This window comes from Mixophyes fleayi, chromosome 10 (assembly GCF_038048845.1).
Source record: "Mixophyes fleayi isolate aMixFle1 chromosome 10, aMixFle1.hap1, whole genome shotgun sequence".
Classification (NCBI taxonomy): domain Eukaryota; kingdom Metazoa; phylum Chordata; class Amphibia; order Anura; family Limnodynastidae; genus Mixophyes; species Mixophyes fleayi.
In genome coordinates, this window is record NC_134411.1 from 103,565,570 (window position 1) to 103,617,599 (window position 52,030).

The 52,030-nt window shown below is 43.4% G+C and overlaps 2 protein-coding genes across 3 annotated transcripts in view; both read right to left on the bottom strand.

Moving 5' to 3' along the window:
- Positions 1-481: 481 nt before the first annotated feature.
- Positions 482-32,023, bottom strand: LOC142104609 (fatty acyl-CoA hydrolase precursor, medium chain-like). The gene is made up of 13 exons (XM_075189386.1): positions 31,910-32,023; positions 28,683-28,887; positions 28,441-28,579; positions 27,607-27,740; positions 21,662-21,815; positions 21,124-21,237; positions 19,902-19,997; positions 19,134-19,274; positions 18,206-18,283; positions 14,234-14,381; positions 2,890-3,039; positions 2,203-2,275; positions 482-1,196 (listed from the first exon to the last, which is right to left on the bottom strand). Exons 1-13 carry the CDS (start codon positions 31,968-31,970, stop codon positions 1,010-1,012), a joined length of 1,680 nt encoding a protein of 559 aa, XP_075045487.1. The 5' UTR covers positions 31,971-32,023; the 3' UTR covers positions 482-1,009.
- A 17,418-nt stretch (positions 32,024-49,441) lies between these two features.
- Positions 49,442-52,030, bottom strand: part of LOC142104608 (fatty acyl-CoA hydrolase precursor, medium chain-like) — a 22,752-nt gene continuing 20,163 nt past the window's right edge. For both annotated transcript variants that reach the window (XM_075189384.1, XM_075189383.1), the window contains 2 exons: positions 51,159-51,231; positions 49,442-50,157 (listed from right to left, as the gene is read on the bottom strand). In XM_075189384.1, the coding sequence (XP_075045485.1) occupies positions 49,971-50,157; positions 51,159-51,231 (260 nt within the window). In that variant the 3' untranslated portion in view covers positions 49,442-49,970. The remainder of the gene's footprint in view (positions 50,158-51,158; positions 51,232-52,030) is intronic.

Genomic DNA, 52,030 nt, shown 5'->3' on the forward strand with positions numbered 1-52,030 from the left:
GACACGCGGCGCACTGATCGCAATCGCATGGTAAAACAATATTAATCAAAATATTTTCTATCATCCAATTATTCCACTTTGACAGTACCTACACACAGGTCATCTCTATGTACAGTGTGTAAGATTATGTTATTGAAATTATTACATTATTGTACAAGTAAAGACTGTTTCATACATGTATATCTGCATTGTGATTATAAATGTATATGTATTGATACAGGAGTTATATATAGAAATCTGTGAGATACAGTAAATTAGGTTTAAAAGACTGAGGTAGGAGTGACATAATAGGGATGTGTAAGTGCGTATGGGGATGTAACGAGTGTATCCAGGAGCAGAATAAGATAGATAGTGTCCGCTATTATGTAGTACAATAAGGGTTCTTTTATAGTATACAAAAATAGATACTTTAAAAACAGATTGTATATACAGGCATTAAATGCATCTTGATTTATGTATAAGAAAAACCATGTAAACACAATTAAATCCATATTTTTTATTAATGATTATACTGTTAAGAGTTGTTCATTTAGTTTATTAATTTCTTTATTGTTTGTATGTGTTCTGATGTGACCTTTTAGTGTACAGACGCTTGTGCGGATACTGTAATCTGTTCTCTGCCTATATTCAGTAACACACATTTAGGCAGATCGTACTTACACCAATATTCAATATGAAAATGCTGGAGTTTTGTGCTATTTTTTAAAATGCAGGTGTGTGCAGGTTCAAATCCAGCAATTTGAAATGAAATAAGAGTAAAAAAAACAAATACATTATTTTCCTTTTAGGAATTACTTACGGTGAAAAATGATAAAATATCAAAATTAAAGATAAGACGGTCAGTCAGATGTAATATTTATCAGGGTTAGTAAGATGTAATTCTGTTACTTGCTTACAGCTCCTTGAACATCCGTGCTGTTAGGAGTATGTTAAGATGATGGGCTGGTCCGTCTCGATCTTCCTACAAGACGATCTGTAAGCCTCTACTTCTGGGATGATCTGGGGACATTTACAGCTCTGAACGGGTTTCCCTTTCCTTCAGCAGCTCCTGCATTTTCTCAGGAAGACTTGTCGTCCAGAATTTAAATTTTTCGGCTTTCAGTCCTTCTGAAGGAACCTGCTCCAAATTAATTTTCAGATAACCTTCGTCTTGGTCGTATTGAGGCCAGTTGATGAGCCCTGGCCCATTGGGATTACTGAAAAAGATAAAATGAGAGATTGTTAAAAAGAAAAAGTGTCAGAATAGAGAAGAGTCTCTACAGACTGGTGTCCAAGGGAAGAAGTGACTTGCACATATAGGAGGGAGTAAAGAAGTAGGGCTAGAAGTTGTGATTACACAATCTTGTGCAGTTTTTATGGGACCACCACATTAGTTAGTAACAAGGCTATTATTATAGGATTGCAATAAGATATCAGAGAAATCTTCTTTGGTCCCAGCCTCATCATTCACAAATCCAGTACTCAGATGTCTATGATAATGAGCCATTTATACGACGATGGCGTTAGCTGTTCTATCCTATGAGGAGAGCATCGCAGGAGAGTGATCCCTCCCCAGCAGGCTTCCTGCTCCCCAATCCCATAATTCTGCACAGACCATTAGAACCTGTAAGTAAACTGATTGCGATCACTTACTACAAACTATTCGCCGGGTCAGGCTCCTAACGGTCAATGTTAATAAATAGGCATGTTATATAATTTCTTATTACTGCGATAACATATGATAACTGATGCAAGGAAAATACATTTGGTCATAAATAGACCCCTAAGTCTCCTGTAAATATGAGTCTCCTGAGCACTACGCCTCTTACACCACAATGAACATAAAGTGTCAAAGGGCGATATGGATTCTGTTGGGTCAGAGCAGACATGGGATAGAAAACACATCTATCCGATGGCTCCAGATCGACCTGTAACCTCTGGACGGTTATATTTGCTGTTTAGAAGACTCTTATGCTCCCAGTCCACATCTCACCCCTTTTATATTAGTATCTGATACTAGCGCACATCCTATGACAACTGAGCCACTGGATTTAGGTAAGGAGAAGAGTGAATGTAGACGGGGCCTTGGTAGTACAAGGGCTTTGGATATTCAGTCACAATACTGTGGTCTCTGATCTTTTACCCAGTATTGGGGCTCAGACAAGTGACCCCACAGGGCGTAGATACCATGTCAGGACCAGGGGAGATCAGCAGATATCTTACCCAGTGCGGGCAAAGTTGGCCCAATATCTCATGACTTTCTTACTCAGAACCTTTTCTTCTTCCTCAGCGGCACCTACAGAGATACAATAACAGTGTTAATAAGACCACAAAATATGGAGCAAAATAGATCCCTTTTATGTGATTTGGAGGAATGGGACGCTAAGTGCCAATACCTGGTGAAGGCACATTGTTGCTCTTTGCAGCGTTTTATGTAATAAGCCCCAAAGATGATTATAATATAAATAAAATCTCCATCAACTTCAGTAGTTGTGCTGACTTCTTAAGTCAGAATTGGGATGGTGCTAATTTCCTGCCACATTAAGTTCCATTAATATTCCACAAACCCATGGTCTGCAGTAAATCAAAGATAATACTATTCTGCCACCTGAAATCTGTGACGTCACCGTACATCACTGGTCCTCTCCAGTGATCCCAGCAACTGAGGCCCAGAGACAGCTGGTTTCTCCACCTTTGTTTACTCATCACGTCTGGTGCATTATGACACCTCCTTCCCTTTACTACCTTGTCTGGTCTAGTTTTATGACCAGACGTTACTGATCTCCATGACTTTATTACTGGCAGATTCAATCCTACTTCCTGCCTAGACACCATATTGTGACGGACTTGTGCCAGGCATTCCTATAACACGCCCATTTCAGGGCTCCTCTCAGCCTTTAGGGAAATTACCTGAGAACATTAGACCGAGTTCCAGATATGGCCCTCCTATAACAAAGAACACCTCATCTCCATGGTCGGCCTTCACAAAAGCTGGCTTAGAATCCTTAGACATGGACGGACGGCACTGGAACTCATAGAAGTAGACTGGGTGACCGGCGTCTGTTGGAAAGGAGGAGAATTGTAGTGACAGGGTCACAATATGAAGAATCAAAGAGACATAAAACATAAAGCTGTGTATTTAACAAATGAGGAGAAATATATCCTACCTCGTAACCTTGCCTCCTCTTCAGCTGGGACAGGGGGTTGGGCACGTCACAATGGGGGCACTGCCACATCGCTAGGGGTGTGTGACTACCCCATACTCTCATGACCTCCCCTCCAATCACCAGTCACTGAACGGCACCCATTCACTGCTGCTCTGACATGAAGATAATACCTCCCAATTTTCCCACCAGCGGGACAAAGTTATCTCGATCAGGATGGCAGGACAGAACCCTCAAATCAGGACTGTCCCACCTAAATCGGGACAGTTGGGAAGTATGGAATAGAAATTTTGGATTAAAGTGGACTTGTCACCAGGTCCTACCATGTTATATTTTTGCTCTGCACAATATGTATTAAGTCAAAAACATGGTTTCCCTAGAACACTGCTTGCACGGACTGAGCATTGTATTCTGTGCACTATACTCTCTCGCGGCCAGGCTTCTTCCAGAGCACACAGGAGAGCAATGTGGTGTAGAGCTGGCTCAGGACAAACATACTACAGTATTAAAGTTAGACTTGGAAGATGAGCTGGGCTTTTAGAGTAGACAGCGCACTTCCGGGCCGGCTTCCTCTATAGCTCATAGCTCTCCTGCATCCTGGAGGAAACCTGCATGGGAGAGAGAATGGCGCATAAACAGATATCTCACAAGTGAACATAGCGCTAGGGAGAACCTGGTTCTTCTGCTAATAAAAGAATCACAGGATCTTGTAACAGGTCCCTTATATCTTGTCTAACGGAATGTATTTCCTAATCTCCATATTATATAATGTTATTTCACAGTCATTTCCTCTTCCACTTAGTATGTTAATGAGTAAAATGTGGCCGGTTTAGTTAGCAGCACACTGAATTAGACACCAAATATATATACACACATATATATATTTTAAAAACAATGTGGACTTTTGGTAATAGGGGTAACCAGAGGAATGAATTTTCGAGTAAAATATTTGATGATAATATAGTTCCAGTAGAATCCAATAATGAATTGGATAATTTATTTTGGGATCTGGAAAAGGTCCTCATTAAAGAGACTAAGCTATGGTGGGATATTAAGAGCTTGGAGCAGTATATCCAGGTTGATAGGGTCCCAAGAGGTTTACGATTGAATAAATCCCCCACATTCAATTCTAGTGATCCAAATTTTTCTTAAAGAATGGGATACTATTCTCCATGAATGTTCCAAAAAAATGATGCATTTAATCATACAGGAAAAAAGGAAAATGACTCTTATTTTAGAAACTGAGATACAGGCCAAAGAAGGTATTATGGGTGGATTTAAAGACCACAAAGATTTTACGATCAATGAACAGGTTCTTGGCAAAAAGCTTAATAGAGTGGAAATGGAGGTAGCTAAGGTCAAAGAAAGGAAATATGCCAGAGACCGAAACGATTATAATAAGGATCAAATAAAAAACTGGAGGAAGTTTCCTAATATGTCATATAGAAATAATACTGAGCCTAATAAGAACATGAAGATCTCTGAACCATTGACGAGTGTTCCATTTAAAAAGAGAGTCCGTACACCTAGGAACCCTTCTAGTAGGAGACAGACGGACGTTAATACTTATAGGAATCGCTTTTCTGTCTTGGATAGGGTTGAGAGTGAGGTGGATGATTTTTTGTCCCCAGACCCAGCCGTAAGAGAGAGACCCAAACATCCACTACAAGAAAATATCAGGCTAGCGTCTCCTCTAAAACGCAGATTTTTAGAGGAAGAGGGAAGCGAGGGGGCAACAAAACCTTACAAAAGGCGATACATGTAGCTGATGAGGCAAGTTTAAAGAGTAATGGTATTTTTAATCTTTCCACACACGTTTTGTCGAACTCAGAAATTTCGGTTCTGGGGAAGGGCTTATCCTTTGCCCCTTCCAAAAAATGTAATAAATTTGAATTGTTTATTGATATTAACAAGTTCGTTAGAAAATTAACATTAAAAAGGCATTTTCTGAGAAAAGAACAGGCAGTTCTAACGAATTATGATGATTCTTCGAAATCAGGCCTTAATGCACCCTCCAAATACTACCCCTTGGAATCCAAGAGTCTTTATAGAAATTTTTCAGACTTTGGTCACTGAAGACTTGTGTCATTCTAAACCTAGTAACTCCAAGGAGTATGGGGTTAACAATCTCAAGCCACAAGAGGTTAAGGCTTTCAAGGATCTACAGACCAATTCTAATTTAATAATAAAACAAGCTGACAAGGGGGAGGGGTAGTTTTAATGAATAGGGACAAATATGTGGTGAAAGCCTTACGTCTTTTAAGCGATACAGTTTCCTATAGAAAGTTGAGCAAAGATCCTACAGAGGGATTTGTTTCTGAGTTAAGGGACATTCTCACTACTGCACTGCATGATAATATCATAGTAAAGGATGAATACCAATACTTGATAATGAATTATCCTGTGGTGCCAATATTCTACTTCTTGCCCAAAATACATAAAAGCCTTGAAAATCCACCTGGTCGTCCTATAGTTGCCGGTATCGATTCAGTTACCTCTAGGGCTTCAGAATATGTAGATTTATTCCTACAGAAGTATGTAGTACAGTTACCAGCTTATTTGAAAGACACTACTAGTGTCCTTAAACTATTTAGAGATTTTCCATGGAAAACGGATTATATTTGGGTCACGATCGATGTCCAGGCTCTTTATACTTCCATTGATCATAGGAAGACTATTGAAGCTGCCAGACACTTTCTGGATCTTGATGAGAACCTCACCCTAGCTCATAAAGAATTTATTTGTGTCCTTATGGAATTTATCCTGACTCATAATTTTTTCAAATTTTTGGACCAATTTTATATTCAGATATGTGGCACAGCTATGGGGACTATCTTTGCCCCTAGCTTTGCCAACCTCTTTATGGGCCAATGGGAGGAACGCTATATCTATCTCTCGGAAAAGTATAAGGACAATATTAAGTTGTACCGCAGATATATTGATGACATAGTTATGGTCTGGGCGGGTACCCCGCAGTCTTTAGAAGAATTTATAAGTACTCTTGATAATAACGAGTACAACTTGAAGTTCACAGTTAAGTATGATCTTAGTCAAGTGGAATTTTTAGATCTCATTCTAATCCAACAAGATGGTTGGGTCACTACAAAAAATTATTTTAAAAGTGTTGATGCTAATAGTTACCTTCATTTTGGGAGTTGCCACCAAAAGAAATGGAAAACGAACATTGCGTTTTCCCAATTTAATCGGGTTAAGCGTAACTGTAGTGATCCTGTGGTATGTAGGGAGCAATTAGCAATCTATCATGATAGATTTCTGGAAAGAGGGTATCCCAAGTCCCTCCTTGTCGGAGCTCTTAATAAAATTGATAATGTAGATAGATCATCATTAATAGATTGTACCAAGAAGGAACATAGAGCTAATAAGGAAGTGGTGAATTTCATTACTAATTATAATAAGGATGAGACTTTGATTAGATCAGCATTTACAAAACATTGGGGTATCCTCAAGAGAGATCCGGTTTTAACTAATATTTTATCAGATGGACCCAATATTATTTTTAGAAAGAGCCGCAGTCTTAAGGACATGCTGGCTCCGAGCCTACTTCAAACAAATAGAAGTTGCCCTTCTACTACTTTTTTGGATTGCAAAGGAAGTATAAAATGCAATCATTGTAATGTGTGCCGTTATATGAATACTAATAACAAACAATTTTGTAATTCTGATGGGAGTAAGAGTTATACAATTTCTAGCCTTATGAATTGTATCTCTACATCCGTGGTGTATCTTTTAGAATGTTCCTGTGGCTTGAGGTACGTGGGAAAAACAAAACGATTACTAAAGTTGCGTATCCAGGAACACCTCAGAAATATTAAGAACAAAGTATTAAGCCATTCTGTGTCTAAACATTTTTTTGGTGCACACCAATCAGATCCTAAACATCTTAAATTTCTTGCCATAGAACATGTAGTACAGGGTCCTAGAGGTGGCGACTTAGGGAAGAAATTAGCGCAGCGTGAGATGTATTGGATATACACACTCAATACGCTGTCACCACTTGGACTAAATGAAGGTTTTGAAGTGGCTCCTTTTTTATAATTTTTTTTATAACTTTTTGTAACTCTCTGTATGTATCATGTATCTCTTTTAATTAGCTCCTAGAGTATTCCACTTATTATAGTTATTTATTAACTGTGTATAACTGTATTGGTTATGTTGTATGAGGTTGGTTATGGCTCATCCAAGTGGGCTGCATATGAGTAGAATGTATAGTATTTACTTTTTTATGTTTGCATAGCGTGATAACGCTGCCTCTAGTATGGACTTTGTCCGTTTTTTGGCATATTGCCGATTCTGATTCATATGATTTGTATGTGCTATTGCTTGGTATAGAATTTTTGCAGTTGCGCAGACGATGATGCCGGTGGTTGGGTCACGGAGTTTGTTCATGTGCCCCACTTCCGGTTTTCAGTGCGCATGCGCGAAGCAGCGCGATGTATTTTCTACACGCATATGACATCTTTCTCTCATTATTATGCCTACTATTTGTTTTCCATGTCTCTAAAGGCTGTTGTTTACCTGACTGGCAGAATGTTACCTGGGCAATACATTTGTATATTTGAATGTTTTTACTGTACATTTGTGCCTAATAAGATCACTGGCAGATGAGTTCTGCACATGCGCGGATGCCCCTCTTCCGGTTTCGAGTGCGCACGCGCAAAATGGCGCTAGGCACTATATATAGAGACGCTGTTTTGGACAGCTATACCTGTGTTTGCTCCTGATGAAGTCTGTTTTACAGACGAAACGCGTTGAGTATTTGCTGCTACACTACCATCGCTGATCAGATAGGCTTGTCATCTGCTTCTGGATGTGTAAGTTACTACTGTTTTTAATAAACTTGAATTTTTTGGATACTATATCTGTGTCCTTTCGTGTATTGAGGTAACCAATTGGATAATCAAGGTTGGCTGAAGATTGATTACACCCTCACAGTCCACAGGATAATCCTACAGATAAGCCATTAAACTTTGGCTTCTGGTACGCATACATCTTCATTGGTGTGACCTGTTTGTGTATATATCTTCCTGAATGCTATTTGGCCTTGTGTGATCTTTCATCTTATGAACTAATCATATTTACTCTAGACACTGTCGATATCCACATGGTGGGAAGCTCTGGCTTATCCATTTCTGGTGGTTTGGTTCCTTCTCTGGATTTTTCCACTTGGCTCAATTAACCCGCCATACTACACTATTGTGCGCCTCCTCTCATTTTATTTTTACATATATATATATATATATATATATATATCACTGTCACGAACGCGCTCCCAGCTGCCGTGACGTTGGGGTGTTTGCTGTATGAGGTCACACACGATTTCAGCCCGCAGTCTCTCTCACCTATCACACAGGTTCTTAGACCTACGGAATCGCCCCCAAACACAGCGCTCTCACACCCCCCAGACACTTCAGGTACAGCCACCACCTATTGGTTATGGGCAATAGGACCCCAATATACTGTCCCACGCTGGCACACAGGCTCCTAGTTCCACAAACTAGCAAGACTCACACCAGCACCCACAGGGTTAACTCTTCACACCTCCAGACTGTTACACAAATGTACATACAAGCACACACAGCTTGTTAATCAAATGTATCAACCAGTCACACACTGGGTAACCTGGATAAGCAATCTCTCTTCTACACAGGCTATGGATTCTTTAGAGTATCAAGGACGCAACTTATTAAATTTTAGATTTAATATACAAAAGGTACAGGGCATACAGATATAAAGAAAAATAATGAATAAACAAATAATAAATTTGACATAAAAAGCAAAACAGTTTAAAATAAAAGAGATAACGTACAGAGCATTACTTACATATAATAATCTGTATGCCTGGGGCAGGCAGAAATGAGGTACAGTCCTTCAATTAGATTGATCCCCAAAAGTCTGACAATTTGTTCCCTCAGAACACAGATTTTTAAGCAACCTCAAATGGGTGCGGCATTCACAGGGGCAGGGTTAATGCTAATCGGGGTTGTGTCCTGGGACACCTTTTCAAACCAAATTTACCTGTTGCCTGATTTATTAACCAATTCTACAATGTGATATATTTGTCCTGGACAGCGTTACATCGATCCAATCTTATCATTAACAAATCCCTTATGACTTGGTTCATCTTGTCATATCAAACATGCCTAAGTACAGGGCATTCGCAGAGCTTCCACTCCTTTTCTCCATTTCTCTGTGGGTCAGAATTCTTAATTTAACATATGAGCTGCCCTTCCTCATGCTATTGAGGAATAGGTGGTTGATCTCTGCTTTTATTGATTTTAAGTGGCATATTTTAAAACTGAATTCTTTCTGTCTATACAGTATTACCTATAGGCTATGTTATCCCCTGGCCTCATTGAGCCAGACCACATGCTGAGCGGTACCTACAAGTCTATTCAAGTGTCACAAGCAAACAGTGCTATGTCCTGAAAGCTGCTAACAGTGGCAGGCTTATCTCCTCACACTGGGATGTAAAAAAATCCAAACACCATTACATCAGACTCTGCGTCTTTTACTGTTACACTAGCTTATCAATGGATTCATTTGATACAACCTATTTACCCTGCCGTTATGAATTATCCCTTGTAAATAAATGCAAGCTCTCTAATTTACACCTAGGGGTTAGTTTGTGTTTATACTACCTATTGAAGGGAAGTACTAGCTAGGGAAATACATGATCAAATACAATGGATGTCTGTGATCTGCATATCTAAAGCTGGTCTCTGCACAAAGGGTTTACCTAACTCAATTACATGTTCTTGGCCTCATTTGGTCACACCTTTATCTGAATTGACCATCAGGTTAATTTAGGTATTCATGCAAACATTTATTTGGGTCCTGACATCCAATATTCTATTTCAGCATATCAGATTTATGCTTTATCCTGACATCTCCCCCCTTCAAGAGATGGCATGGGCATTGACTGACAGGTCAATGCCCAAGATCATCTCATCTAATTTCCCCCTGGGTCCACTGTAATAGCTGCTAGCTGGCTCTCACTGTCATTATGAGCCTTCAACCGATTATTATGAAAATTTCTCTCTATCATCCTGGCAGGGGAATCATACCACTGCTTCTGGCTGGTCTGGGCCTGCATCACGTTCTCGTGTACCAACCCTGTTACAGTGTGCACTTTGTCTCTAATCCTCATGTCTTCTAAGTGAAAGCCTGAGGGAAAAATGGCCAGGAATTCCTGATACTGTACTTCTAAGTGGGAACCCCTTAAGGCTGGCACAGCAGAATACCTACTTCTACTCTGCCCTACTCCCCAGTTACAACCTTCCCTGTCAGTGGGACACCCTATGCACTTCTTATCTTGGGGCCTACATAACAGGACACTCCCCTCCCCCTTGGACTCATCTATCTGGGGATGTAGAGTAGCCGGGAGTATGGGCCCCTCATTTATCTCCTCTAAGCCGTTAGATGGCTGGCTAAGTGAGTGTGGGCTAGCAACTGACCCCCTTGTCTCTATGGAAAACTCAGACGAATGGTCAGAACTCATATGTAGATCTGAGTGGTGAACATTCGAACTACAGGTCCCAGCAACAAAGTAAGAATTGCTGTCACTCGCTACTTCCCGTTGGTCAGGACTATGTGTCTCCCCCACATGCTCAATCGCTCTGTATGCAGCTGGTTCAGGCACAGAACACACATCTTCACTCTGCCCTCTCTCCCAGTTACCTGGTACAGCATCTTCCGAGCACATTACCTGGGTAGAAACATTGTCTTTCTCTAGCACAACAGAATTAATCACATTGTCATCTGTCCCATTTCTAGTAAGCGTATTATCTACACCAGTATTAATGCCAACATCTGCAATAACAATGTCCGCTGTCCCTATCCCATGACAAGATGTCAGTGTAAAAACAGGTTTGGATTCTAACACAATACTGTTATTGACATTATCCTCATTATAGGCAGTAGGTCCAATAAGACATTCTCTTTCCTTATCACATCCTGGCACCTCGGGTTCTTCCCGTAAATCATCATAATTGCCAGAGTTAACACTGGCACGTATCAGCTTCTCATCATCACATTTCACTCGCACAGCACCAGATGCAAAATGATTACAGAACAGTTCAGGTTCTTTACACAAAGTCACATCATTGGCAGGTTCAGCATTATCCCATACTACCTGGGCTGAGTCACATGGTGTAACAGAATTAGAGATAGTAGGAACAACATTTGCGGGAACATACTGAGAATTTAACCATCCAAGATCAGTAACTACTAAAACATTTGTGGGAATATCTTCAGGCACTTCCATTTTTCCCCCAGAAATAGTCTTCTCAACAATTATGTCCTCTTTAAAATCAGCCTCCTCCAATAGCAAATTCTGTGCAGCATCTGGTAGTATGCTGCTAGCATCATCAGCTTCCCCCAGCAGATTAAAAGGGGCCTCTGGATGCAAAATCTCGGTAGCATATTCCATGTTATCTGTAGCTGGCAGGGGTACCTTTTCCTCGTGGGCCACCCCTATAGGCTGGGTGATTACTGATCCAGCTTGTGAAAGAAGCTGCTGCAGGTGCTGCCTTTCGTCAGCCACCCGGCGACACTGATCTAGCCAGAATGGGGTATGAAGTCCACCCCTGAAAGATACCTCTTCCTGAGCGTATTCAAAACTCTCCTCCAGGTAGTCCAGCCGTTCCATAAGACTCATCGTGTAGCCCGGAATAAGGACCATCATGCGATACTCGCTGAAAGGATGTATCGGGCTTTCCTCTTCCCAGTCGAGGTGTTCGATGATCTCCCTGCGTGTCTTGTTGTGGCAGGAGAAACCTCGCAGCTGAGCTTCTTCAATTAGCTCTGCCATACTCATCATGACAAGTGGATTCTTTGGATTTAAGAAAATGTACCTACTCGGATCCTCTGGTTCAGTGACATTATCCACACCTTGATCCTCTGGTTCTGTCTTGCTCCCCAGCTCAGGTTCCATATCACATTGCTTCTTTGCATCATCCTCCAATAATGCGTGAACCAGCTCCTTTTTAGTTTTATCTGTCCAGTCGAGACCTCGCTGCTCACACAGGGCAATTAAAACTTCTTTGGCTTTTTTCTTGTAAGCAGCTGCCATCCTTGCAGTCACTTTGCAAAATAAAAGATAGAAAAGAAAAACAAGAGAGAAGGGAAGGGAACTGCTTTGCACGTATGTCTTCAAAAATTATAGCCCTGAGTTTCGTCCTTGTAAAACTATTGTATTCCTCGCAAGGTTACAATCAGTTTATAAGTGCAAGGGTTAATTGCTTAAACCATGCACTTAATACTCTAAGAAATTAAATCATCCCACCGCTATGCCACCAATTTGTCACGAACGCGCTCCCAGCTGCCGTGACGTTGGGGTGTTTGCTGTATGAGGTCACACACGATTTCAGCCCGCAGTCTCTCTCACCTATCACACAGGTTCTTAGACCTACGGAATCGCCCCCAAACACAGCGCTCTCACACCCCCCAGACACTTCAGGTACAGCCACCACCTATTGGTTATGGGCAATAGGACCCCAATATACTGTCCCACGCTGGCACACAGGCTCCTAGTTCCACAAACTAGCAAGACTCACACCAGCACCCACAGGGTTAACTCTTCACACCTCCAGACTGTTACACAAATGTACATACAAGCACACACAGCTTGTTAATCAAATGTATCAACCAGTCACACACTGGGTAACCTGGATAAGCAATCTCTCTTCTACACAGGCTATGGATTCTTTAGAGTATCAAGGACGCAACTTATTAAATTTTAGATTTAATATACAAAAGGTACAGGGCATACAGATATAAAGAAAAATAATGAATAAACAAATAATAAATTTGACATAAAAAGCAAAACAGTTTAAAATAAAAGAGATAACGTACAGAGCATTACTTACATATAATAATCTGTATGCCTGGGGCAGGCAGAAATGAGGTACAGTCCTTCAATTAGATTGATCCCCAAAAGTCTGACAATTTGTTCCCTCAGAACACAGATTTTTAAGCAACCTCAAATGGGTGCGGCATTCACAGGGGCAGGGTTAATGCTAATCGGGGTTGTGTCCTGGGACACCTTTTCAAACCAAATTTACCTGTTGCCTGATTTATTAACCAATTCTACAATGTGATATATTTGTCCTGGACAGCGTTACATCGATCCAATCTTATCATTAACAAATCCCTTATGACTTGGTTCATCTTGTCATATCAAACATGCCTAAGTACAGGGCATTCGCAGAGCTTCCACTCCTTTTCTCCATTTCTCTGTGGGTCAGAATTCTTAATTTAACATATGAGCTGCCCTTCCTCATGCTATTGAGGAATAGGTGGTTGATCTCTGCTTTTATTGATTTTAAGTGGCATATTTTAAAACTGAATTCTTTCTGTCTATACAGTATTACCTATAGGCTATGTTATCCCCTGGCCTCATTGAGCCAGACCACATGCTGAGCGGTACCTACAAGTCTATTCAAGTGTCACAAGCAAACAGTGCTATGTCCTGAAAGCTGCTAACAGTGGCAGGCTTATCTCCTCACACTGGGATGTAAAAACCTCCAAACACCATTACATCAGACTCTGCGTCTTTTACTGTTACACTAGCTTATCAATGGATTCATTTGATACAACCTATTTACCCTGCCGTTATGAATTATCCCTTGTAAATAAATGCAAGCTCTCTAATTTACACCTAGGGGTTAGTTTGTGTTTATACTACCTATTGAAGGGAAGTACTAGCTAGGGAAATACATGATCAAATACAATGGATGTCTGTGATCTGCATATCTAAAGCTGGTCTCTGCACAAAGGGTTTACCTAACTCAATTACATGTTCTTGGCCTCATTTGGTCACACCTTTATCTGAATTGACCATCAGGTTAATTTAGGTATTCATGCAAACATTTATTTGGGTCCTGACATCCAATATTCTATTTCAGCATATCAGATTTATGCTTTATCCTGACAATCACACACACACACACACACACACACACACACACACACACACACACACTTTCATAAGGAATGAAACGTTCTATAAATAAGGATAAGCTGGTATAGATCCACATCAAGCTGTACTAAGTCCTGGCTCAGTCTCGTACCTCGGTGATATTTAGCCGTCTTCAGGGCCGGTATTACAATCATGAAGTCTCCGATCAGATCCACAATGAGGCTGCGGATTTCTGCAGGATCAGTCGCATCGCCCAGATATTCCTCCAGCAGCAGAGATGAAGCGCTGGACAGTGAACCCTGAAATATTTTGAAATATTTTCAGAATGTCAGATGTGACTTCAGGTTCTGCAAGATCCAGAACATGCGACACATACAGCAACAGGAACTGCCCGAGACAAACGGGGTGAAACGGGATTGTGACACTTATTTCACATGAGGAAACAAAGTGAGACAATCCCAGCTCTGTACTCTATACAGAATGAAGCTGTTTTATGTCTGTTTCTATTGTATTTAATTAGTTAACAAAAATGACAACACAGACTTATGTTACATGTATCAGTTTCCTGCAAAAGAACTACACACAGTAAGTATTAGAAGAACTTAGTGTGCAGTAACTGGTATATATAGCACATATAGGTTGTCTCTCATTCACAAAACAGAGCAATAAAAGATAAATAAAACAGATTATACGTTCTATTATGATTGGATATATGATAACTGCTAAAGGGCATGTCTTTGGGTGTGTACTGGCAGGACCAAGATTCTAAATATACCTGTAAATCAGAATTTCGGCCGTGGAATCGATTAGTGCCCGGTAGCGGATGTGGTAGGATTGATCAGCTGTCACAACGCCGACAGACTTTACAGTGACCTTAAAATAAAGATGAGTATACCCCACAGTGGGCGAAGGCAGATTCTCCACATACTTCTGCTGATTCTGATGAGGAAGACACAGCCCCAATAACTAGACGGGATTTCCTGGCGCTAATTAAAAAAATGAAAGCGCTTAAATCTTAAACCGCCTTGCATTCATTACGTGCGGAGAGGTCTTCAATTGGCAACCGCACTGATCAAGTGGAACAGAGGCTAGAGGCGGTGGTGTCCTCCCAGACAGGAATGGAAGAGAATATTGTACGTCTTCGTTGCAACACATACTTATTTATGTCATAATATTAAACATAAATACTGCTATATTTTAAGTTATATGCATGTTAGTGAAACCCAAGGTTCAGGTTGCAGAAACTGTGTCATGTTTAGTATCATTTTAATCCCCTATTCATCAGCAGTTATCCGGTTCATTCGCCGAAGAGATCGCACATTGCATCCTCTAAACATTTATTCCCTAACATCACTAACTAAAGTGATGCCAACTGTAATATGCAAATAGAATAGTTGAAACTGGATTCTTGGCGGGAAAGTCGGAGCACATCCCCTGGAGAGATGACCCCCACCTTTGGATATTTTGGTTTGAACTGGCCTATGACCTGCAGTACACTGGACCTTCCTGAAGCCTGGACCAATAAAAGCAACCCACATCATCTACATTGTTTTACTGTATCTCTGTCTGCATATAAGCAGGGGCTGTGGGCTTAGTGACCAGTCTTCTTGACCACAGCCTTCAGACCTGAATGACTGTACACTGGATCCAGAGCACCTGCAATAAGTAACTGCTGTACTTGTTTTTATTTCGCATCATTATTCTGCTACTTTTGGATAATAAACTGATGAAAGACACATAAAACCACTATATACACTACTTATATTTTGTATCACTGTATGCTTTATGTGTATTTATTTCCTGGATAAGATTCTACTAAGAGCAACTTATTATTTCAGCCACAAGACACCCGAACAGGCTGTACCTTCCCTACCACTGCGCCCTACATCTCCACCCTCCTCTCTATTCACACTCCATCCCGCCCCCTCTCCGTTCTGCCTCTGATCGTCGCCTCTCTTCCCCCCTTATTACCTCCTCCCACGCGCGTATCCAAGACTTCGCCCGTGCTGCCCCCCTCCACTGGAACAAGCTCCCTCCCTCCATCAGAACTTCCCCTAATCTGTCCAGTTTTAAACGGGCTTTAAAAACCCACCTTTTTCTTAAAGCCTTTCAGTCTCCCACTTAACTCCCTACCTTTTCTGCTGCCTCTTTCCCCTGCGTCTCTCTGTCTGTCCACCCCTTCCCTTAGATTGTACGCTCCTCTGAGCAGGGCCATCTCTCCTCCTGTTTCCACCACTTCTAACTCTGCTCTCCAGCTACTTTGCCCTCCTCCTCGAGGACCCTCCTCCCCCCCGTCCCCTCTGGGGGTCTCCCTGTCTTCCGCGCCCTCCTTCTTGGGCTCCGTTGTTTGCCGATCCTCCCTCCCCCTTTCCCGCCCTCTCTAGCTGTGCATTGAGCCTACTGAGTTACTGTGCTTACTGTTTACTGTACTGTGCTGTCTCACCTTGTATTGTAATTCGTTTTGTCCCTGTACGGCGCCACGGACACCTTGTGGCGCCCTATAAATAAAAATTAATAATAATAATAATAATAATAATACCATTAGCGCCTGATCATTGTTGAGCCTATACTATTTTACTGGTAGGTCTAGTGCTTCATTCCTGTACCTAGTATCCTGTGTTTTCTTGACCTTGTTAAGAAGTATGCAGTCCTGTATTCCTGCCATCCTGTTATTAGTATATAATCCCGAGTTCCTGACACCCTGATACCAGTGTAACACTCTGCTCCCTGAGATTCCAACACCTGCTCTGTGTGTTCTATCCGGAGTTCCCGACACTCTGCTGCCAGTTTGCAGTCCTGTTATATCTCTCCGGCCTGAGGACTCCCAAACCATTGTCAGTTCTTGTTTGGTTTCAAGTGTACTAATACAGATTTCACAGATCTCTGACTCCACTTGTGATATAATACAGTAAATCCGAAATGCATGAAAAGTGGATGAAAGGTGCACACGAGCATTTCGCTATGATTTATATTATGGTAACAGTGAGTGCATACTCTGATAATACAAGACAGTGCTGAATCCTGCTTAGAGCTTCTCTGAGACTCATTTACAAACTGTCTCTGTGTGTGTCTGTGTATGTTAGGGAATTTAGACTGTAAGCCCCAATGGGGCAGGTACTGATGTGAGTGAGTTCTCTGAACAGTGCTGCGGAATTAGTGGCGCTATATAAATAAATGATGATGATCAAATGCACATACCGGCAACAATAAATATGACACTACAATCCTGCGTTCTCTCACTTTAGGGCCTACAACTTAATTACAGCTTTACATCTCTTTTTTAAAATACTGCTCATTGGAGCCTCATTGATCTCTAAAGTCAGGAGACTAAGAGGACACTGGGACTGTGCAATATCCATCAATGATCTGCTTCCGCCATCACAAGGAGCAAAATGATGCTTCACGTGTAGGAGCTGCCATCTCAGATGTAATATCAATAGGAACATGATGACGCAAGAGAGGAAACGGTGTTTGCTAGCACCTCCGCATTATGTGGTCTCACAACAGGTTAGAAGCAGGAATGGTTAAATATGCAATAAAGATATAATTCATTCTTCACCATGGTCGTCTCTCGTCACTGTTCTGACAAAACCCCACTCTGCAGTTTTAGACACGGTGAGATGAGGGGAGCAGGTACCAGACCGAGGGGAGAAGGGATGTAAGGAAAGCTAAGTCTCCTAACACATTGTCACTGTCATATTATATAAATATTATACTGCAGGAGGAAACAAACTACCAAAATATTATACAAAGGAGATTGTAAGCTTGCGAGCAGCCTTCTCACCTCTTTGTCCGTTTTACTCAGTGTGCTTATTAGTTTACTGTGTTTGTCCCCAATTGTCAAGTGGTACAGAATATGTTGACGCTATATAAATAAATGATGATAATGGAGGGGGGGGGGGGCGGGGGCTATTAGCTGTAATATTCCTCACAACATCACGGATGTGTATTTTTATCCTATATTACGGTAAGATTCTTCGCTCATTTCTCCTTGCGCCTTTATGGGGCGAGAGGAAAAGGGAGACAAGATTTATGTCAAAATCTCCGCCACAAAGTGTTTTCAGAAATAGTCGTGAGACTTCGTGGCTGATTGAATTCCCCCCATAGACTGTACAGATCTTACCAGAATGGGGAAGGTTCTTAGCATTACATGGGCAACTTCTCTATCCATTCCATCTCTAACTCCGGTAATATTCATGGCCTGCCAACAAAACACACATCAATTAACACAGATATAACATCCCCGTGTCACAGATTCCTATTATCACAATCCTTACCTGGGGTAGCTGCCTCCTTCCAGAATTTCCCCTCGCGTGCACATTGTGCTCACTGACATAACTGAATCTGTATGGTCACTAGGATCCTCGGGCTTTGCTAGGTTGGTGCAGGTTCTAAGGTAGAGCCAACGAGGCTACACACTTAGTCACAAGGGCTGTATGCTTATTTGTAACCATATTAACTATTGTATGCAAGACAATATTACTACTGGTAATGCACGTAAGATGCGCACAAACAATTCTACATCCACTAGATGAACATGTGTCCAGTCATCCATGCGTCCCTACTTCCGTTCTGATATAGGACTGATGCCATCATGGAATCACTTGTCACATTGTTGTGTTGAGTGTCTGTGACCCAGTATCCTGCCTATACCTTCTGGTTACTGAGCCTGGCTTGTACAACTTCCTCCCCAGCTCTGGCTTCTCATGACTACCCTCCCGGGTCTGAATGTATGGACTTGTCTTACCACTTTCTCTGACATTAACTTGTTTAATCCAGAATCCTTTCCTCCCAGTACCGGCACTTCCCATAAACACATCAGACGTGTGCACAAGACCTGGAGGTAACCGAGTGGGTAAACATATCTATCTTTATGGGAAAAGAAGCTGGTAGAGGTGGAGAGCACACTGTCCCCGACACTCGTGTTTATGGCGCTCTACAAACACACACAAATGTAAGAAGTAATGACAATAACATTTTCTAACCAATTACGTTCCAAATTCTGGAAAACACTTTATTATTATTATTATTATATGTAAATAATATCATACCATAGGGATGACCCAACCGAATTCCTGTTCCGTTACGCCAATCATAAATGGGACACTATTAACCTCCTTATCAGCCAAAATCTGTTCCGCAGATTTTGGAAGAAACGCCCCATCAATACTTTCAGGCAGACTGAGGAATTTCTGTAGAGATAGAGAATGGTCATGTCAGAAGTACAGGTGAACCCCAACTACAGAGTCCCCCACCCCCCCCCCCCCCCCCCCAAAAAAAAAACAAACGTGTGCAGATTCTCAATGACGGGAGATATAACAATTTACTGTAATCATCATGGTCTAGTTACCCCTGACCCCCCCTCTGTTTCCTCATCTTGCCCCTGCTGGAGGAGAAATATGAGACCATGTAATGAAACTGATTCATTTTTCTTCCAGGTTTCATTTATGATACTGAATTGATGTCTCTATCAGAGAATCTATTGCTATTAACGCTAAATCCAATGTAAACAGTCTCAATAATACATATAAAATGCATGTATGTAGTCTCCCAATAGCCTCACTTACAGGAAGTCTGGTGTGCACAGGAAAAGTGCTTCCCCTGTAGTCATGTCGCAGATTATCTAAATTAATGTTTGCATACAATATATATTTATGAATGTTAACAGTCACTGTTTTATATGTAGCAACCAGTAATATACATTGAATGCTTATTTAAGTGAAAGTTGAGATTCTTCTGGATGATAATAATTTATACAACATTCTCTATCTGCCCAGTGTGATATTATGATATTGGACAATATGATTACATTACAGTACCAGGCTAGAACTTATAGAGATGATCTCTTCTTCAGATTTTGTCTTGAAACAATCCACCAATGTATTCTGGTCACAGCCAGTCACGTTTGCAATTATCTGCAAGAGTAACAATTAATTTGGATACAAGAAGAACTGCAATGATTCCAAACAATTACTAGTTGACAGCATTTTGTTGAGGTGCATATGATTAGCATCTTAACACAGTTTTGAAGGATGGGAATAGAGCAACCTATAGATGAGCAGATCACAATATTTACAGCAGTATAAGAGCATTAAAGGACCCAAGTGTGCAGACCTTGTAGGACACAATGACGTGTCCACTCATGATTATATAAGTGAGGGCTGCATGTGACAGGGGCAGTGACATGATGTGAGGAGGGGAATAGAGGCAGCAGGAAGCCACAGGCTGAGAGTTATATAGTGGAAGGAGCAGGGTCCCCAGCAGCACAGAGTATATCAGTAGATGAGTGATGTGTTAGTGAGGACAGGGCTGCATGTGACAGGGGCAGTGACGTGATGTGAGGAGGGGAATGGAGGCAGCAGGAAGCCACAGGCTGAGAGTTGTATAGTGGAAGGAGCAGGGTCCCCAGCAGCACAGAGTATATCAGGAGATGAGTGATGTGTTAGTGAGGACAGGGCTCCATGTGACAGGGGCAGTGACATGATGTGAGGAGGGGAATGGAGGCAGCAGGAGCCACAGACTGAGAGTTATTTAGTGGAAGGAGCAGGGTCCCCCAGCAGCACAGAGTATATCAGGAGATGAGTGATGTGTTAGTGAGGACAGGGCTGTATGTGACAGGGGCATTGACATGATGTGAAGAGGGGAATGGAGGCAGCAGGAAGCCACAGACTGAGAGTTATATAGTGGAAGGAGCAGGGTCCCCCAGCAGCACAGAGTATATCAGGAGATGAGTGATGTGTTAGTGAGGACAGGGCTGCATGTGACAGGGGCAGTGACATGATGTGAGGAGGGAAATGGAGACAGCAGGAAGCCACAGACTGAGAGTTATATAGTGGAAGGAGCAGGGTCCCCAGCAGCACAGATTATTAGTTTATCTTTCCCCAGGAACAGATGGATCTTTGTGCAAATGGTACAGGAAGGATGTTGATGTATCAGCCACCAGGTATCGGTATTGGCTGGCGTAAGAAAGCCGTTATTGGCACAGTAGTTGGCGCTATAAACACAGACGAGGTAATTCCATTAGAAAGAAAATATACTTACATTTCTGACAAAAATAACTTCCTCGACAGACCTGGCCATCGAACCTGGCATGATGACTACACCGCTCTGTGCAATGGCTTTGTGGAATAAGCCTTTGGCTAAGGGAGATGCCACCTAAACATGTGAAAAACACAGAGGGGGGAGAAGAGATGAGAGCTTAACAATCATGTTTCTAGAATCAGAATAAAAGGATATTTTTATATCAGTAGGTTTGTCAGAGCACTATACACTCATCAGTCACTTCCTGGGTGAGCTCTTTACATGGAGAGACAACCTGCACATAACGTCTGGTATTCTGAACTTACAAAGATACCTGTGCTGTCTAGTAGTAAATAATTTGATTTGTTCTGTAAAATAGAGCGATATTTTCAGTTATGCTCAGTCCTAGAGGTTCTTCTCTTATCTTTAGATTTCTGTCTGTCGGTATGTACTAAATAAACAGATAACACCCACCAGACTTCATTGCTAGAATATGCAACTACTAAGCTACATGAGAACCTCTCTATATAACCAAGTTATTTTAGTAAATAGAACATACCAAGGCAGAGACACTGATTCCCCCAGCAGACTCCCCAAATATAGTGACGGAGTTGTGGTCACCTCCGAAATCGGCAATGTTATTCTGAACCCACCGGAGTGCCTCCACCTGATCCAAGAATCCGTAGTTTCCAGGCGCCCGTTTATCACCGGAGCTGGGACAGAGAATCACAGGAAGTTTATATCAGGTGGTACCAACTGTCTGATCTCTGTGGCTAGCAGGAAATAGCCACAAAAACACCCACAAACACTACACTAGGGGGGGGGGGGTGATGTTTTTACTATTTATTAGTGTAAACAAGTGTGGTTATTAAATATGTACCACAAAGTGAACTCAAAGGCAAAATCTCCTATCACCAGATCTCACCCCCGTTCTCCACCACTCACCTACCTACCCTCAGTTCTGACCAACATTCCCCCCCCCTCCCCCCTTCAGTCCTCTACACTAGGACACGGCTCTCACTAAATGACGAACAATATACTCAGCTAAGTCGCAGGACAATTACTCCTTACTCATCCTCCTCGACTTTCCAACTGCTTACCATACAGTCCACACCTTTCCCTCCCTTGGACCTCATAGCATTGTTCTCTCCTGGTTCATCTCTCACTCTGCAAACAGTCTATCAGTGTCTCTACTTCTGACACCATCCTCTGCACTCCCTTTATTTTTTAGGGTCTCTCGAGACTCTGTTCTCAGCCCTCTGCTGTCCTCTCTTTATACCTCTTCTCTCAGCCACCACCACCACCTCTATGGAGATAGAAAGTTAAATGTACCTGACCTCCCCTGACCGCTCGCCTTCTCTTTTATCCTGGGTGTGTTCAAGCGTGTGCATCTTCGCATTTATCCTGGGTGTGTTCAAGCGCATCGTTGGAGAAGGCTGCACGTTAGATCAGCTCTGTGTCTTTCCTCCCACACAATTATCTGTCCACAATTATAAAACATCTAAAAACTTGTGAAGACAGTGGGAAATTATTGTTGGGGTACAAAGGAGTGTCATCATCACTCCAAAGACAAGGCCATACCATCTATCCCTGGCTTATCTGCATCAACTGACCTACTGTGTACCGACCCGGCTTGTCAGTTAACCCTTCTCCTGCTGAATCCCTGGTTTATCTGCATCAACTGATCTACTGTGTACCGACCCGGTTTGTCAGTTAACCCTTCTCCTGCTGAATCCCTGGTTTATCTGCATCAACTGATCTACTGTGTACCGACCCGGCTTGTCAATTAACCCTTCTCCTGCTGAATCCCTGGCTTATCTGCATCAACTGATCTACTGTGTACCGACCCGGATTGTCAATTAACCCTTCTCCTGCTGAATCCCTTGCTTATGTAGACCAACTGATCTACTGTGTACCGACCCGGCTTGTCAATTAACCTTTCTCCTGCTGAATCCCTGGCTTATCTGCAGCAACTGATCTACTGTGTACCGACCCGGCTTGTCAGTTAACCCTTCTCCTGCTGAATCCCTGGCTTAACTGCATCAACTGCATATAAAACATTATTTTATATGCCATTATTTTGTTTTTCCTGATTGTACATTTACAAGTTTCTACTTTTTACCTGTTATTATTCTACTATTTATATGCCTTTATCTTGTTTTTCCTGATTTTATATTTACCAGCAACTAGTTTTACCTGTTATTATTCTTGCCTATTTCCATTGTCCTTATTACCTCTCCTTCTATTATTCTTTGCCTTCCACACCCTAATTGGTTATTGTCCTCCATCTTGCTATTGTCTCCCTGCTTATTCTTACCTGTTATCCGCTGTCCTTATTATCTTACTTTTCTGCTATCATTCTTACCTGTCTTCATTGTCCTTATTATCTCACTGTACTGTTGTTCCATGCCCTCCACGCCCTAATTCGTTATTATCTTCCACCTTTTCATTGTCTTCCTGCCTTTGTTCTTACCTGTTTTTCACTGTCCCCACTATCTCACTGTTCTGTTACTCTCTCTCCCTACTATGCCTCCCCGCTCTCACTCCATACCCATACTCTCCCCCCGCCCTACCTCTCCCGTTCCTCCCCGCCATCCCCCGCGCGCTGCTCATCTTGCTAACCTCATCCCCATTTCCCCCCTCTCCTCTCCCCCTTTCTTCTGTGCCCTCTGGAACGCCAGATCCGTCCGCAACAAGCTGACTGCTATCCACGACCTCTTTCTATCCAACTCCTTTAACCTTCTTGCCGTTACTGAAACCTGGCTCTCCGATTCTGATACTACTTCCCCCGCTGCCCTCTCCTATGGTGGTCTCTCCTTCACCCACTCCGCCAGGCCTGGTGCCCGCCCTGGCGGTGGAGTTGGCCTCCTCCTCTCCTCCACCTGTACTTTTCGTGTCATTCCCCCTGAACCCTCCCTCTCCTTCTCCTCTTTTGAAGCTCACTCCATCCGCCTCTTCTACCCCATCCATCTCCGTGCCACTGTCATCTACCGCCCCCCTGGCCCCACCTCCCTCTTCCTTGACAACTTTGCTAGCTGGCTTCCTCACTACCTCTCCTCCGATCTCCCCTCGATCATTCTCGGTGACTTTAATATCCCCATCGACAACCCCACCTACCCTGCTTCCAGCAAACTGCTCACCCTCTCTTCCTCCCTTGGTCTCACCCAATGGACCTCCTCCTCTACCCACTGCCTTGGTCACTCCCTTGATCTTGTCTTCTCCTACCTATGTAATCTCTCCGACTTCTCCATCTCTCCCTTTCCTCTATCCGACCACCTTCTCCTCTCCTTCTCTCTCTCCTCTTCTCCTGCTCCCCTCCCCCTGCCCAAACCTACTCTGTCCATACGCAACCTCGATGCTCTTGACCCTGCCTCTCTGTCCTCCTCTCTCGATACCCTCCTTTCTCCCCTTTCCTCCCAGGCCTGCCCCAACCAGGCGGTCTCCCTCTACAATCACACCCTCACCTCCGCTCTGGACGCGGTCGCCCCTGCCCACTCCGTCCACCCCCGCTGCTCCAAACCCCAACCCTGGCACTCCAAATTTACCCGCTTCCTCCAAAAATGCTCCCGTTCCGCCGAACGTCACTGGAGAAAATCCCGCTCCCTGGCTGACTTCCTCCACTTTAAATTCATCCTTTCATCCTACAGCTCTGCCCTCTCACTCGCTAAACAATCTTTCTTTAAATCCCTCATCTCTTCCCAGTCCTCTAGCCCCCGCCGCCTCTTTGCCACCTTCAGCACTCTCCTGGCCCCCTCCCCTCCCCCCACCCCCTCCTCCCTGACTGCCTCTGATTTCGCCTCCTTCTTCTCCTCTAAAATCGAGGCCATCCGACTTGAAATCTCCTCCTCCACTCTCTCTTCCACCCCTCCCACTCTTCTGTCCTCCCCCCCCAACCACCTTCCCCTCCACTCCTTCCATCCCACCACCGGCGAGGAAGTCCACTCTCTCATTTTATCCTCCCCCCCACTACCTGCCCCCTGGATCCCATCCCCTCCCACCTTCTTCGCTCCCTTTCCCCCACCACCTGCTCCCACCTCGCTCACCTCTTTAATCTCTCCCTCTCCACTGGCATCTTCCCCTCCTCCTTCAAACATGCTCTCGTATCCCCCATTCTTAAGAAACCTAATCTCGACCCCACTTCTCTCTCGAACTATCGCCCCATATCTCTTCTCCCTTTTGCCTCCAAAATTCTTGAGAGGCTCGTCTGCAGCCGTCTCACCTCCTACCTTTCTGAATATTCCCTCCTTGATCCTCTCCAGTCTGGTTTCCGCCCCCTCCACTCCACTGAAACTGCCCTGGCTAAAGTCACCAATGACCTCCTCTCTGCAAAAGCCAGGGGCCACTTCTCCCTTCTCATCCTCCTTGACCTCTCTGCAGCCTTTGACACCGTTGACCACCCCCTCCTCCTTCACACCCTCCAGTCTTTCGGCCTCTCCGGCCCAGTCCTGTCCTGGTTCACCTCTTACCTTACTCACCGTTCCTTCTCTGTCACCACCTCTGGGTCTCTCTCCCCCCCATCCACCCTTCCAGTCGGGGTCCCTCAGGGCTCTGTTCTGGGACCCTTACTCTTCTCTCTATACACCTCCTCCCTGGGTGAACTCATCAGCTCCTTCGGCTTCAGCTACCACCTTTACGCTGACGACACTCAACTATACCTCTCCTCTCCTGATCTCTCTCCCTCCCTCCTCTCTAGGGTGTCCGCCTGCCTCTCTGCCATCACCTCCTGGATGTCCTCTCGATTCCTCAAACTTAACCTTGCCAAAACTGAGCTCATAGTTTTTCCTCCCTCTCATACCCCATCCCCTTCTGACCTCTCCATCACTGTCGACAACACCTCTATCTCCCCTGTCCCCCAACTTCGCTGCCTTGGTGTCATCCTCGACTCCTCTCTCTCCTTTGGCCCCCACATCCTCTCTCTTGCTAAATCCTGCCGCTTCCAGCTGCGCAACATCGCTCGCATCCGGCCCTTCCTCTCCCAAGATGCCACCAAATGCCTTATCCACTCTCTGATCATCTCCCGCCTGGACTACTGCAACCTCCTCCTCACTGGCCTCCCCCACTCTCATCTCGATCCCCTTCGATCCGTCCTTAACGCTGCAGCTAGGCTTATTTTCCTCTCTCGCCGCTCCTCTTTTGTCTCCCCCCTCTACCTAGCCCTTCACTGGCTCCCATTCCCCTTCAGAATCCTCTTTAAGCTCCTCACACTCACCTACAAGGCCCTCGCCAACTCCACTGCGCCCTACATCTCCACCCTCCTCTCTATTCATGCTCCATCCCGCCCTCTCCGTTCTGCCTCTGACCGTCGCCTCTCTTCCCCCCTTATAACCTCCTCCCACGCGCGTATCCAAGACTTCGCCCGCGCTGCCCCCCTCCACTGGAACAAGCTCCCTCCCTCCATCAGAACTTCCCCTAATCTGTCCAGCTTCAAACGGGCCCTAAAAACCCACCTTTTTCTTAAAGCCTTTCTGTCTCCCACTTAACTTCCTACCTTATCTTCTGCCTCTGTCCCCCTACTCTCCCTCTCTCCCCTGCGTCTCTCTGTCTGTCCACCCCTCCCCTTAGATTGTACGCTCCTCTGAGCAGGGCCATCTCTCCTCCTGTTTCCAAAACTTCTAACTCTGCTCTCCAGCTACTTAGCCCTCCTCCTCAAAGGTCCTCCACCCCACGTCCACTTTCGCTCCCTCCTCCCCCCTGGGGGTCTCCCTGTCTTCCGCGCCCCCCTTCTTGGACCCCGTCGTTTTCGGATCCTCCCTCCCCCTTCCCCGCCCTCTCTAGCTGTGCATTGAGCGTACTGAGTTGCTGTGTTTACTGTACTGTGCTGTCTCCCATTGTATTGTGATTTTGTTTGTCTCTGTACGGCGCTGCGGATGCCTTGTAGCGCCTTATAAATAAATATTAATAATAATAATAATAATAATCTCCATCATCTCCACTTAAATGTCTTAACACTACTTAAAGCTCAACCTCACCTTGAGAACCCTCATCAAACCGTCCACTTTATATATCACTGTCCTCGTCACCAGATACTCTCCATCCCATCCTCTTAGATCTCCTTCGGACCTGCGCCACCTCTCACTCCTAACTCCAAGATTTCTCCCGTGCTGCTCCCCACTTATAGAACTCCCTACCCCACCTGACCAGACTCTCCCCCAAATGTCAATCTTTCAAGCACTCTCTCATAATCCCCCACTTTACTATAGGCTCTCCCCCTCCCGTATCATACTACCGCCTCTGCATGTTCTGCCAGCTCCAGTCTCATGTCCACTACAAGTACCACTATCTCTTAATGTCTCAGCATCGCCCTCTCCCTGTAGACTGTAAGCCTCTCACTGGCAGGGCCCTATCTATCCTCTGTCTCACGTCTGCACCTGTTCTGGTTTTATGTATATATTTTAATTGATTAATAATTCTGACTGTACAGCGCTGCAGAATTTTATGGCGCCTAAAAAACCATGATGAATTACTGTGTACATTTATGTAATTTACATGCAAAATGTGAGTTACCCAAGAAAGCCCAAGAGCCCCAGTCGATACTGGATAGAGACAACGATAACGTTTTCATGGGCGCTCAACGCCGAGCCCTCAAACATCATAGCCCCTCCGATCGACAGAGCACCTCCATGTATAAATACCATCACCTGGGCAAAAGCATGAAACGTAACGTTACATTAGTGAGACACAAAGATCTACACGTGTTTGTCTACAGATTCCCACCTGCCCATTACGAGAGGGCAAGAAAGCATCTGACATTTGTGCTTCTCTGTACACAGTAAATGTACCCAGGATGTTTTTCAACATTGGCAGCACCCATAGGACTGTCCAGAACAATTGTTAATATCACAGAAACAGCTGATGCCCTCTTTCTCCGAGAACATGGTATATAAGAGGAGTATTTGGAGCACTAGGCCGGGGCCCCAGATTTTACTCAGACCCAGCAACGCAATTATGGGCAGTAAAATAATCTGTGTGTGACACTTGCTTTATACAATAAGGTAGATTGGATTGTGGCATTTTAACAAATTGTCACTCATAATATTGGATATACTTGTGGCTCATATCTGACATACTCGGAGATGGGGGCACATTTCCAGCCCTGTAACGGTGATTAATAATATAAAGTGATTATCCCCAAGGTTTATATATAATTTTATATGGAAGAATATATATAATAAGTGGATACAAATACCCATGTACATAAAGTAAAAGCCAAATTTTTTACTAAAAAAAAATAAATATACAATTTTGTTATGATAAAAGCACTAAAAAATATATATCTTAAATAGTACAGAAAGCATTAATAATACATTGCAATATCTTAGGTTAGAGGGCCATATTTACAGGTAATTTCACATTGTCTTCTCGGTCTGCTGGGGTAAAGATATTCAGGTACAGACAGTCCTCGGACAAGGGGGGTAACGCAATTGTGGCCTTAACCGTATCTTGTAGTTGTTGCATCACCTCTATACTCTGCAGACACCTGTAGACAGTATGATGAGAGTTTATGTATAAGACAAATAAAACAAACCTGAGGCCAGATCAGCATCTGCTGAACTTCATCCATTCCCCTCCTGTGTACTTACATGGGGGGATTGTCAGTGGCCTCTCTCACAGAGCTCCATGGCTGGGGGGGTTCTGGACTTGCAAATCTTAATGGACCAACTGGAGGCTTTGCGAAGGGAACACCATAGAAAGCGTGTACAGTTCTGTCCGTCTCCTTCGCGAATACCGTCTTCCCTCGGAGAGATCCGTACTGTGTCTCCACCAGGGGCCTGTCCTCCTCCTGTCCTAAAATCACATCCACAATAATAGTGTGTGGACTGCCAAGTCCAAATATTGCACAGAAAAACAGCTGCTCCAATTCTGGATGTATTAATACAGGTATTCTAGGCAACTACCACGTTTCAGGATAACTGGCCCCCCCAGCATTGTACCTCATCTTCTCTATGTGCAATCATCCACAGGCACATGTCAAATGCAAACCCCTCGTCAGTTACTAAGGCTCCTCACATTCCCCCTGTTGTCATCACAGAGGGAAGACTGGGCACAGAGCTAGTGGGGCCCAGTCCATGTAAACTGCAGGGGCCCCTCCGGTGTGAACTTCAGTTCTGCTAGTTTAGGGGGGGATGGGCGGTGGTAACTGAGCATTACATTTTGGGTAGAAAAATCCATTACACTTTCACTGTTCCATGTCCAGAGGACAGAGCCAGGTAACAGTGACTACAGCCAATACAAACACATGCACACACACACTACACAGATAGATAGACACATGCATTCCTGCACACACATATACTTACACACACACACCATCTCTATTTAATTCATGTGTTTCTTTAACCCAACCTTTCAGTACAAACTGTTTGTGTGACGAAATCTTCTGTCTACACCAGTGTTGGCTAACCTGTGACACTCCAGGTGTTGTGGAACTACAAGTCCCAGCATGCTTTGCCAATATTTAGCAGCTTATTGCTGGAAGGGTATACTGGGACTTGTAGTTTCACAACACCTGAAGTGTCACAGGTTAGCCAACACCGCCTCTGCCGTGACCTTGGACCTAGTGCTCTACAAGTCATCCACTACAAGCTATATAAGACAGGATCTGATTTATGTGACTGAAATGCACTGACCTGCTTGTGTGTGGCACAGTTCTGCATGTAATGTGAGCAAAGACAGACCTCTGCCCTATAGGTTAAAAAGTATGATATTTTCACATGTACATGAAGTGACAAGTCATACATTGTACGATCAGCTGACTGGTCATGTGACAGAGGTCAGCGTCACATGATTAGCGAGAATACAGAATTCAAGTTACTACCAAGGACACACTGCTACTGAACAAGGGCGGAACTATGGAGGGTGCAGGGCCTGGGAAGCTAGAGCGGCATAGCTGGTCCCCTGCCAAACATGTATCTATTGGGTGCAGCAATGCACTGTCCCACCCCTGCTACTGAGCCAGGTGAGTCACACAGGGTACACACAGACCTTGCAGCACTGCCAGCCCCATTGTGCCAGGTTTACTGAATGTGATAACACTGCACCTTTTTAAATTTTACAAAATCCTCTACAAATATAGAGTGGTGAAGCCCAGATAATAGGAGTAGATGGTAATAGATGCATCCGAAATGCAGAAAAAGTGGAATTGCACTTGGCAAATAGAGAAAAATAGGGACATTTCCAGCAACAAATACCAGGAACAAACCTAGAGAACCTGGGACTGTCCATGTAAATTAAGGACAGTTGTCAGCATTATACACTAACTAGCAGCATAAGGTATAGGCCATAATACCAGAGAAAGCTTTGTATGTATAGAGCTTGCACTCCTTCCAGAACACAATACTCTACCCTTGTGTTATACAGCAATCTTGTAGGACTGGGTTCTCAGCTCCAGGAGGGAGGTGGGGGGGGATAACCGGCTGCCAGTGTGGGAGAGGGACACAGTAATAAGTTGATGTCTGGGGACAATAAGACTTCACATTGTGGTGGGAAGCTGGATATTCTATATCTGTGTAACTATAGGGACGTGTATGCAAATTGTACAGCAGAGGAAGGACCGGACATCAGTATTTGCTGCTCTGTCACACCGTACATCACTGCCTGCATTCATCCTATGCCACGTTACAACCAAAACACCACGTTTAGTCACATTCAGCGTAGTCTGTTCCATGGACCACAATAAGTCATCTTCTCAGAACTTATAGTGTCATTTATTGGCACCATCATTAATATTGATGAACATATTTGTATTACTGCGCTGTATAATATACTATATAAATGATAAATATGTTCACCATGCTCTCTCACTTCTCTGCAGCAGGCTACCATGTTTGGAGGGAGGGGCTGCTCTACCTGAGCAGAGTTTGAGTGACAGCCTGTCACACTTGCTGTGTGGATTCATACACACGGGAGGACCGGTGAACTAATAGTAACACAAAGAACTTCAGTCTCAGTGGTTTTACCTGCAGAAGATATGGGAGGAGCTTCAGCTGTCTGTAATTGGGAGCGGTGGGTTATTAATTTGTAACAGAGCGGCAGTGATCTACCTCCCTGGTTCATATATGAACATTTCCATGTTGTGGTTTAGTGGTCATTTAAATACTCCTCAATAAATGTTCATTTATTAAGCCCAGGGAATGTGGAAACTGAGAAGTCATATTATTTGCAGCAGACAGAGAGCTGCACTGTGTAGTTGGTAAACATTGTTGGGGCAAATATTTCAAACCTGTTCCTATAAATCAGAAAGAGCTGGTAACTATGTACAGTATGACCTGTGTTACAGGTCAGTGGCCTCTATAGTGATATAAATAGGAGGATGCCGCTAAGATCATGGATCAGTGCAGCAGAATCTGTCTCTTCTGTGTTAGTTGATGCATCATCTTTTGTGACTAATTTGCATCATTTTCATGTAAAAAAAACTATTTCTTCACCTACAGGTTGCAGCAACAATAGAGCAGGTTATGTAACTTCTACAGTATCTTGGCAACATTTGAATTAATGCAATTTATTGATAAGCAATCTGCATCTAAATAGCGATAAATATATATTCACAATGTAACTAGTGTTAGATTACCCAATCTCTTCTGTTACTGCCTAGACCCCGAGATTCTCACACACTGATCCATTAGTAGCTGCGCAGACCCAGAGATTCTCACATACACTGATACATTAGTAGCTGCACAGACCCCGAGATTCTCACACACTGATACATTGTAGAACAGACAATCAGCCTTATGCCTATCCTAAGTACAATGTAACTGCCACCTGTGTGGCCCTTCAGTTAGAGCCATGAAAGTCATGTGATGTTTCTTACCTGTTGCCAGAGCCCCCAGTGTGAGGGCGCACAGTATTATCCCTCTCATCATTGTCCCCATTATTCAGGAATGAGCAGTGCTTGCAGCCCAGGAAGATCTCTGGAACTATGAATGAGAGAATTGCTGTGGGCTAGAACTTAAACCTCTGGGCAGAACTGTAACATCACTTGTGATTGGCTGCTTAGGATGTCAGTCACTGGCTGATAAACTGCAAGTTTTCATGTCTATGTCAGGACATGTAAAAGCACCAGATTTCATCACCTGTATCACATTGTATCAGGATGTAGCAAAACATAAATGTAGCCAAGAAGATCTGCATTGTGTCCAGTCATATTCTGGAGGGTGCATGAAATATATGTCTCATTTCCTAGGGCACTTTGCTGCTGACAAGGGGTAAACATTACTCATAGACTGAGCTTCTCAGAGCATAGAGCTCTGAATGACTTTGTTGTAGGGATATAGAATTGTCACTGACTCCATAGGAAAGCAGTGATGGTGGCACCTGTGTGACTTGGGCATAGGGCAATGCCAGGCCGGCTCTTTACAATTCTGAGACTCTCTGACCAGCCGACCGCAGCTTCAAAAGTGCTGAAATGATCTGTCATTATATGACAGAGAATGGGGAACGCTGCTCTCGGGTACAGCACTAGTTTACTATCAATCAATGCTTGGAGAAGCCCTTTACTATATTTACAGTCAGGTCCATAAATATTGGGACATGGATGCAATTCTCATATTTTGGGCTCTATACACCACCACAAAGGATTTGAAATGAAACAAACAAGATGTGCTTTAACTGCAGACTCTCAGCTTTAATTTGGGGGAATTTACATGCAAATCAGGTGAACAGTGTAGGAATTATAACGGTTTCTATATGTGCCTCCCACCTCCCACTTTTTAAGGGACCAAAAGTAATGGGACAAACTAAAGAATCCTACATCAAACTTTCACTTTTTAACACTTTGTTGCAAATCCATTGCAGTCAATTACAGCCTGAAGTCTGGAACGCATAGACATCACCAGACGCTGGGTTTCATCCCTGGTGATGCTCTGCCAGGCCTCTACTGCAAATGTCTTCCGTTCCTGCTTGTTCTTGGGGTATTTTCCCTTCAGTTTTGTCTTCATCAAGAGAAATGCAGCTCAGTCGGATTCAGGTCAGGTGATTGACTTGGCCATTGCATAACATTCCACTTGTTAGCCTTAAAAAAACTCTTTGGTTGCTTTTGCAGTATGCTTCGTGTCATTGTCCATCTGCACTGTGAAGTGCCGTCCAATGAGTTCTGAAGCATTTGACTGAATATGAGCAGATAATATTGCCCGAAACACTTCAGAATTCATCCTGCTGCTTTTGTCAGCAGTCACATCATCAATAAATACAAGGGAACCAGTACCATTGGCAGCCATACATGCCCACGCCATGACACTACCACCACCATGCTTCACTGATGAGGGGGTATGTTTTGGATCATGAGCAGTTCCTTTCCTTCTCCATACTCTTCTCTTCCCATAACTCTGGTACAAGTTGGTCTTTGTCTCATCTGTCAATTCGGATGTTGTTCCAGAACTGTAATAGCTTTTTTAGATGTTGTTTGCCAAACTCTAATCTGATCTTCCTGTTTTTGTGGCTCACCAATGGTTTACATCTTGTGGCGAACCCTCTATATTCACTCTTGTGAAGTCTTCTCTTGATTGTTGACTTTGACACATATACACCTACCTCCTGGAGAGTGTTCTTGATTTGGCCAACTGTTGTGAAGGGGTTTTTCTTCACCAGGGAAGAAATTCTTCTGTCATCCACCACAGTGTTTTCCGTAGTCTTTCGGGTCTTTTGGTGTTGCTGAGCTCTCCGGTGCGTTCTTTCTTTTTAAGAATGTTCCAAACAGTTGATTTGGCCACACCTAATGTTTTTGCTATTTCTCTGATGGGTTTGTTTTGATTTTTCAGCCTAATGATGGCTTGTTTCACTGATAGTGACAGCTCTTTGGATCTCATATTGAGAGTCGACAGCAACAGATTCCAAATGCAAATGTCACACCTAGAATCAACTCCAGACCTTTTACCTGCTTAATTGATGATGAAATAACGAGGGAATAGCCCACACATGTCCATGAAATAGCTTTTGAGTCGATTGTCCCATTACTTTTGGTCCCTTAAAAAGTGGGAGGCACATATAGAAACCGTTGTAATTCCTATATTGTTCACCTGATTTGGATGTAAATTCCCTCAAATTAAAGCTGAAAGTCTGTAGTTATAGCACATCTTGTTAGTTTCATTTCAAATCCATTGTGGTGGTGTATAAAGTCCAAAATATGAGAATTGTGTCAATGTCCCAATATTTATGGACCTGACTGTATGTTATCACCATAGAGCAGCAGAGACATTAATAACAGCTTATTGTGAATCATCTTATTATCAGTTGGAGAAGATTAGTTAAAAATGTGTAAAAGTCCCTGTTAGTAGGATGCACCTGTTCACAGCCTGGAATCCATTGTGGTTAGTAATGCTATTAATGCCCTGACTGACCTCTGCTATAGACACAGACAAGGCTACATTACTTCCTCTGCTTCTTGCATTTTTTTACGGTTTAGACTGAGGCCTAATTATCACTCCAGTCTCCACACACCCTTAACAGCTCATGTGAGGATTTTTGTCTGTGGAACAGGTAGGATAATTACTACCCAGCCAAGTAGACTAAGTCAGCTGTGCAGGATTAAGGAAATCCTGAAAACATGAGCTGTTGGGGTGCGTGAGGACTGGAGTTAAGAAACTTTGCAATAGACTGACTAGGCTGCAGCATAGAGCGTGAGGTTTGCAGGGGGCATTAGAGTTATAGGGGTGCAAAATCGTGACAGGGAGAGGTATAAACTGGAATTAATTTCAAAATATAAGAGAATAATTGTTCTCAAAGTAAAAAGAATAAGCTAATAAGGCTTTAATCTTAACGTATTCCCCTGTTAAGGGCTAAAGACAATGAGTCTTCATTGGGCAGGCACTTGATGATAAACATTTAAGTGAAACAAGGATGGCAACAGACGCAGACGTGACAGCCCCCTCCTCCTTTCACATATTCATCCTCCGTAGCGCTCGTTCACACCTCTGCTCTGCTATACAGTTCTGGTTTGAATGAAAACTAAATGAGTGACAAAGATTGGTGTGACCATTTTAACAGCTGAGTTTCAAAAACACAAGAACATAAACACTTGGGGGGGGGGGGGGTTATTTTACCTACCGTGTATTAGCTTGGCATAGAAGGCGAGGGGGCACTCTGAGCGTATTAGCCCAGGGCAGCCATCATCATCATCTATTTATATAGCGCCAACATATTCCGTAGCACTTTACAATTGGGTACAAACACAGTAAACTAATAAACAATACTGGGTTAAACAGACATAGAGGTGAGCAGGCCGCTGCTCACAAGCTTACAATCTATGGGACAATGGGAGTTTGACACATGAGGTTAAGTCTACATTTTGCAGTTCGGCCCAGCCAGACTGCTAAGGTAAAAGTGACTCATAAGCTAAATGGTCCTGTCACACAACAATGATGGTTGGTTGTTTAATTTCCCATCCACATAACATCATTTGTATGTATAGCACAAATAGATCATATTGATCTCCCCTATACAATTCCTGCTGAGTGGTTTCCTCGCACACAAGTATCACCTGTGGCAAAAAGGGCAGTTTGTCACAGATTGTTACTAGAGTCACTGATAGTCTTTCTAGGAGTCAGCAAACTCCTGCTGCAGACAGGGTTAATCCTTCTCTGCACAAGGAGCACAGGATCACTGGTGGAGCACATGGGTGTGATTCATTTCTGGTTTAGTAGGTAGTTAGTGCTGGGAACAGGACCTGACCATCCACTAGGCTGACTAGGCTGCAGCCTAGGGGGGTGCAAAACTGTGATAGGAGAAATATAAACTAATATTCCTTTTAAAATAATAAATAACATGAGAATAGCAATTCTCCAAAATAAGAAGAAAACATGAAAGATAAATGTAGTAAGGTTTCAATCTTGACATATTCCCATGGTAAAGGCTCACGACACTGAGTCCTCCTCGGGCGGGTGCTTGAAGATAAGCGGGTAGGAGAGAGGACGGTGGCAGACGCAGGCATGACAGCCCCCTCCCCCTTCCCCTTTAGCAGTGCGCGTTCATGCCTCTGTTCTGCAATACAGTTCTGATTTTAATGAAAATGAAATGAGTGACCCTTTAAAAAAAAAAGTGGATGAAGGAAGCTGGATTTTAAATTAAAGACAAGTTCATTTTACCTACCTTGTATTAGCCTGGCGTGGTAATTGAGTGGGCGCTAAGGACATATTAGCCTAGGGCGGTCTGAACCCTTAATCAGGCCCTGGCTGTGAAGGACGCATAAACAGCTGATTTTGTGTTGTGACGCTGATGGTTAGTGAGTTGACTGTTTAGCTAGAAGCAGGGTCACGGGAAACTGTAAATACTTTTGTGTGTTTGATGCTAGGACTACACCTCTTGCTGTACCATCCTGACATCCTTGAATAAAGTGCAGCCAAGTGGTTCACAATGACGATCAGCAAAGGATTCGGATTTGTGAGGAGCTTGACATAGTGCAGAGTGCACCTTCTTCCAGACGGACCTTAACCTAGATGTGAAGGCAGGTGTCCCAGAATCACCGACGGAAACAGCAGAAGAGAAAGAGTTAGCTTTTGGGTGGAACCCAAGGTTACAGAAGAACGGGGATGTATGTTGCGGAATGGCAGGAATTGTTGTATGCGAACTCCGCCCAAGGTAAGAGAGAGGACCAGTTATCATGGAACTTGGAAACATAGATGCGCAGAAACTGTTTCAAGGATTGGTTGGTTCTTTCCGTCTGACCATTTGATTGAGGGTGATAAGCTGAGGGCCTTGATCTGCTCTGTAAGGCCCAAGCGGAACTGACTCCACAGCGCCAGATCATTTCACTCACTATCAGTTGACCATTGCTGGAAATCCGCACAATACTCCTCAGCAGAACGACGTCCTTGCCTTAACGCCCGGAGATGGGACTCAGCTGAGGCCACTCTGTCTGGGTCATCGTATAGCAGAACCAAGGCCTGGAAGAACGCATCCACGGTTTGTAAGCATGGATTCGTTGGCGGAAGGGAGAAGGCCCAGGACTGGGTATCGCCCTGAAGTAGAGAGATTACAATACCGACTTTCTGCTGTTCAGAGCCAGAGGAGCGTGGTCTCAGGCGAAAGTATAACCTGCAAATCTCCTTAAAGTTGCGGAAGGCAGGCCTGCTCTCCGAGAATCGATCGGGCAAATTCAGTTTTGGCTCCGGAGAGATACCAGAGGAGGCCTACTGAGGCTGCGGGTTTCTGGAGGCCTCTTCTTGTACTGACAAGCAATGAGATAAACCCTGCACAACTTGAGATATAGCCTGGAGCTGATTATCCAGGACCTGGGCTGGAGAAAGGTTTGGGTCGCTGTTGTTCATGGCAGATTTATCTCCAATCTTGACTGGCCGGTTATAATGTTATGGTCACCAGTGTGACAGAAACTTGTAGAACAAGGGTAGAGGTCTTTACCTTTACCAGCTTCCTTTCCCGTAGAGACTGGTTATGCTCACCGGTACTCGGATGCCCCCAGGACTTATGCTAAGAATAGTACAGGTTTATGCTTACATGGCGGCGCACAGGTACAGGAGATAAAGCACAGAGCAGGATAGGCCAGAGATCTGTGGACTGGACAGAGCACCGGTAGAGATGTCAGATACCAGCAGGGTCAGAGACACAGGCAATGGTTCAGAGTCTGGGTACAGGCAATAGGTCAGGGTCACAGGCTATGGTTCAGAGTCCGGGTACAGGCAGAGGTCATACACGAGAAAGCAATCCAAGGTTTAAACACCAAACACAGGAGCAGGTAGCAGTACTGAGGCAAAATGCTATAACCTGCAGTGAGGCTCAGTCCTCACTGCCTTAAATAGTGCCAAGGGCCAATCAGAGCAGGGCCCAACAAAAGCTCCAGGTGCATGCATAATAAATTTCTGGCAGTGTTGCCAAATAAGAAAGCAGAGTACCCAGCTGCTAAACTAATCAGCCTTAATAGGCTGATCTTGAGCAGTCCTGCGCGCGCCCGGCTGTTGGATAGCTGGCCGGGCGCGGCGGCAGGGAGCCTGATGCGTCCTGGTTGTTGCCCAGTCAACCGGGACGCAGGAACCGGAAGTGACGCCCCAGTCGTCATAGTGACGGCCGAGACGCCACAAGCAGGACCTAGTGAGTCGCGTTGGTGCCTGCGGCCGCCGCAACTACTGACAATATCTCAGTGAATACAGTAAATTATTTAATATGGTGAAATGCTGCAGTAGAGTAATTACAGAGCAGGGGGGAGAGGAGATATTAATTCTGGGACTGGAAGCTGCAGGGTAGCTGGTTTTAGAGTAGCCGTTCTCTACCAGTGAAATACATCGGCAGATCCACGGGTCGTGAAGTCCGGACAGCCAGGTGACTTAACTCCTTAAGCTAGTGGGCTAAGGGACAGATAATGTGGTAAACCTGCCTGGCATTTGGTTATTGTGTATACCTGGCATAGGAAGGCACCCGTGGGTGGCCAGCCAGATTGAAGTGGGTAGAATTGGGGGTCAGAAAATCTGGTATCTTCAGTGACCAAAAACATACTGGTAGGTTAATTGGCTACTATCAAAATTGACCCTAGTCTCTCTCGGTCTGTCTGTGTATATGTTAGGGAATTTAGATTGTAAGCTCCAATGGGGCAGGGACTGATGTGAATGAGTTCTCTGTACAGCGCTACGGAATCAGTGGCGCTATATAAATAAATGGTGATGATAATGATGATGATGAATAACCAAAGGTCTGCAAGATATCTTGAATAGCACAGCTTTGAATAGGTTGGTTTCAATTTGGGGCACAATGCGCCGCTGTGTATAATTGTAAATATATTGAATTTTTTTTATATTGTGTTGCAGTGCTGTATTACAAATGTTTTGCGTTCTGATGCAGTAGCCATTTGTTGGAGAAAATCTGTTTTGTAACTTCTAAAGGAAGCCTCATGCTAATTAGACCTTTTTTCTCCCTGAGTGACCAACAGGTCTTTTTAGATAAAGTACACAGCAGGGAGTCATTACCATTTCATCCTGTGTGATAGAAACTGTCTGAACAATGTAAACAGCAAGTGATTCGGGAAATTACAGAGTGATGTAAATTTTGTTAAATGATAAAATTGCGTTTTCAAGTTTATTATATTATATCCTGATGTTGTGGTGCCGCTAGTAGCAATGTAAAAAGGTGTTAACTCCTCAAGGCTGATTTATGTGCAGGTTGCAAAAAGCAGCATAGATTGGTTAAAGGGGCAGGATGCTGAATTAGCTCCTGCCAGGGTATGTGTGTAAATCTGTATATAAAGAGCTATGTTTTACCACATAGTATCATTCCATCTGTATCTGCTGGATGATCACCAGAACCACAAACTGGAGTGGAAAAGTCAAGCGTGTTCCGATGCAGATTCGGGCATCATAAACTTACCTGTCCACGCTCCAGCTTCGTCCGATCTCTGCTGTCAGAAGCCGTGCTTCTGGGTATCTGCGGTCACATGATAAACTCTGGGCGGGGATTTTGAACTTGCTGGGCTATTTAAACTTCACTCTGGCACTCTGTGAGTGTCAGAGCAACTTGTATGCTTCCTGGCTCCAGATTCCTCGTGGATCCTTGTGCTGCTTTGTTACTTGACACGATTCCCGTGTACCAGAGCTGCCTGTCTGACTATTCCGATTCACCTGCAGTTGTGTACTGACCCGGCTTGCCAACGATCCTCCACTGATATCTTGTGCACTTAAAATATGTAAAAGGATAGTCCCCTTGGCGCTATGGCAATCAGTTAATGGCATCACCAAATAACATAAATCAAGATATGCAATTTTATTGCTGGTATAAAAAAATAAAAAATAAAACGTGCTATTTATAAGTATACAGTCAGGTCCATAAATATTGGGACATCGACACAATTCTTATATTTTGGGCTCTATACACCACCACAATGGATTTGAAATGAAACAAACAAGATGTGCTTTAACTGCAGACTTTCAGCTTTAATTTGAGGAAATTTACATCCAAATCAGGTGACCAGTGTAGGAATTACAACGGTTTCTATATGTGCCTCCCGCTTTTTAAGGGACCAAAAGTAATACTACATCAAACTTTCACTTTTTAATACTTTGTTGCAAATCCTTTGCAGTCAATAACAGCCTGAAGTCTGGAAGGCATAGACATCACCAGACGCTGGGTTTCATCCCTGGTGATGCTCTGCCAGGCCTCTACTGCAAATGTCTTCCGTTCCTGCTTGTTCTTGGGGTATTTTCCCTTCAGTTTTATCTTTATCAAGCGAAATGCATGCTCAATCGGATTCAGGTCAGGTGATTGACTTGGCCATTGCATAACATTCCACTTTTTAGCCTTAAAAAACCTTTTTGGTTGCTTTTGCAGTATGCTTCGGGTCATTGTCCATCTGCACTCTGAAGCGCCGTCCAATGAGTTCTGAAGCATTTGACTGAATATGAGTAGATAATATTGCCCAAAACACTTCAGAATACTTCCTGCTGCTTTTGTCAGCAGTCACATCATCAATAAATACAAGGGAACCAGTTCCATTGGCAGCCATACATGCCCGCGCCATGACACTACCACCACCATGATTCACTGATGAGGTGGTATGCTTTGGATCATGAGCAGTTCCTTTCCTTCTCCATACACTTCTCTTCCCATCACTCTGGTACAAGTTGATCTTTGTCTCATCTGTCCATAGGATGTTGTTCCAGAACTGTAATGGCTTTTTTAGATGTTGTTTGCCAAACTCTAATCTGGTCTTCCTGTTTTTGTGGCCCACCAATGGTTTACATCTTGTGGTGAACCCTCTATATTCACTCTTGTGAAGTCTTTTCTTGATTGTTGACTTTGACACATATACACCTACCTCCTGGAGAGTGTGCTTGATTTGGCCAACTGTTGTGAAGGGGTTTTTCTTCATCAGGGAAGAAATTCTTCTGTCATCTACCACAGTTGTTTTCCGTGGTCCTCCGGGTCTTTTTTTTTTTAAACATATTTTATTAAGGAGATTTTTCAGTTTTCAAAACAGTGTAAAGGTTAAGTTACATTGATCAAACAACAAGTACCTTGCAGATGAAAAGAACAATGTGAACTTTGTCAATCAAAGTAAAAACATAGAAAGGGAAAGAAAAGAGAGAAAGCAGGGAACAGGGGGAGGGGAAGGAAAGAGGGAGAGGAAAGGAGGCAATGTTAGTGTGGTAAGAGGGAGAAGGGAAAGGGGCACCTGACTTGGCATCTAGATGTATTACGTGTATCTACCATATGTTGCACATCTTCTAACTCTATATTTAATAGTTTCCATTCTAATCAGGCCTTGGTTGTTCTGAACCATAGGAGGCGAGCCAAGGATCCCAAATCGCACGAAATTTATTGGGACGGTCATTGAGGATGCTTGTAATGTGTTCACAGCTATATGTCTGCCATGTTCTATTGATGATTTCAGGCAGCGATGGGGATTCTGGATGTTTCCAATTTGCTGCTATTGCGCATTTAGCCGCATTAAGTATATGGCCTATGAGCGCCATAGTATATTTGTTAACATCCGGTATAGGCCTATGCAATAGTGAATATGAGGGGCAGGGGGGGAGTTTTACTGCGGTGACTCTATTAATTAAATTGTGAATTTTCCGCCAGAATTCCACAAGTCTCGGACAGGACCACCAAACATGTTGGAATGAGCCTTCCTGTCCACATAGTCTCCAGCATTGACCAGAGGAGTCAGGATATATGGCTTTCAAGCGGGTTGGGACCAAATACCATCTATATAAGAGCTTATACGAGTTCTGCTTGGTACGGACACAGATAGAGCTTTTAGCGACTCGTGACCTGATCTTAGCCCATTCCTCTATCTCTAGCTCGACGCCAAGGTCTTCTTCCCATTTCAGCTCGTAACGATCTTTGGCAGGTTGACGAAATGCCACCATGATACTGTAAAAAGTAGATATTAGACCAGTAGGAAGGGATTTACGTCTGCAAAAAGTTTCTAAAGGTGTACGTTGGTATATAAGCTTAAGCGTTGGGAGCGATTGATATAAGTGTCTCAACTGAAGGTATTGATAGAAACGGTCATGGGGAATGCCATATCGTCGTTGTAAGTCCGCAAATTCAGGGAATATCTGCGTGGGCGCTATGTCAGTAATAAATCTTAGACCTTGTCGGGACCAGTGGTGAAAAGAGGAGTGTTGTTGCCCTGGTGGAAAAGCTGGATTGTTCCACAGTGGGAACATAGCTTCTGGGTTTTTTATTAGCTGAAACGTGCGGGTACTGTAGTCCCACATCTGGAGGGAGAAACGGGTGGTGGATAAGAGTAACAGGAGTGGTGGTCTATGTTTGATTGATATCCAAAGCAGTGTATAGGGCGAGAGTAATTGCAAAAAAGTAGCCTCAATGTCTACCCAGAGCCTAGTGGAAGATGGAGAGTGAAATAAGACTAGCTGGGTTAGGTGTGCAGCATTATAGTATTTAGAGATGTTTGGGAGGCCCACCCCCCCTTCTGAATTTCGTCGGAAGAGCGTGCAGGCTCTTACTCTGGGTCGTTTGCCTGCCCAAACAAATCTAGTAATTTGCTTCTGGAGGGTCTGTAGCGCCAGAGAGGGTACTCGAACAGGTAGGGTTTGAAACAAATAAAGAATTCGTGGCAAGAGATTCATTTTTACCACCGCCATGCGGCCGAGCCAAGAGATATATAGCTTATCCCATTTTTCAAGATCACGTTTGAGTGAGTCTAAAAGCCTAGGGAAGTTAGCTGCGTATATCTGATTATAATGGGTCGTTAAGTAAATTCCCAGGTATTTAAGTTTATCTTGTTGCCATCGGAAGTTTGTTTGGTTCTTCAGGGTATCTAATAGGCGGGGAGGTAGGTTAAGAGGGAGAATTTCTGATTTGTCCATGTTGATCTTGAAGTTAGACACTGCGCCATACTCATCAAGTTCTTTTTGAAGGGATGGGATGGAGGCAAGGGGGTTGGTAACTGTAAGAAGAATATCATCTGCGTACATAGATATCTTATAATTAGTCGTCCCCATTTGAATTCCAGAAATTGTCGGGTTCCTGCGTATACGCGATGCCAGTGGTTCCATCGTGAGAGCGAACAGCAAGGGGGAGAGTGGGCAGCCCTGTCGAGTACCATTTGTAATGTGAAACGGAGACGATGCGGCGCCATTGGCTATAACCGTAGCTGAGGGATTGTGATAGAGAGACGCTAGGCCACATAGGAAACGGCCCCTGAACCCCATTGTGCCCAAGGTGGCTCTCATGAAGGGCCATGAGACCCTGTCGAACGCCTTTTCTGCATCAAGAGACACCACCAGAGCAGGGACCCGGGCCCGGTTTGCTATTTCAATTAGATCAATAGCCCGTCTAGTATTGTCGGCTCCTTGCCGACTAGGGATAAAACCCACCTGATCTGGGTGGACCAAGGCGGGAATCACTCTGGCTAGTCTGTTTGCTAGTAGTTTGGCGAATAGCTTTAGGTCCACATTTAATAGCGAAATTGGTCGATAGCTTGCACAGTGACTAGGGTCGCGTCCCTCTTTAGCTATAACAATAACGTCTGCTCTGGTGGTGTCCCTTTCAAAGTGCCCACCATTCAAAATTGTTTCAAAAAGCGAGAGAAGCATAGGTGCCAGATCAGAGCCAAATTTTTTATAATAGATTGCCGTGAGACCATCTGGGCCTGGAGCTGCCGAGTTTCTTAGGGTCTTAATGGTTGCTTTGATCTCTTTTATCGTGATGTCAGCGTTTAGAATTAAGAGCTCTGCCGCAGTGAGGCGGGGGAGGGAGCAGGTCTGAAGAAAGTCTCGTATCTGGGTATGAAGAATATCTGGGGAGTCTGTTGTCAAGGGGAGATTATATAGTAAAGTGTAATAGGTGCTGAATCTATCAGCTATAGATTGTGGGTCGTATAGTGATTGCTGTGCTTGATCCTTAATGGATATTATGCGATTACGGGTCCGCTTGCTCTGAAGCCTACGAGTGAGCAATGTATCAGCTTTATCCCCTTTTTCATAGTGTCGCTGTTGGAGCCATTGAAGGGTCTTAGCCGCCTTTGAGGCTAGTAGTTTACCTAGTTGTCCTCGCAGAGACAGAAGTTTTAAATAAGTTTTACGTTTGGGATATGTTTGGTGCTGTCTGGTTAGGGTTTGGATTTGGGCTTCTAAGTCAGTGACTGCTTTTTGATGTAGCTTTTTCTCGTGAGATGCTAAACTGATCAGGCGTCCTCTGATGGTCGCTTTATGAGCTTCCCATCTTACAGTAGAAGTGGTATCTTCTGGGGCATTGTCTGTTTGAAAGTCAAGAATAGCTTGTCGTATCGTATTAACATTGTCTTTTCTCAGAAATAGATGGTCATTTAGCCTCCATCGATAACATGGTGCAAAGGGTGGCAAAACGTCAAGTCGCACTAACACAGCTGAGTGGTCAGACCAGGGAACTGATGTAGTAGTAGCCGATTTCAGGGAACGAGTCGTAAGAGCATCTACCAGTACCATATCCAATCTAGAGTAAGTTCCATGTGGTACTGAATAATGTGTATACGTTCTGTCATTAGAGTATAGCACTCGCCATGTATCATAAAGATTAGCTTGAGTGATCAAGGATTGTAGTTTAAGGTTTTCACGTGCTATTTGACTACCTCGTAATGTTGGAGGTGAACGGTCTAATCGAACGTTTAAGATGGCATTAAAGTCCCCCCCTATTATTATCCTTCCAGTCCCAGTTTGTGAAAGTCTGGAGAAAAATTGAGAAAAAAAGGTGTTTTGTGATGTGTTGGGAGCATATAGTGTAGCTATAGTAATTGGTGTGCAGAGGAGAGAACCTGTTAGAATAACATATCGTCCTTGGGGGTCTGTATAGGATGTATTGATTGTTAAAGGAAGAGTATGGTGAAGTAGGATAGCTGTACCCTTGACTTTTTGGGAAGATGTGGAATAATAAACCTGGGGGTAGAGTTTGCATTGTAGATTTGGGTGTATATGTTGGAAATGCGTCTCTTGCAACATTACAATCTGAGGAGAATGACGTTTCAAGTACTGGAACAAAATAGTGCGCTTTTGTGGCGTATTAAGACCATTAGCATTTATAGTTAGAACCGAGAGGGGTCCTCCGGGTCTTTTGGTGTTGCTGAGCTCTCCGGTGCCTTCTTTCTTTTTAAGAATGTTCCAAATAGTTGATTTGGCCACACCTAATATTTTTGCTATCTCTCCGATAGGTTTGTTTTGATTTTTCAGGCTAATGATGGCTTGTTTCACTGATAGTGACAGCTCTTTGGATCTCATATTGTGAGTCGACAGCAACAGATTCCAAATGCAAATGTCACACCTAGAATCAACTCCAGACCTCTTACCTGCTTAATTGATTATGAAATAATGAGGGAATAGCCCACACATGTCCATGAAATAGCTTTTGAGTCAATTGTCCCATTACTTTTGGTCCCTTAAAAAGTGGGAGGCACATATAGAAATCGCTGTAATTCCTACACTGGTCACCTGATTTGGATGTAAATTCCCTCAAATCAAAGCTGAAAGTTTGCAGTTAAAGCACATCCTGTGAGTTTCATTTCAAATCCATTGTGGTGGTGTATAGAGCCCATAATATGAGAATTCGGTCGATGTCCCAATATTTATGGACCTGACTGTAGGTGGCAACCTTTAGCGGATATAGTTATATTCCTTCTAATTAGTGAAGCATATCACATATCAAACATATAGCACAGTGTTTAATAAAACAACAAGAACCATCAGTGGCCAAGACAACAGTCCATGGGTCAAACCTAGACTATATGATGTAATAGAATAATTTCCTCTATTGGTGATGGAAAGAACAGTCTGATATACGAGATGCAGTGTAAACCAGCTGCTCATTCCAATATATACCAGGTGTTAGGTGTCTGGTCTTTAATATATCAATCGTTGCATGGATCAACCAACAGGCGTAGTTCCCACAGTTACCAAGGATAGGAATGTGCAGCATGCAGGTTGAATTTCATTAAAGTCAATAAATGGTTGGTATCAAGGACGCTTCCTCCGCCCATATGTTGGAGTGATCAGGTCTAGTAAATCTGGGTGGAACGGTGTCAGGACGTATATAAAAGTAGAAAGTTACCCTGAATAGGTGTCACTCGACGAGTCCTCGGTCCGGCTAAACAGAGACCTGGCTCACTCACCCCTCTGCCGGCGTTCTCTCTCCGCTGCGGCCGCGCACCATCTTAGCCGGTTCTACTCATGCGCAGACCCGACCATTGTCTTGTCTTCTCTCCCTCTCTCCTATTGGCTCCCTGCCTACCAGCCCCTCTTTAAGGCACCATCCCCTTAGTTTCTGTACCTGTTCCTCCTTGTGGATAGACCTCCTGACTTCCATTCCTGCTGTCTGCCACTATCCTCCACCATTCCAGTGGTAATATTCTGCAGTCCGCAGATCATCTCTATCGTCTCCTGACGTCCATTCCTGCTGTCTGCTACTATCCTCCACCATTCCAGTGGTAATATTCTGCAGTCCGCAGATCATCTCTATCGTCTCCTGACGTCCATTCCGGCTGTCTGCTACTATCCTCCACCATTCCAGTGGTAATATTCTGCAGTCCGCAGATCATCTCTATCGTCTCCTGATGTCCATTCCTGCTGTCTGCTACTATCCTCCACCATTCCAGTGGTAATATTCTGCAGTCCGCAGATCTTCTCTACGGCTTCCTGGCGTCCGGTCCTGCTACCCGCTGCTACTTCCTCTCCACTCCTGTGGTAGTACGCTACAGCTCTCTCACCGTTGTATCTTCTTCCTCATGTCTCCTCCATCTCCTGCTGGCCATCACACCATCACATCTGTGTTGCAGAATTCCGCTGAACCTTCCACACTCTCCTGAGGGCCGCGACCTGTGTAGCGGAAGCCGCTAAACCCATACCCTCTTGCGGGGGTCCCTGGTGAAGTACAGCCTCTGCGTTAGACTCCGCGCCTCGGGTGAGTTACTGCCAATTGGTAGATTCAGAGTCCTAGAATCCCAGTTGCTTGTGACAACAGGGCTATAGTGATGTCCCTCTTCCGGTGTCCGTCCCGTCTGCCGCCGCAGTTGAACCCTGAAGGAATGGTCAAGATGACAGACTAGCCACAGCCGCGACTTCGTCCGTTCTGCGCATGTGTTGGATTGAAATAAATGCTGTTCCTTTGTGAGCACCAACTTGAAGCACGTATGGGGAGCAGATGAAACAGGTGTATGGTATATACCAACACTTTTCGCCTTAGGCTTCCTCAGGGATATAGGTGATCTGTGGGGTTAAAGGAGTTTTTATAAAGGCGCTAGGCTCTGAAGTCTCCCTTTACAAGGCAGCGCCGCTTTAAATTTAAGCGATGAAGACGCTGAACTCGCCGGAGTTGAAGAATCCGGAGGATCATATATTTACCCCCAGATCACATTTGGTTTATGTAATTGTAAATACATTGGGAGATTTTGTTATTTAGGACATGGTCTGGTTACATTGTTTGTGAGAAATGTTAGTGTGTTTAAGAACTAATGCAGTTTGAAATTAGTAATATATAGTAGGAGTTGTATTGTGCCATATAATAGACCTCATGTCCCTGCTGGACATGGCAGCAAGGTGATATTTACAAAGATTACTAGTGTTTAAGTGGTAACACTGTAGACTACAGGAGCTACAATAGGAAGATGTAAATACTGTAAATGTCTTTACATTGTTGTGATTATTGTTAAGTGGAAGTTATCGAAGGGGTTATTGTAGGAGAAAATATCTGTGTTGTAAGCTTTATTACAGAGCCACAGACCATGTGGTATAGCTTTTAAGAAATGTACATTTGTAAGGGAGCGAATAGCAAGATATATTGTTATTTAAGAAGATATAAGTTTGGGAATACTTACTTGGGAAATATTGTTGCATTGTAATTGCCTGCATTGTGTAACACTGTATAATATAGCTTGTAAATGTCTGCTTGTGTAATATGCCTTGCTGGCTCTGATCAATGTGCGATGACTGCTGAATAGAAGGATATTTGTGGGGGACTTGCAGTTATTGTATTACTAATAATTGCTATGATTGTGAAGGTTGCATTGTTAGAAAAATGGCCACCATTGAGTCACATATTAATAACATGCGTGTAACAATGAGGTCGGTCATTTTAAGCAGTGACTAAGAAATCTTAGCAATCAGCAAAGTTGTAGTGGCAAGATTATAAGTACTGGAATAATGAGAACACACACACACATACACACACTGCAATTAGGATTAAGATCGAGATAATGCAGCCAACATGGGAATGGTCTGAGATACGTACACAATTAACAAGATATTCATAAGATATTGTACTATTAAAGTTAATTTATCGTTTACCAATAATCATAGTCTATGCGATTTGTGTGGTTCTAACTCACAAAGCAATTTATTAGCAAAAGCAAAAGCCTAACAATTAAATACATAAGTACATCCGATACATACGCCGCGCTGTGCTGGATCCAGCTTACAGTCATTCAATCCTGAAGTCTGTGGTCAAAGAGACTGTAAGCTGATTCCAGAGAGCAATATATATATATATATATATATATATATATACATTTGGTGTTACAGTAAATACAATACAGATGACTTGGCATGTTTCTATAGCTTCATGCTCCAGGACAGTCCAGTATAGTGTAGTTCATAGGTCAGTTCAAACGACGCCCTCCAAGGGTGGGGGTCAGCTCTCCAATCAGATGCATACTAATCTTTCCACCGAAAGCTAGTTCAAACTGGTCTATTTACATTATACACATAATATCATCCTGATCATTAATTCCCTATATTCCATAACTAGCATACACAAGGTGCAATCTTATAGGTGATGGAACAGTATCCCTAAGGATAAATAGGGGATTAGAATGACACCAAACATGATATGTTTCATGTAACCTGAACCTTAGATCTCACTAAAGTGCATATAACATTATAATATCTAACTATAAACTCAATAACATCTGTTCATAAACGACTGTGTGTGTGCTATTTATCGTGTGATTGCGTCACGACACATGGCGTATTGATTGCAATCGCACAGTAAAACAATATCAATATACTTTCTTTCATCCAATTATTCGACTTTGACAGTACCTGCACACCGGTCATCTCTATGTACATTGAAATTATTACATTATTGTACAAGTAAAGATTCTGTTTCATACATCTATATCTGCATTGTGATTATAAATGTATATGTATTGATACAGGAGTTATATATAGAAATCTGTGAGATACAGTAAATTAGGTTTAAAGGACTGAGGTAAGAGTGACATAATAGGGATGTGTAAGTGCGTATGGTAATGTAACGAGTGTATCCAGGAGCAGAATAAGATAGATAGTGTGCACTATTATGTAGTACAATAAGGGTTCTTTTATAGTATACAAAAACAGATACTTTAAAAACAGATTGTATATACAGGCATTAAATGCATCTTGATTTATGTATAACAAAAACCATGCAAAACCAATTAAATCCATATTTGTTTATTAATGATTATACTGTTAAGAGTTGTTCATTTAGTTCCTAAATTTTTTATTGCTTGTATGTGTTCTGATGTGACCTTTTAGTGTACAGACGCTTGTGCGGATACTGTAATCTGTTCTCTGCCTATATTCAGTAACACACATTTAGGCAGATCGTACTTAAACCAATATTCAATATGAAAATGCTGGAGTTTCGTGCTATTTTTTAAAACGCAGCTTGTGTGCAGGTTCAAATCCAGCAATTTGAACTGAAATAAGAGTGAAAACAACATTTAAATTTTTTCCTTTTAATGAATGACTTATTTGATCATTTTTCACAGTATCAAAACCAAAGATAAGACTGTCAGTCAGATGTAATATTTATCAGGGTTAGTAAGATGTAATTCTGTTACTTGCTTACAGCTCCTTGAACATCCGTGCTGTTAGGAGTATGTTAAGGTGATGGGCTGGTCCGTCTCAATCTTTTTATAAGACGTTCTGTAAGCCTCTACTTCTGGGATGATCTGGGGACATTTACAGCTCAGAACGGGTTTCCCTTTCCTTCAGCAGCTCCTGCATTTTCTCAGGAAGAATTGTCGTCCAGAATTTAAATTTTTCGGCTTTCAGTCCTTCTGCAGGAACCTGCTCCAAATTAATTTTCAGATAACCTTCGTCTTGGTCGTATTGGGGCCATTTGACAAGCCCTGGCCCATTGGGATTACTGAAAAAGATAAAGCCAGAGATTGTTCAAAAGAGAAAAAAAAAAAAAAAAAGTGTCAGAAGAGAAGAGTCTCTACAGACTGGTGTCCAAGGGAAGAAGTGACTTGCACATAAGGGAGGGAGTAAAGAAGTAGGGCTAGAAGTTGTGATTACACAATCTTGTGCAGTTTTTATGGGACCACCACATTAGTTAGTAACAAGGCTATTATTATAGGATCGCAGCAGATATCGGAGAAATCTTCTTTGGTCCCAGCCTCATCGTTCACAAATCCAGTACTCAGATGTCTATGATTATGCGCCATTTATACGACGATGGCGTTAGCTGTTCTATCCTACGAGGAGAGCATCGCAGGAGAGTGATCCCTCCCCAGCAGGCTTCCTGCTCCCCAATCCCATAATTCTGCACAGACCATTAGAACCTGTAAGTAAACTGATTGCGATCACTTACTACAAACTATTCGCCGGGTCAGGCTCCTAATGGTTAATGTTAATAAATAGACATGTTATATCATTTCTTATTACTGCGATAACAAATGATAACCAACGCAAGGAAAATACATTTGGTCATAAATAGACCCCTAAGTCTCCCATAAATATGAGTCTCCTGAGCACTACGCCTCCTACACCTCAATGAACATAAAAAAGTGTCAAAGGGCGATATGGATTCTGTTGGTTCAGAGCAGACATGGGATAGAAAACACATCTATCCGATGGCTCCAGATCGACCTGTAACCTCTGGACAGTTATATTTGCTGTTTAGAAGACATCTCACCCCTTTTATATTAGTATCTGATACTAGCGCACATCCTATGACAACTGAGCCACTGGATTTAGATAAGGAGAAGAGTGAATGTAGACGGGGCCTTGGTAGTACAAGGGCTCTGGATATTCAGTCACAAAACTGTGGTCTCTGATCTTTTACCCAGTATTGGGGCTCAGACAAGTGACCCCACAGGGCGTAGATACCATGTCAGGACCAGGGGAGATCAGCAGATATCTTACCCAGTGCGGGCAAAGTTGGCCCAATATCTCATGACTTTCTTACTCAGAACCTTTTCTTCTTCCTCAGCGGCACCTACAGAGATACAATAAAGGTGTTAGTAAGACCACAAAACAACATGCAAAACAGTACCCTTCTATGTGTGTACGACAGACAATAGGTGGGTGCACTCGGGTGTTTCTCAGGTGTGAGAGAAGGCAGGAAGATAAAACGATCTATTTAATATGAGCTGTCAGACAGCGCACAGCAGCAACATGTTCCTCCTGGGTGTAACCCATAAACCTTGTCACAGTGATTTGGAGGAATGGGACGCTACGTACCGATACCTGATGAAGGCACATTGTTGCTCTTTGCACCGTCTTATGTAATAAGCCCCATAGAGGATTATAATATAAATAAAAATAATCTCCTTCATCAACTTTGGTAGTTGTGCTGACGTCAGAACTGGGATGGTGCCAATTTCCTGCCACATTAAGTTCCATTAATATTCCCCAAACTCATGGTCTGCATTAAATCAAGGATAATATTATTCTGCCATCTGAAATCTGTGACGTCACCGTCACTGGTCCCCTCCACTGTTCCCAGCGACTGAGGCCCAGAGACAGCTGGTTTCTCCACCTCTGTTTACTCATCACGTCTGTTGCATTATGATACCTCCTTCCCTTTACTACCTTGTCTGGTCTGGTTTTATGACCAGACGTTACTGATCTCCATGACTTTATTACTGGCAGAGTCTATCCTACTTCCTGCCTAGACACCATATTATGCCGGACTTGTGCCACGCATTCCTAGAACACGCCTGTTGAAGAATCTTCTCCTATGATATGATACTTAAGCCATTTCATGCATTGTTCAAAGTATCTCCCCTCCTCCC

Coding starts and splice junctions, on each gene's coding strand:
- LOC142104609 (XM_075189386.1), bottom strand. CDS start 31,970: ATGGGGACAATGATGAGAGGGATAATACTGTGCGCCCTCACACTGGGG. Junction 28,888..31,909: donor ACTGGGGGCTCTGGCAACAG/GTAAGAAACATC, acceptor ATGTGATTTTAG/GACAGGAGGAGGACAGGCCC. Junction 18,284..19,133: donor TCGGTTGGGTCATCCCTATG/GTATGATATTAT, acceptor TTTTGTTGGCAG/GCCATGAATATTACCGGAGT.